Source organism: Schistocerca gregaria, chromosome 4, assembly GCF_023897955.1.
Source record: "Schistocerca gregaria isolate iqSchGreg1 chromosome 4, iqSchGreg1.2, whole genome shotgun sequence".
Taxonomy (NCBI): Eukaryota; Metazoa; Arthropoda; class Insecta; order Orthoptera; family Acrididae; genus Schistocerca; species Schistocerca gregaria.
The window spans coordinates 731,271,134-731,343,222 of record NC_064923.1 but is presented as its reverse complement, the minus strand read 5'-3'; the positions used below and the strand labels follow the sequence as shown (position 1 = coordinate 731,343,222).

General features: G+C 45.7%; 1 non-coding gene across 1 annotated transcript; it reads left to right on the top strand.

Annotated features, from left to right (window-relative positions):
- The first annotated feature begins 41,231 nt into the window (after window positions 1–41,231).
- On the top strand, window positions 41,232–41,303 carry Trnaw-cca (transfer RNA tryptophan (anticodon CCA)). The gene has a single exon. It is a non-coding gene; the product is annotated as a tRNA-Trp (tRNA).
- Window positions 41,304–72,089: the final 30,786 nt, after the last annotated feature.

The following is a 72,089-nucleotide window of genomic DNA, read 5'->3' as shown; positions in this document are numbered from 1 at the left end:
CATTTCGCCACAGATCGGACCTAAATATACGATTAGGCCTCGTATATTGCACACACGCGTGTCTGAGTCTCTGCAACGAGGGTCTATTTCTATCTGCGGCAGCGCTACGACCGCAGTTCCGAGCATGCGCGGCAGTTACTCTGACTCAATGAGCAGACATGGACGCCATTTTCAGATCGCTTTGTAGTGCTTCGTAACAATGTCAGCTGTAATTGAAAATGCCGCCGCGTGTGAAATCAGATCTGTAATTCGTTTTCTAAATGCAGAGAAAGTTAAACCAAAGGAAATTCAGCGGCAAATCTTCGAGGTTTACTAACAACGATTTGCCACGATAATGCCCTACCTCACACGGCGAATGCGACCAAAAACTATTAGGGGAATTTCACTGGCACGCGTTTCATCATCCTCCATACAGCCTGGACCTCGCTCTTAGCGACTTTAATCTCTTCTTACACCTAAAATCTGTCCTTGGTGGTCAACACTTTGTAAGTATGCTGTTTAGATTTTTTTTTATCGGTAACGCCACGTAGCGCTCTGTATGAAAAATCACTGGCTGTGCTGTGCGCAGTCTGTGGCTGGTTTGCATTGTTGTCTGCCATTGTAGTGTTCGGCAGCGGCAGCTGGATGTTAACAGCGCGTAGCGTTGCGCAGTTGGAGGTGAGCCGCCAGCAGTGGTGGACGTGGGGAGAGATTATGACTATTAAGGTAAATACACTCCTGGAAATTGAAATAAGAACACCGTGAATTCATTGTCCCAGGAAGGAGAAACTTTATTGACACATTCCTGGGGTCAGATACATCACATGATCACACTGACAGAACCACAGGCACATAGACACAGGCAACAGAGCATGCACAATGTCGGCACTAGTACAGTGTATATCCACCTTTCGCAGCAATGCAGGCTGCTACTCTCCCATGGAGACGATCGTAGAGATGCTGGATGTAGTCCTGTGGAATGGCTTGCCATGCCATGTCCACCTGGCGCCTCAGTTGGACCAGCGTTCGTGCTGGACGTGCAGACCGCGTGAGACGACGCTTCATCCAGTCCCAAACATGCTCAATGAGGGACAGATCCGGAGATCTTGCTTGCCAGGGTAGTTGACTTACACCTTCTAGAGCACGTTGGGTGGCACGGGATACATGCGGACGTGCATTGTCCTGTTGGAACAGCAAGTTCCCTTACCGGTCTAGGAATGGTAGAACGATGGGTTCGATGACGGTTTGGATGTACCGTGCACTATTCAGTGTCCCCTCGACGATCACCAGAGGTATACGGCCAGTGTAGGAGATCGCTCCGCACACCATGATGCCGGGTGTTGGCCCTGTGTGCCTCGGTCGTATGCAGTCCTGATTGTGGCGCTCACCTGCACGGCGCCAAACACGCATACGACCATCATTGGCAACAAGGCAGAAGCGACTCTCATCGCTGAAGACGACACGTCTCCATTCGTCCCTCCATTCACGCCTGTCGCGACACCACTGGAGGCGGGCTGCACGATGTTGGGGCGTGAGCGGAAGACGGCCTAACGGTGTGCGGGACCGTAGCCCAGCTTCATGGAGACGGTTGCGAATGGTCCTCGCCGATACCCCAGGAGCAACAGTGTCCCTAATTTGCTGGGAAGTGGCGGTGCGGTCCCCTACGGCACTGCGTAGGATCGTACGGTCTTGGCGTGCATCCGTGCGTCGCTGCGGTCCGGTCCCAGGTCGACGGGCACGTGCACCTTCCGCCGACCACTGGCGACAACATCGATGTACTGTGGAGACCTCACGCCCCACGTGTTGAGCAATTCGGCGGTACGTCCACCCGGCCTCCCGCATGCCCACTATACGCCCTCGCTCAAAGTCCGTCAACTGCACATACGGTTGACGTCCACGCTGTCGCGGCATGCTACCAGTGTTAAAGACTGCGATGGAGCTCCGTATGCCACGGCAAACTGGCTGACACTGACGGCGGCGGTGCACAAATGCTGCGCAGCTAGCGCCATTCGACGGCCAACACCGCGGTTCCTGGTGTGTCCGCTGTGCCGTGCGTGTGATCATTGCTTGTACAGCCCTCTCGCAGTGTCCGGAGCAAGTATGGTGGGTCTGACACACCGGTGTCAATGTGTTCTTTTTTCCATTTCCAGGAGTGTATTATGACTATAAAGGTAAATACGTTGTTTGTTCCCTATTAAAATCTTTCGTTTGCTAACTGTGCCTATCAGTAGTTAGTGACTTCCGTAGTTTGAATCTTTTAGTTAGCTGGCAGTAGCAGCGCTTGCTGTATTGCAGTAGTTAGAGTAACGAAGATTTTTGGTGAGGTAAGTGATTTGTGAAAGGTTTAGGTTAATGTTAGTCAGGGCCATTTTCTTGTAGGGATTACTGAAAGTCAGATTGCTTTGCGCAAAAAAAAAAAATGTGTGTCAGTTTAAGCACAGTCTTGTACAATTTTGCGAAGGGGACGTTTCAGTGTGGTAGCAGCTACGTGGAGCAGTCCATCCGAGCCATTACGCAGAACTGCGCTGAGCAACCATCGTAAAGTACAGGGGAAAAGAAAAATTTGCAGTGCCCAAGTAACGTCCCTGGAATAAGCTCAAAACTGCGTGAACACACAAGGGTTCCAGCGCACGCTTGAAATTCAGGAGACTCGGTCATCGAAGAGCATGAATTAACTGAGGTAGTAACTGCCGTAAAATGGTACGCGAAGACTTCTGGAGCGGCCTAAAGTAGAATTACCACACAAAACAACTGATAGGAAAAGTATGTAGCAGGTGTCATTCATAGCAAGAATCTTGAGAAAACGTAATTCACTTATGAAAGAAGTAGTTTTACAATACACCTGTCCTACCGATTCTTGAATACTGATCACCAGACCAGGTCCATTACCAGGTTGTATTAATAGAAGAGATAGACAAGACCCAACGAAGAGCGGCGCACCTCTTCACGGGACCGTTTAGCCTACGCGACAGTGCTATGCAGATACTCAACAAAATCCAGTGCAAATTTAGGGAGCACCTGCTCCGGTAAGAATCGAACGAAACTATTTCTTCCTTACGCATTTGTCTCGAAATGACCAAGAAAAGCAGAGTTCGTGTGGAAGTTCACCGACAGTCATTCTTCACACGCGCCATTCTCTGTGAAACAGGAACGGGGGGAGAGGGGGGGGGGGAGTAGTAGTACAAGAATTACCCTACGCCACACATCGTAGCAAGGCTTGCAGAGTACCAATGTAAATGTAGCAGCTACGTTAACAACGTAAATGTACACTCCACAGAACATTTAAAGGGTTACTACTTTAACACCCTGTAATTGTCTCTCATGGCCATTTCCAGTCGATTCTGGGCAGCCACGTCCCTCAAATGTTTTTCTCGGGCGCTCATAAGCAGCCCGTGCGACCACAAGGCTGACCGTCACGGGTCTGACCCCATCGCAGAGCCATCACACGAACGGGTGAAATGTGGGTGAGAGTGGCTGTGACGACCTTTCCGTGCTGCGACACGGGCACAATGGTGTTGGGTTGAACTGTGGCGAAATTTGGTGTCGCTGTGACATCATCAACCCACTTCACTGCTCACGTAAACTTTTGATCTCTGGCCTTTTAGTCGCATGTGTCGACACCTGGCTCTCTGATGCGTCGCCGATGCCGAGGCTGATGTCGCACCCATGCTTTTGTATGATTACAGAGGAAGGCTGTAGGCACCTTGGAGCCAAATGTCTAACTTCAGCGTCGCAATGGGCGGCCATTACGATGCTGCAACAAAAGTACTCTTTAATTGTGTTACGCGGTGTAGATGTGGGCTGCGCTGTCAGTATGCGGGCGTTATTGTATTTACTGTAAATTTAAAGACTTCTTACCTGATGTTTTAAAACAGTTCGTATATATTACAGTTATCCTGTGTCATGTTTTTTGTAATTTTTTGTTTTGTTTTTATCTGCAATGACACACAATAACGAATAATTTGACGCTAAAATATAAATAAAATTTTGTTACTTTAAGAAGAATGTGAAACGATTACACGATGGAGGAGAGATTTGTTAATACTGTGATTGATTGTGGGTAGCGGTGAATATCGCAGAATGGTTTCTTCGAGCTGTTGCCCGCCAGCTAGAACAAAGTAGTTTATAGTTGTTAGCAGAGGAATGGTGTTGCTAATCCTGTGCCTTAACATTATATATTCGTTCATGTGCACCTTTGGTGCTTTCTTGGCTAGTTTGCGAGCCCCTTACATTGTATTTACTGTACTATTCGCTATCCTTAACTATCAGTTTCCCGATATATACAATGTTTCAGTGCATTTTGGGTTGTTACGTCTGCTACATAATTCTAGATGTCTTATTTACTGTTACTTCTGCCGGCCGGTGTGACCCAGCGGTTCTAGGCGCTTCAGTCGGGAACCGCGCGACCGCTACATTCGCAGGTTCGAACCCTGCGTCGGGCATGGATGTGTGTGACGTCCCTAGGTTAGTTAGGTTTAAGTAGTTCTAAGTTCTAGGGGACTGATGACCTCAGATGTTAAGTGCCATAGTACTCAGAGCCATTTGAACCATTTTTTTGAACTGTTACTTCTCATCTTCCTTCCTCTCATCGTCTTTGATGTCATTGTTGCCACTGTGGGTGTGGCTGTCCTCCATCTGGATATTGTTTCTACGTTGCATTTATACATATGTGTTACGTCGTGTCTGCAGGTGCTCTTCATGTATTGTTTTTGTGATACTGTCTGTTAATTCATATAACTCTGCTCATTTTCTTGGTCTCTTATTTCTGTGTATACCGTATTTCTGTTCCTGTGTAGTCTACGTGCGCTGTATGTGTATTGTTCGTGTAGTGCACACGGGAGATGAGAGTGTGTTATGGGGACCTTCTGCTCCGCCTGTGCATATACGTGTCTGCCTCACTCTCTAGTGGTTTAAATGCGTGGTGTAAGACCCGTGTGCAGTCAAGGAATGAACTGTACCGCGACTAGTATCGATAATCCAGTCGCGCGCAGGGCATTAGACAGCGAGATACCAAGAGAAATTTGTGTCGTCGTTTAATTTGATGAGAGCGATGACTGTGTGGACAAAAATGGTTGGTTCAGATGGCTTTGAGCACTATGGGACTTAACTTCCGAGGTCATCAGTCCCCTAGAACTTAGAACTGCTTAAACGTAACTAACCTAAGGACATCACACACATCCAAGCTCGACGCAAGATTCGAACCTGCGACCGTAGCGGTCGCGCGGTTCCAGACTGTAGCGCCTAGAACCGCTCATCCACAACGGCCGGCACTCTGTTGACATTTGTTGGCCCTGACGTAATCGCAGATTACACGGGGTGTTAACGTACATCTGTGGATTCGTGTCCCCTTTGTGACGTTTACTCGCTTTCTGATGAAGAGATAGGAGTCATTGTCTAAAACTTGGGACTGTTTTCACAAAAGGAATAAGGAAGGAAGATAAGGATTTAATTTTCCAGCGATGACAAGGTCACCAGACAGCGCAAGCTCGCATTGCGCAAGCAAGAGAAAGGAAATGGAACACGCACTTACCAAGAAACCATCATGGCGTTTGCCGTAAGCTGTTTACAGAAATGAACGAGAGCTTAAATCTGGATGTACGGATGCGGATTTGAAACCCTTTATTCCCAAATGCGCGTCCGGCGTGTCAGCTGCAGGGAGCAGCAGTGTTGTAGGACGCGACCGGCGCGTCCGCTCCCCGGCGTTACAGGCCACCGGCTTTGGTGGACGCTGGGCGCCGCAGGCCAAGCTAAATGGGACGCCAGCATGCGACACGGGCAATCGAGCAGGCGCTGAGACCCGGGGCGCGGGCTCTTACAGTGTGTGCCCGGGGTGACGAATGCGGGACCGGGGCTGTCATTTGGCGGTCGCGGGGGACGGCCGACCCAGTTGGCGGCGGCGGCAACTTTCTTCTGCGCGAAGCCGAGCGCACTTCCCCGCGACACGCAACCGCCGCCGGCTCATTCACCAGGGCGGCACAGCCGCGCCGCCGCTTCCATCAGGCAGGAAAACAGCGGTCGTCGACCTGGCAGTCAGAGGGATCAATGCTGCAGCAACTCTAGTATGTCTGCCAACTTACTGCCTGTCGTCATTCGTCTCGGGATCTTCTTCCGACGTTTGTTTTATTATTTTTCTGACGTTTCGCGAGCAAGAGAGACTGGCCATGTCGAAGTTGCACCTTCTATTACTGGTGGCAGACTGGAGTCGAGCCCGCAGCCGGAGATGACAACTACCTGTTGCGCCAAACTCTGAGGTAGGACCGTGGAAGATCTTGGTTCTCCACTTGCCACCTTCGACTGTCGTTCGCAGCAGCACAGGAATCCAGAATCTGTTTACACTGAGGCTTTCCTCTTTCCTCCGAGCGCTTCCTCGCTGCAGACAATGGCCGTTCCAGGTAGCAAGGGGAGAAGCAGGATCCTTCAGGGTCCTACCTCAGACATTGGTGTGTCTCAGGCTTCGGGCTCAACTCCGCCCTAGGCGCTTTAGTCCGGCACGGCGCGGCTGCTACGCGCGCAGGTTCGAATCCTATCTCGGGCATGGATATGTGTGATGTCCTTAGGTAAGTTTAAGTAGTTGCAACTCTAGGGGACTGATGTCCTCAGATGTTAAGTCCCAAGGTGCATCTTCGACAATTCCAGTCACTCGTGCTGGTGTACCGTCAGAAAAATTACCAAACAACTAACGGCCGGAGATCCCTCGACAAAAACCATGCCGTCCGCTGTGGCCTTAGCGGTTCTAGGCGCTTTAGTCCGGCACGGCGCGGCTGCTACGCGCGCAGGTTCGAATCCTATCTCGGGCATGGATATGTGTGATGTCCTTAGGTAAGTTTAAGTAGTTGCAACTCTAGGGGACTGATGTCCTCAGATGTTAAGTCCCATAGTGCTCAGAGCCATTTGAACCATTTTCTTCGTACATTCGCGTGACCAGCGCTGCCAGCAATCGTGCACAGTGCCTACATTCCTGCCAAGTATTTCTGCAGAAGGATCATCCACCTTCTCGTAGCACTCTTACACAACGAAGTCAGTGAGGTGATGATAATGACATCTTTGTCGCCTTAAAGGCATTCATTGCTAACAGCAACTCACCACGGCCAATCTCAAACGTAATCAACAGTTACGACCACTGCACCATGTATACAAAGCAAAACTGATTTCTAGTGGCGTTAGTAGCGCCAATCTTAGGCGGCTGGCGCGACATTTGAATAAACTATCTTTCAGATGTAGATACCCGCCTACATCTATCGTTTATGTCGCACAATACCTTCTTGGCGTTGCAGATTTTTTTTTTATTGCCGGTGCAAACACGCCGCTCAGAAAACGATTACAGAGGGCGGAACGGAATTGCAGTTGTTACGTTAGCAGCAGCAAGCGTCATGTGCACCCGACTACGCCAACTTGTACGCTAGGCAGCAGAGCAAAACAATAACGAAGAACAGAATAGAAGGCGTTGCCAGACTCGTGACTTGTTGCTGCTGCGGTGCGTGTGGAATTCAGGAACTACACTAATGAGGCAAAACATTATGACCACCTCCATAATAGATTGTTTGTCCGTCTTTAGAACGAAATACATAACTGATTTTGCATGTCAGGGCTCTGACAGTTTGTTGATTGGTTTGTGGAGGTACGTAGTATTAGACGGTCACAGGACAGGTCGTGTAATTCGTGTAAATAACGGGCCGCTGATTTGCGTACGCCGTGATGGCGCCCGATAGCGTCCCTCGCGGGTTCCGTATGATTTACATCAGACAGATTGCCGAGACGTCAACGTGAATCACCTGAAATGCTCCTCAGACCACTGTATCACGGTTCAGATTTCGAGACACGGGCAGTTATTCTGCTGAAAGCTGATATCGCCATCGGGGAAGAAATCGAGCATGAAGGGATGCAGATGGTTCGCAGCAGTCAGCGTGTCCTCGATTGCTACCACAGGTTCCGTGAAAGCGCGGGAGAACGCCTCCCATAGCATAATACTGCTCCCACCAACCTGCGTCCGTGATGCACTGCACGTTCCAGACGCCGCTCACCTCGATGACGGCGCTCATGGAAACGACCATCGACGTAGTGTAGCAAAAATGTGATTCATCCGAAGAGCCGACACGTTTCCATTGATCGACGGTCGAATCCGAATGGTTCCGCGCCCGCTGTAGTCGTAATTGACGATGTCGTTGGGTCAACATGTGAACACGTACGGGTGGTCTCCATGTTCAACAGTGTACGATGAAGGATGTGTTCCGACACACTTGTGCGTGCACCAGATGTCACAGATCGCCATCTGTCCTACTTTACAGAGCAGACAAGCCTCCGAACCCCACGTTCTGTCAAGGGTCGTGGACGTCCAACCATTTAGCTAGTAGTGGTAGTTTCACTGTCCTTCTGCCTCTTCCGTAGATGCTCACGACAGTAGCAAATGAGCATTCGACCAGATTCGCCGTTTTAGAGATTCACGTTCACAGGCGCTGCGTAATAATGATCTCCACTTTGTGAAAGTCGCTTATCTCAATAGATTTCCCCATTTGCAGCCCATATCTTCGCTAGGGAATATGTTGGAACACATGAGGAAACACAGAGCCTACGCCTTATCTTAGGAAATATATTAAGGAAAGGCAAACCTACGTTTCTAGCATTTGTAGACTTAGAGAAAGCTTTTGACAATGTTGACTGGAACACTCTTTTTCAAATTCTGAAGGTGGCATGGGTAAAATACAGCGAGCGAAAGGCTATTTACAATGTGTGCAGAAGCCAGATGGCAGTTATAAGAGTAGAGGGGCATGAAAGGGAAGCAGTAGTTGGGAAGGGAGTGAGACAGAGTTGTAGCATATCCCCGATGTTTTTCAATCTGGATATTGAGCAAGCAGTAAAGGAAACAAAAAAAAAGTTCGGAGAAGATACTAAAATCCATGGAGAAGAAATAAAAACTTTGAGGTTCGCCGATGACATTGTAATTCTGTCAGAGACAGCAAAGGACTTGGAAGAGCTGTTGAACGGAATGGACAATGTCTTGAAAGGAGGATATAAGATGAACATCAGCAAAAGCAAAACGAGAATAATGGAATGTAGTCGAATTAAATCGGGTGATGCTGAGGGAATTGGATTAGAAAATGAGACGCTTAAAGTAGTAAACGAGACTTGTTATTTGGGGAGCAAAATAACTGATGATGGTCGAAGTAGAGAGCATATAAAATGTAGACTGGCGATGGCAAGGAAAGCGTTTCTGAAGAAGAGAAATTTGTTAACATCGAGTATAGATTTAAATGTCAGGAAGTCGTTTCTGAAAGTATTTATATGGAGTATAGCCATGTATGGAAGTGGAACATGGACGAAAAATAGTTTGGACAAGAAGAGAATAGAAGCTTTCGAAATGTGGTGCTACAGAATAATGCTGAAGATTGGATCACATAACTAATGAGGAGGTATTGAACAGAATTGGGGAGGAGTTTATGGCACAAGTTGACTAGAAGAAGGTACCGGTTGGTAGGACATGTTCTGAGGCATCAAGGGATCACCAGTTTAGTATCGGAGAGCAGCGTGGAGGGTAAAAATCGTAGAGGGAGACCGAGAGATGAATACACTAAACAGATTCAGAAGGATGTAGGTTGCATTTGGTACTGGGAGATGAAGGAGCTTGCAAGGGATATAGTAGCATGGTGAGCTGCATCAAACCAGTCTCTGGACTGAAGACCACAAAAACATCTTCGCTAGGGTGATCCCTCATCCGTGTCTACTCCGCTTAAACACTTTTGTTACCGCGTTACGTGCCCGCAACGCGACCAAGTGGCACCCAGCGTTGCGATGGGCAGTGGTCAGAATATCTTGGCTTATCAGCGCAAGTTACACGTGTCATCCCACGCTGAGACCATCGCGCAACAAGAGGGGCACATTGTCAGAATACATTACATGTTCTGCGCTTCCTGCAGTCGTAATCATGCTGCTGTTACGGATGTGACAGGTGTCTCACAGTGTGGAAATGAAATAGCGTGGCAACTGGATGTGTACTCAACACTTGAAGTACTCCGGGCAGTACGATTCTTGTGGACAAAACGTGTAAAGAGCACACAGATTCACTGTGAAATTGCGGGGGCGAATTAGCAAATGCAGTGTCAAGTTCAGCGATAACGGAATTGTGTCGACAATTTGACCAAGGCCGTACAGACGCGGGTGACACTGACCGGGGAGGAAGGTCAGCGACACCTACCACAGACGGCAATGAACAGGACATTGACGAAGAGTGTCGCGGCAGTCGCAGATTTTCGGAGGGTGAGGTCCTTCGCACAGTGGTTCTCGAAAGATTCTGTGATCGAGGCGCCGATTTCTGTCATCGAAGAATCGAACACTCGGCAGAAAGTTCCGACCGTTTCTCAGTGAGAATGGGTGACTATGCTAAAAAATAATACCACGTATCTGTGTCACATCGAAGTGTAGTGCAGCATGTATTATAAGTGACTTTGATCAACAAGTTTTTTTGTGTGGCAATCCTCCGCAGCAAGCATATAAATATTTGTTTTGTAAATAAAACTGCCTTTTCCTATTGCTAGTTACTTTATTTATCCTATACGCGTTTTGCCTTCTCCTGTTCTAAGGCATCCTCAGAGGGATCTATAACTATACTACAGTTTTGTTAGTTATAGATTATCAAAGAGTTCACTTCGCGATTTTTTGTAAAAAAGTGATTACTTATGATTTGCTGATCTGCGTTTCCTCACATCTGGAGGTCGCCCTACCACTTTTATCACTGCCATATAATCACGTCTTTGTGTTCTCGCCTTCCACACACTGTTCCCCATTTTTCTCACTATTTTTTGAGGAGAACTAGTGTTTTGTTACTTGATACAACTATATCGTCTTACACTGCTTTTCACAGGGTACATATTGCCACTCCATTACGTGTTTCATCTTCTTTGGTATGTTTACCTATTTGTTTCCAACCTAACGAAGTATATGTTCGACACTTAACTTCTATTTATGATGTTTATATCGTGTGTGTTTGTATGAGTTTGAGAGAGAGGGGGACAGAGCCAACTTTTTTTTTCTTTCGGGTGTGGTGTGGAGGGTGGACTAGCTGTTATAGAGTGGCTGAAAACTTTGGTGGCAGCTGTTTTGAATTTTCGTTTCAGTGGTCTGTGGAGGGGTTCATGGATGAGTGAGTGTAAAGACGTTGGGTTCTATTATTATTACATTGGACAGCATTATTATATTAACATTTTTTGCGAACGTTATTCTATTATTTTATCTATTAGTGTAAATAATGAATTGCTTGGCATGCGTGCAACAAAGACGTGATTATGCGGCAGTGATAAAAGTGCGGCCTCCAGAACAGATGTGAGGAAACGCAGGTCAGCAAATTGTAAGTAACTACTTTTTTTACAAAAAATCGCGAAGTGAACTTCTGATAATCTAGACCTAACAAAACTGTATCGTTATAGATGCCACTGATGATGCCTTAGAACAGGAGAAGGCGAAACGCCTATGGGATAAATAAAGTAACTAGCAATAGGAAAAGGCTGTTTTATTTACAAAACAAATATTTATAAGTCACTTTGGGCTGTCATTAAAATGTGCAGCTTACTTTTTGAGCTCCCCTCGTAGCTGACCCGTAAATAACTGGTCCTCAGGCACTTTGTTATTTCGACAGGACAGTAGTAGGTACTTTAGGTGATGCTAAACAAGTAATCACAACCAGTGGAATAAACTGCGTGCTGTGCGACAATTTCGAGATGGCCGCCGACGCGGGCTGTAGTGACACGGCGGTCAGCTACGCCGGCAGCGGCATGTTCATTAGGGCAAACTGCCGCAGGCGTCTTAGGGAACAGATTTACGGCCGTGTCGTAAAGGCCGGTCGGAGACTGGACGTGCAGGCATTCCTTCTGCAAGCAGGTCAAAGGCGGCGATCGAGGACGCCGCGCTCAAAAACGCCGGGCAATTACTGCATTCGCTTAATGGCGCCGAGCCTGCGGTGGCCGTACGTGTGCAGCTACCTCGTCTCGAGATGTCAAGGGCTGCCGGGCCTCCTGCGGGCTCTGTCTGCAGGCGAGATGCCCCATTGACTTGGCCTCTAGAATGTCTAGATGTCACAGGATGAAACAATTTCGCGCCGGGAATCTAGTTTCCATATCTCAAACTGCTTATCAAATATGAATCATGCCCGCATGAAAAGAGCACCATAAACTTAAAACTCGTGTATAAATATTGCAAAATATTTAGCAGAGGTCAGCCCTTATGCTCTCTTCCTATTTTTCTTATAGGGGTGTTTCATCTAACGGCAGAACTACACAGTTTAGGGAGATTTTAAATGTCGTTCATCCGAAAATCTTCACATTGGAGACGCCTTGCTCTACAGAAGGCCAGACGGTGCTCTGCCACACGGGGTATCTACGGAGCCTACCGACACAAACAGGAATTTAGACGCCACTCCGTACCACTACCCAGCAAGTGGTGCCATGCGTCACATGTACAGCACATAAGCCGGCCGTTGTGGCCGAGCGGTTCTAGGCCCTTCAGTCTGGAACCGCGCGAACGCTACGGTCGCAGGTTCGAATCCTGCCTCGGGCATGGAAGTGTGTGATGTCTTTAGGTTAGTTAGGTTTAAGTAGTTCTAAGTTCTAGGGGACTGATGACCTCAGAAGTTAAGTCCATAGTGCTCAGAGCCATTTGAACCATAACACTGACGTCTTGATCGAACCTGCCCATTCAAATCTAGCAGCACACCTCTGAATTTCTTCGATGTCTTACTTTACTCCGACTTGTTGAGGATCCCAGACACTCAAACAGGACTAAAGAATGGGTCGAAGTAGTGTTCTATACGAGGTCTCCTTTTAAATGATCTACACTTTCCCAAAATTCTCCCAGTTGATGGTATTGACAGCGGCCTTAGACTGTTTGCCGATGATGCTGTAGTCTACAGGAAAGTAGTGTCACACGAAAGTTGTGAACAAATCAATGAGAATTTGCAGAAAAGAAATGCGTGGTGTAATGACTGGCAGTTATCTCTCAATATTAGCAAGTGTAACCTACTGCGTATAACAAGGCTGAAATCCCCATTAATGTACGAGTACAAAATAAATGCCCAGTCTTTGGAAGCGGTAACGTCCGTCAAGTGTCTGGGTGTGACTCTTCGAAATGATCTCAAATGGAATGATCAGATTACACAAGTAACTCTAGATTGCGGTTTATTGGTAGAATGCTGAAGCGATGCAGTCCGTCAACAAAGGAAATAGCTTACAATAAGTTAGTTCGTCCAGTATTGGAGTATTGTTCGTCTGTATGGGACCCATACCAGTTGCTTCTGATTCAAGATATTTAGAAGGTCCAAAGAAGAGCGGCAAGATTCCTGACTAGTACATTTAGCCATCGCGAGAGCGTCATAAATCTCGTAGAAAGTTTCAAGTGTGCACACTTTGCTAAACAGAAGGGGCTGCTCACTAAATTCCGAAATCTGATCTTCACGGAGTATTACCACCAACTTTCAAATAGCGCAGTGATCACCATTCAAAGATTAGGAAAATATGAGCTCATACTGAGGCGTTCAGACAGTCGTTTTCCTCTCGCACGATCCGTGAGTGGAACTGAGGGGGGAGGGGGGGGGGAGGGGGGGGGGAACTATGACTTTGACGCGAATTGTGCCCTCCGCCACACACTGCTTAGTGGCTAGCGGAGTAATACGTATATGTATGTAGATGTAGAACGTTAAGTCTAGATATTTAATCGACGTGAACGTGTCAAACATGAGATTTGTTTTGCTACTATCTGCATTAACACACATTTTCCTACATTTAGAGCTATCTGACATTCATCACGCGAACTATAAATGTTGTCTAAGTCATCTCGTATCCTCCTAAAGTCACTCAACGACGACACCTTCCCGCAACCCACAGCATCGTCAGCAAACAGTCGGAGATTGCAGCTCACCCTGTCCGCCAGCTCATTTGTGCGTACAGAGGATAAGAACGGTCCTGGGACACTTCCCTGGGGCCCTCTAGACGATATTCTCGCCTCTGATAATCATTCGACGTCGAGGACATCGTACTGGATTCTATTGGTTAAGAAGTCTTCGAAGCATCCACATACCTGGGAACCTATTTCATAAGCTCTTAACTTCGTTAACAGTCTGCTGTGGGGTCCTTGTCATTCCAGAGCGTTCGTTTAATGCGACTCAGGCCGTACTGATTTGGTCCACGGAGTAATTAAATGGCCGACTTCCTTTCCTATTCCTCCGCAGTTCGAGGTCGCATTCCCTCTCTAATGGCGTTGTCGTCCACGGGGCATTAAACACTAATGAGTCTTCCTTTTCCTTCCAGCACCTGCTTTCTGACTGATGACCTCCCGGGCGAACGGCCCGGTCTTTGCTAGGGCTGTGAATACCGACCTTTTGAAGACCTAGGTCACAACCGTAGATGGTACTCTCCAGCGATACTTCTGTTATTGCGGTATGTGTGTGTGTGTGTGTGTATGCGAGCTTTTGCGTGTGTATTTTCTGAGTAACAGCAACGCATTGGTTCAAAACTTGGTTGACTCGTTCAGTCTCCACCCCCTGCATGCGCTGTCGTGTCGTGGTGGGAACGCCGAGCAGTCAGTGTGGTGGAATTTACCGGTCAGCGGTCAGCTGTCCGTCTCAGATGCGAAGCTAAAATGCGCGACGGCGCCGTGAGAGCGAATTGGCCATCAGTCTCAGAGAGTGCTGCGTCAGCAACGCAATCACACGCAGAGAGTTGGCTGCAATGAAAGGAAGTGAGGCGGCGAAGCCCGTTGCAGGTGCACAGCCTAATTCTCTCTAACGACACCAACGCCGTCACTGGAGAGAGCAACGTGATACCATTCCAGCTGGCACCGTGGACAGCTCTGCACGTCATCGGCGCACACCGTAGTTGCCAAGTGCTTGGGATAAATCTTTCGCCCGTAGTTCCAAATGCAGTCTCTTTCGATGTAGCTCCGTTTAAGGCCATTGCTCTGTCGAGAACGTATTTTTTCTTTTTTCCCCTATGGGTAGATTCAGGTCCCGAAGTGCGATTCAGGGGTGCCTGCAAGACACCCGTTTACGGCTTGCGTATTTCTTCTCTGTACTCAGAATGTTTCTTAGCGACAAACGCCGTTGGATGTCGAGATAGCTGGGAGCTAGAGGTGTGCAATTTTGGCAAAAAGGCTAGATGATCCGAAAATCCATTGACCAAGCGTCACAGATTCGACCCTTGCACTTATTGATACGTAAAAAGTTGCATGAAATTAGTGACTTCGTCAAATAAGAAACCATTTCCAAGTGTATAATTAACTTTCTAAATTCCGTGATTATTTACATCACGAAACTCTCACATCAGTTTCATCGTAACCTTCCAAAAAAATTATCTTTTTATTCTGATCGTTTAAAGGACATTTAAGCCTGTTTAATATTGGAGTACGTAATTCACGTACGCAGTTTGGAATTGCAATCCTAGATTCTTCTGCAACGTAAACTCGGAAATCGAACGGTAGTTACCTTTCATCCGGTCACCGTAAATGTTATTTTAACTTATTTTCTTTTGTGTGATTTTAGGTTTTCCCGGCGTACGGAAATCTTGAACATTTCTCGGGTATTCAGCCGGTCGGCGTCGTCCAGCAGATTCTAGGAACGCCTGAAGATGGCGAGAAGTCGGTTTGCCGAAATACCGCGCCTGTTGGACGACGCCAACCAGCTGGATACCCGAGAAATGTTCTGTATTATTTTCATTTGTTTAAATTTTAGCCTACTGCATTGTGAGGAAGTTCCATTTTAAATCACTCTGTATGCATGCTGGAAGGTAGTTAAGAGATGTGACCACTTCTAGTGTTTTTTAGGTAATCGTGTTGTCAAACGGATCTTCACGTCTACTTATTCCCAATACATTACGTCCGTGCACCAGGCGTGGATTCAGTGCAGGTCTCCCTGCATTTTTATACAGTTTTCAAGTGTGGCTTCTTCTCCCTGCATTTTGATACAGTTTTCAAGTATGGCATCTTCTGACTAGATAATAACACAATCCGCGAGGAGCCTGATGGACCGTTGGAAATGAATGTTCACAGAAACTGTTAACTATCACTAGTTTTGCTCATCAGACATTCAATATTCATTGCCCTGATGTCAAAACGTTAAAGGTTTAAAGTTCCTCTCTTCAACATAGCCAGCACAAAGTGGTATGAGCTAGAGCCACGATGGTGCTAAAGAGAGCTTTAAACCTTTAATGTGTTGCCATCAGGGCAACGAACATCTGTATGTGTGATGAGCGAAACGTACTGTAAATTGAATAATGCGCGACATGTGGTGGTTTATGTGTACTGCATAGTGGTCTGACATGACGTACGCTCGTATTTTCTCCGTTAGTGTGAGGACAGAAAGGACGCCGGGCGCAGCTGCACCCGCCTAGGGTCGGACACGGAGCACGCCAGTGAAGGCGCAGCAGGGCCGTTACGGGCGCGACGTCACGTGCTCCCCGTTAGCTCTGTCGTCTTCCTACACGATTTTACAGAAACTATACATAAAAATAGATTTTTACATTACTTACAGGTTCATGTCATCTTGATGTGAAGTGCTCATCATCTCGCTAATCGTCACACTTAGTGTCGTATATGCATTTAAGTGAGACGTTGCGCGAAGTTAGAAAAAGTTCCCAATTAAAAATATGGGTCACTATGATTTTGCGTTTAGTGCATGTTACACCTCATGTTGCTGCGAATGAAATTAACCTAATACATTGGGTTTTAATTTGTAGTTGGGACGACGTCGCTATATGTCCTCCATCTCGAGAAAATCGGATTTATGTAGTACGCTCACTTCGGCACGCGCTCGAGAATGAAGTAATCATAACATCCGTCATGTATCCGAAACCGTTCGAGATGTCGGAAAGAGATCTTGGCAAATGATAGTACACAACGAGCAGAGTATTTTGCCATATGGTTAATATACGGAACTTTCTTATTTACGGCGACATGGCAGAAACTTCCGGAAGACGTGCTATACAATTCCTCACTGTCGCCTGATAAACAAAGTAAGAGCCTACGGAATATCAGACCAGCTGTGTGGCTGGATTCAAGAGTTTTTATCAAACAGAACACAGCATGTTGTTCTCAATGGAGAGACGTCTACAGACGTTGATGTAACCTCTGGCGTGCCTCAGGGGAGTGTTAAGGGGACCATTGGTTTTCACAATATATATAAATGACCTAGCTGATAGTGTGGGAAGTTCCATGTTGCTTTTCGCGGATGGTGCTGTAGTATACAGAGAAGTTGCAGCATTAGAAAATTGCAGCGAAATGCAGGAAGATCTGCAGCGGATAGCCACTTGGTGCAGGGAGTGGCAACTGACCCTTAACATAGACAAATGTAATGTATTGCGAATACATAGAAAGAAGGATCCTTTATTGTATGATTATATGATAGCGGAACAAACACTGGTAGCAGTTACTTCCGTAAAATATTTGGGAGTATGCGTACGGAACGATTTGAAGTGGAATGACCATATAAAATTAATTGTTTTTAAGGCGGGTGCCCGATTGAGATTCATTGGGAGAGTTCTTAGAAAATGTAGTCCATCAACAAAGGAGGTGGCTTACAAACACTAGTTCGACCTATACTTGAGTATTGCTCATCAGTGCGGGATCCGTACCAGGTCGGGTTGACGGAGGAGATAGAGAAGATCCAAAGAAGAGCGGGGCGTTTCGTCACAGGGTTATTTGGTAAGCGTGATAGTGTTACGGATATGTTTAGCAAACTCAAGTGTCTGCAAGAGAGGCGCTCTGCATCGCTGTGTAGCTTGCTGTCCAGGTTTCGAGAGGGTGCGTTTCTGGATGAGGTATCGAATATATTGCTTCCCCCTACTTATACCTCCCGAGGAGATCATGAATGTAAAATTAGAGATATTCGAGCGCGCACGGAGGCTTTCCGGCAGTAGTTCTTCCCGCGAACCATACAGAACTGGAACAGGAAAGGGAGGTAATGACAGTGGCACGTGAAGTGCCCTCCGCCACACACCGTTGCGTCTTCCGGAGTGTAAATGTAGATATAGATGTAGATGCAGATGTAGATGAAGGGGAGGCGACAGTGCGGAACTGTGTCCATCGCTTTGCGGAAGTGGAGCAATACGGCAGCAACCTCGTCGCCCTTGTCTCCTGCCTTCTGTGTGTGGGGTACGGCTAGAGCGGTTTTGCTGCAGCGTTTCTGATTCGCTCTATCTCTGCGGGAGTCAGCTGGCGGCCTGCGTGTGTGGCGGTAGCCGGCGCAGTTGCGCCCTAGCGAAAGCTAAGCAGAGGCGAGCGTGTGTGAGCCGCGAGCGTGGCTGGTCAGCGGCGACAAGAGGGCCCTCAGTGTGCAGCAGAGCGCTGCCCGCTGCACCTACCTGTCTGTGCTGTCTGGGCGGCGGACGGCGCTCCTGCTGCTAGCGTCGGTGAAAGTCCTGCAAACAGAGAAATGCAAACACTGCTTTAGAAACAGCTTCCCTCTCCGGCTGTCTGCCTGCGTCTCTCTCTCTCTCTCTCTGTTTACTCGCCCACCTGTTACCAAACACTGTTCCGTGGAACCTAGCGTTATGTAAATACCGCGAAGTATTACAGCAAGCTGAACGTTTTATGGTACAGCCAAAGGCATTATGCTAAATAATCGAAAGTCAAATTCAAAATGATGCAGAAAATATTCCGCAGGACTACTCAGTTTCTATGTACACTGCCTGACAAAAGAAGTAATCACCCAGACAACATGGTCGGATGTCAGTGTAACTTGGTTCAAAATTGTTCAAATGGGTCTGAGCAGTATGGGATCATCAGCCGGCCGCGGTGGTCTAGCGGTTCTAGGCGCGCAGTCCGGAACCGCGCGACTGCTACGGTCGCAGGTTCGCATCTTGCCTCGGGCATGGATGTGTGTGATGTCCTTAGGTTAGTTAGGTTTAAGTAGTTCTAAGTTCTAGGGGACTGAGGACCACAGTAGTTAAGCCCCATAGTTCTCAGAGCCATTTGAACCATTTTTTTGTGATCATCAGTCCCCTAGAAGTTAGAACTACTTAAACCTAACGAATCTAAGGACATCATACACATCCATGCCCGAGGCAGGATTCGAATCTGCGACCGTAGCGGTCACGCGGTTCCATACTGAAGCGCCTAGAACCGCACGTCCAGATCGGCCGGCAGTGTAACTTGGTACACGCACACACAGTCAGCGGGTATGTAAATAATTAGGGTTGCAGTTTCCTGTGGCAGGTAGAGGGCATTAGTGTCGATCGTGTTCAGTGTTGTTACCAGGCCTGTTAGCGTATAAAAGTGGCGCGAACGGGGCGTCACGTGCTGAGTGACCACCGTGGGGGACACTGAGATACCGAGTGCTCGTGTGAGGCTGCGTCATCAGCACCTGACGGGGACCCGTTGTGTGTCTCCATTTCGCCAGCACGTGAATCGTGCAATACCTATACCTATACGAAAAATATACCTGTTCGAAAAAGCAGATAATAATTCGCTTGACGCCTTCCTGAGAGACAATCTCCACTCCTCCCAAATTAATAATATAACTACAGACCAGATGTGACTTGAATTCAGAGAAATAGTATCGGCAGCAGATGGGAGATTTACTCCAAATAAATTAAAAAACGACGGAGCTGATTCTCCTTAGTACACAAAACGGGTCCCAACACTGTTGCAAAAACAACGAAACAAACATGCAAAATCTCCAATATCACTCATTCCGGAAACAAGCAGATCTTGGCGAAAAATGTGTCTTACAAGCAACTCTAATAACAGGAAAAAGAAAAACAGACGCTCTGAAAGTACTTCGTGCCCTTCCTTAGAGTCAAGAGGCTGTCCGGCACCCGCGCCAGCTCCCGTCAGCGTTTTGTTGCAAATCTGGACGTTGACTCTTCAGATTTTCGTCTCCCACCTCAGTTTGATTCCACAACTACCTGCGCCGCTATGACACGAGACGTAATGGACACACCGAATTTTGTATCTGATAGCAACTCACAACTTTTACAACTCAGAAAACTCTTCCAGCAAAATGACAGTTCCTAATATTGAGCTGCAGTGCAGGCCTGCTGACTTTTTGATAAATGCGTATGAAGAACAGATTTATTGCTCCTAGAAAACGGTCACTGCCCGTTTTCACAAATAGCTACATTGATTTTCAAAATGTCTGACCACTTCTAAATTATTTCATTTCGACAAACAAACATGGCAGGCGTTTTAAATTACGGAGGTGGGTATATGATTAATTTGATAAAATTAGGCGGCTCATTTACATGATTCACGTGCCCAGATGTATAGCAAAGTAGTTGACAGCAGTCACTTACTGACAACTAGCGTACTACCGCAATACTCTCTTCTACACTCCTGGAAATGGAAAAAAGAACACATTGACACCGGTGTGTCAGACCAACCATACTTGCTCCGGACACTGCGAGAGGGCTGTACAAGCAATGATCACACGCACGGCACAGCGGACACACCAGGAACCGCGGTGTTGGCCGTCGAATGGCGCTAGCTGCGCAGCATTTGTGCACCGCCGCCATCAGTGTCAGCCAGTTTGCCGTGGCATACGGAGCTCCATCACAGTCTTTAACACTGGTAGCATGCCGCGACAGCGTGGACGTGACAGTACATCGATGTTATCGCCAGTGGTCGGCGGAAGGTGCACGTGCCCGTCGACCTGGGACCGGACCGCAGCGACGCACGGATGCACGCCAAGACCGTAGGATCCTACGCAGTGCCGTAGGGGACCGCACCGCCACTTCCCAGCAAATTAGGGACACTGTTGCTCCTGGGGTATCGGCGAGGACCATTCGCAACCGTCTCCATGAAGCTGGGCTACGGTCCCGCACACCGTTAGGCTGTCTTCCACTCACGCCAACACCCGGCATCATGGTGTGGGGAGCGATCTCCTACACTGGCCGTACACCTCTGGTGATCGTCGAGGGGACACTGAATAGTGCACGGTACATCCAAACCGTAATCGAACCCATCGTTCTACCATTCCTGGACCGGCAAGGGAACTTGCTGTTCCAACAGGACAATTCACGTCCGCATGTATCCCGTGCCACCCAACGTGCTCTAGAAGGTGTACGTCAACTACCCTGGCCAGCAAGATCTCCGGATCTGTTCCCCATTGAGCATGTTTGGGACTGGATGAAGCGTCGTCTCACGCGGTGTGCACGTCCAGCACGAACGCTGGTCCAACTGAGGCGCCAGGTGGAAATGGCATGGCAAGCCGTTCCACAGGGCTACATCCAGCATCTCTACGATCGTGTCCATGGGAGAATAGCAGCCTGCATTGCTGCGGAATTTGGATATACACTGTACTAGTGGCGACATTGTGCATGCTCTGTTGCCTGTGTCTATGTGCCTGTGGTTCTGTCAGTGTGATCATGTGATGTATCTGACCCCAGGAATGTGTCAATAAAGTTTCTCCTTCCTGGGACAATGAATTCACGGTGTTCTTATTTCAATTTCCAGGAGTGTAGTCTGCACTTATCATCAAGTTCCACGATTTAGGAACGAAGAAGGGCATTCAGTTTTATAGTGGTTTTCTTGAAATTTTATTACAATTAATTTGTACTAATTTATGTTTTAACTCCTTAAGCGACGTGAACTGGTCTGCGTGTGTATGGATTTCCACAAAATTAAGGAGGCAGAGTACGTTAAAATCACAAATTCGCATGCAGAGAAAGGCAGAACCACACAAAGGCAAACATCACATAAAATACCAGTGTAAATATTTGCACTTCATAATGAGAATAATTTCTCGAAACGCGTTGCACTATGCACGAAGAAACGTACTGATTCAGTATTTTATTATTTAAAGCAAAGTATGAGCATAAATGATACACTAAGTTGGAAGAACTAACATAGATCATCATAATATGAATGAGTGAAATTCATTTCGTAAAAGAGGGCTCAAAATACAGTAGTGATATGAGAGATAGTTTGGTAGTACTTACCAAGCTGAAGAAAGAAAGATCGAATATTGTAGATTTCATGAAGTGAAATATATTTATTGTAATACTGAAGTGTTGTACTTTGGTCTTTTTTTTTCGAGTCATCAGTCTTCTAATTGGAATAGATGCGGCCCACCACGAATTCCTCTCCTGTGTCAACCTCTTCATCTCAGAGTTGCACTTGCACATTACGTCCAAAGTTATTTGCTGGATGTACTCCGATCTCTATCTTCTTCTATAGTTCATACCCTCTATAGCTCTCTCTGGTACCATGGAAGTTATCCCCTGGCGCCTTAACATACGTGCTATCACGCTGTCCCTTCTTCTTGGCAGTGTTTTCCATATGTTCCTTTCCTCGCAGATTCTGCGAAGAATCTCTTCATTTCGTAACTTATCAGGCCACCAAATTTTCAACACTCGTTTGTAGCAATACATGTCAAAGGCTACAATTCTCTTCTGTTCTGGTTTTCTCACAGTCCATACAGTGCTGTACTCCAAATGTACATTCTCAGAAATTTCTTGCTTAGCTTAAGACCTACGTTTGATACCTTGTAACAAATGAATAAAACAATCCAGCAAGTTGTAAAAAATTTGTCTTTAAAATATTATGAGCAAAATAATTATAGTCATTCGAAAGAATAGAAGAAAACTTCATTCATTATTGCCCTTATCATTAATACACTACTGGCCATTAAAATCGCTACACCAAGAAGAAATGCAGCTGATAAACGGATATTCATTGGACAAATATATTATACTAGAAGTGACATTTGATTACATTTTCACACAATTTGGGTGCATAGATCCTGAGAAATCAGTACCCAGAACAACCACCTCTGGCCGTAATTACGGCCTTGATACGCCTGGGCATTGAGTAAAACAGAGCTTGGATGGCGTGTACACGTACAGCTGCCCATGCAGCTTCAACGCGATACCACAGTTCATCAAGGGTAGTGACTGGCGTATTGTGACGAGCCAGTTGCTCGGCCACCATTGATCAGACGTTTTCAATTGGTGAGAGATCTGGAGAATGAGCTGGCCACGGTAGCAGTCGAACACTTTCTGTATCCAGAAAGGCCCGTACAGAACCTGCAACATGCGGTTTTGCATTATCCTGCTGAAATGTAGGGTTTCGCAGGGATCGAGAGAAGGGTTGAGCCATAGGTCGTAACACATCTGAAATGTAACGTCCACTGTTCAAAGTGCCGTCAATGCGAACAAGAGGTGACCGAGACGTGTAACCAATGGCACTCGATAACATCACGCTGGGTGATACGCCAGTATGGCTTTGACGAATACACGCTTCCAATGTGCGTTCACTGCGATGTCGCCAAACAAAGATGCGACCATAATGATGCTGTAAACAGAACATGGATTCATCTGAAAAAATGACATTTTGCCATTCGTGCACCCAGGTTCGTCGTCGAGTACACCATCGCCGGCGCTCCTGTCTGTGATGCAGCGTCAAGGGTAACCGCAGCCATGGTCTCCGAGCTGAAAGTCCATGCTGCCTCAAACGTCGTCGAACTGTTGGTATAGATGGTTGTCTTCTTACAAACGTCCCCATCTGTTGACTCAGGGATCGAGACGAGGCTGCACGATCCGTTACAGCCATGCGGATAAGATGCCTGTCATCTCGACTGCTAGTGATACGAGGCCGTTAGGATCCAGCACGGCGTTCCGTATTACCCTCCTGAACCCACCGATTCCATATTCTGCTAACAGTCATTGGATCTCGAAGAACGCGAGCAGCAATTTCGTGATACGATAAACTGCAATCGCGATAGGCTACAATCCGACCTTTAACAAAGTCGGAAACGTTATCGTACGCATTTCTCCTCCTTACACGAGGCATCACAACAACGTTTCACCCGGCAACTTTGGTGACCCGCTGTTTGTGTACGAGAAATTGGTTGAGAAACTTTCCTCGTGTCAGCATGTTGTAGGTGTCGCCACCGGCGCCAACCTTGTGTGAATGCTCTGAAAAGCTAATCATTTGCATATCATTGCATCTTCTTCCTGTCGGTTAAATTTCGCGTCTGTAGCACATCTTCGTGGTGTAGAAATTGTAATGGCCAGTAGTGTAATATCAACATCATCTGTTTAAGGTCAACCAAAGCCATCGTTGTTGCTTGTTTTCAGCTGAATGGTATATTGATACGAGTACAATAGCTGGTGCTCTGTATCCTCCCTCCGGACGTTAAAGCGCCTCTTGTAAGCACCGTACCGGACCGAAAACCGGCTGGGATCGGTCCTTCGTTTATGATTCCAAATAATATTGACCCACGGAAGGAAGCGTGGAGTTTTAGGACATGCCATATGATTTGCAATGCTCAAACGACGCAGAGAAAGTTTTCTCCGTCTCTTCTTCTAGTCAAAACAGTTCTAAGCGTTACGTTTATCGAAATTTGTTTTTTTTTTTTCAATTTACGGGCAAAATATCAATTTGTTGTTCGTATTGCAGCGGACGGATGATACATAAATTTTTTCTTAGGCGTTCGTTGAGTGCTGGTAAGACATTCGACGCATTCAGGGCTCTGGCATTACTGGAAGCAAGAAACTCGTTTTCAGTCACTTTTGTTGCATACTACCATCGCGAGCCAGCTTCGTCCGCGTGAGACACAGTCCCCGTACGTGACAGTTTTGCGCAGTGCACGGACTAGCTGGTGCAAAACGCCAGAAGAAGAACGCGGCCGCCGCATCGTGGCGGTGGTGTCGCAACAGCAGTGCGATTCCGCTAAACGACGCCCTTAATGGGGTCTGCATAACGCCGGCGGCGGGCGGAGATAATGAAGGAGAAAGTCAGCGGGCGGCCTCTGCGGGGGCGATAGCATCCAGAGACCCGCCACCGCCACCGCCGCCGCTGCCACTATAGAGGCTGGCCAGCGCGCCACACCGCCCCTTGTATTCCGTCGCGGCCACGCCGAACCTCCTTTCTGCTCTCATAAGCATAAAACAGCCTACCGGTTGCAATAAAATTTTACTTTTCCCAGTTTTCGACGACGACAATCGGTGTCTTCTTGCAGCGGTGTACCGTAGGTCTCTAGAAGAGCGAAGCGTTCCAAAGGATTGGAAAAGGGCACAGGTCATCCCCGTTTTCAAGAAGGGACGTCGAACAGATGTGCAGAACTATAGACCTATATCTCTAACGTCGATCAGTTGTAGAATTTTGGAACACGTATTATGTTCGAGTATAATGTCTTTTCTGGAGACTAGAAATCTTCTCTGTAGGAATCAGCATGGGTTTCGAAAAAGACGACCGTGTGAAACCCAGCTCGCGCTATTCCTCCACGAGACTCAGAGGGCGTTAGACACGGGTTCACAGGTAGATGCCGTGTTTCTTGACTTCCGCAAGGCGTTTGACACAGTTCCCCACAGTCGTTTAATGAACAAAGTAAGAGCATACGGACTATCAGATCAGTTGTATGATTGGATTGAGGAGTTCCTAGATAACAGAACGCAGCATGTCATTCTCAATGGAGAGAAGTCTTCCGAAGTAAGAGTGATTTCAGGTGTGCCGCAGGGGAGTGTCATAGGACCGTTGCTATTCACAATATACATGAATGACCTGGTGGATGACATCCGAAGTTCACTGAGGCTTTTTGCAGATGATGCTGTGGTGTATCGTGAGGTGCAACAATGGAAAATTGTACTGAAATGCAGGAGGATCTGCAGCGAATTGACGCATGGTGCACGGAATGGCAATTGAATCTCAATGTAGACAAGTGTAATGTGATGCGAATAATAGAAAGATAGGTCCCTTATCATTTAGCTATAAAATAGCAGGTCAGCAACTGGAAGCAGTTAATTCCATAAATTATCTGGGAGTACGCATTAGGAGTGATTTAAAATGGAATGATCGTATAAAGTTGATCGTCGGTAAAGCAGATGCCAGACTGAGATTCATTGGAAGAATCCTAAGGAAATGCAATCCGACAACAAAGGAAGTAGGTTACAGTACGCTTGTTCGCCCACTGCTTGAATACTGCTCAGCAGTGTGGGATCCGCACCAGATAGGGTTGATAGAAGAGATAGAGAAGATCCAACGGAGAGCAGCGCGCTTCGTTACAGGATCATTTAGTAATTGCGAAAGCGTTACGGAGATGATAGATAAACTCCAGTGGAAGACTCTGCAGGAGAGACGCTCAGTAGCTCGGTACGGACTTTTGTTAAAGTTTCGAGAACATACCTTCACCGAAGAGTCAAGCAGTATATTGCTCCTTCCTACGTATATCTCGCGAAGAGACCATGAGGATAAAATCAGAGAGATTAGAGCCCACATAGAAGCATACCGACAATCCTTCTTTCCACGTACAATACGAGACTGGAATAGAAGGGAGAACCGATAGAGGTACTCAGGGTACCCTCCGCCACACACCGTCAGGTGGCTTGCGGAGTATGGATGTAGATGTAGATGTAGATGTCTCGTGAAAAAAAAGATTCCACAATTACATGCAGGAAATGAGGAATTAATTTAAGACTAATAATGGTCTCGTCACACAAAATAATTCTTTAACAAGCTAATGTTAAAACCACATAATTGAAAGTGATTGAAACTAACATACGGCTGGTAACTGCCAGTAAAACTATAGCCACATGGCGTAGCACAGTACATCCCACTAAGGGCTGCGAGAGGAAGCAGTCACTGAAGACTAACTGCATTGTCTCATAAAATTTCTCAGTTTGCGTAACGCTGGCTATTTATATGTGAGGTTAACAGATGGGTAGATCACATAACTAATGAGAAGGTATTGAACAGAATTGGAGAGAAGAGAAATTTGTGGCACAACTTGACTAGAAGAAGAGATCGGTTGGTAGGACATATTCGGCGGCATCAAGGGATCACCAATTTAGTATTGGAGGGCAGTGTGGAGGGTAAAAATCGTAGAGGGAGACCAAGAGATGAATACACTAAACAGATTCAGAAGGCTGTAGGTTGCAGTAGGTACTGGGAGATGAAGAAGCTTGCACAGGATAGAGCAGCATGGAGAGCTGCATCAAACCAGTCTCTGGACTGAAGACCACAACAACAACAATAATGCCATTTAAAACAATTTTCGTAAATTAAGCAGCCGGTATCTGCCACTGTTGATAGATGGAGCGACTTGATTTGTGTGCTCATTGTGACAGTTTCAGCATGTGTGATGCCACGTCCAATGATTGTTACCTCTTGAAGCACTTAGCGGCGTGTACTGTGCTATGCTGAGTTGTAAAACTATCATGAGTAAGTGCAGACTACAGTAGTTTTACGGGTAGAATTGGTCAGTCAAGATCTCACCTGCGTCACCGGTACGTTAGGCGTGTTGCATACACACTGGGCGTTACCTCATTTCGATTGCTTTGTGTGCATACGCGATCAGTGTCTCACAAGATTCTCCTAGGAACAGGAAGAGGTGAACTGTGTCACTGAGGCTATATAAAGGGCTGCGTATCCTATGGAACATTTTTTCTGTGCGTAGTTACCCCCCACCCCTCCCCTGTCTGTTACTTTTATAGCAAAACTGGAATTGCTGATGTCTACTTCAGGTTTTTACGGAAATTGTTGAATTGTAACGTGAAACAGAGGGATGTTGTAGCAAAACTATAAAAAAAAGCAATACAGACTTATCACGTAATGCTATAAAACGCAATTTCCGTAGGAAAAAAAGCAAAACAAAAACGTATTAGTCATCGCTTCAGTAGTTCGTCGAGCTTATGTAAAAGGTATTTCTGATATTCACAAACCACTTTCGCTCTCATGAATAATTACAGCAAACTCTTGCCTTAGATCATTATCAAGAATATTCCATTGAATGCAAAATAGCAATAAGAATCTATTGACTTTCTTATGTTTATGCACGTAGACTGTACTTGCATCAAAAATAATTCCTTTGGTTACATAAATTGGCAGAAGTCAGGCGAAGAACTAATTTTTCTCACTTATAAAATTCTAATATTTTTTTTTGGTCTTGCACCAACGGAATATTTAATGATGAAAACTAATTTTTCTCACTTATAAAATGCAGTTTACAGTTTGTAATGATATGTATCAGACATTGGACTAACACTGAATGATATGCGGTTCAGTTTATGTACAAAACAAACGATCGAAAAACAGGTAGAAGCCGTCAGCTCCTAGTTCCTCTCTGATACACTTAATTATGTTTCTTTCCCTACCAGTGCTACCGCTAATCCTACGATTTACTACGTCATTTATGTACTGTACCGAAACTAACGAGCCGTAGTTTCGGTAGACTGCAGCTCTAGTGCTACGCCATCTGGCTATAGTTTTACTGGCAGTTATCTTCTGTAAGTCAGTTTCAATGCATTTAATTTTGTGTGGTTTTAACATTAACTTGTTAAGGAAGCATTTTTTGTGATGAGAACCTCATTGTTCTTAAATTTGTTCTTCGGTTATTGCGTATAATTGTGTATTTTCTCATAAAGACACCCACAGTTGGTGACAAAGCGTGGTAAAAGTAAAACTTTGTTACAACGGGTTGGCTGTATTATACCTATCATATGCTTGTACGGTTGCTGTCTCGCAGCCGCGTTTGAAATTCTAATTTTTTTTTTTTTTTTTGGTCTTGCACCAACGGAATATTTAATGATGAAAACAAATATGTAACAATACTCAGAGCACTGAGTGGTTGAAAAGATATGGTGACTGCGAACAAAGAGAGTTCTCTCCAGTTATCGAGAAAAAAATTAGTACAAATATTATTATTTATTATGAAGATAAACTACTATATAATGTTCTGATTATCCCTGCAAAACTCTACATTTCAGCAGCATAATGCACGACCGCATGTTGCAGGTCCTGTACGGGCCTTTCTGGATACAGAAAATGTTCGACTGCTGCCCTGCCCAGCACATTCTCCAGATCTCTCACCAATTGAAAACGTCTGGTCAATGGTGGGCGAGCAAATGGCTCGTCAGAATACGCCAGTCACCACCCTTGGTGAACTGTGCTATCGCGTTTGAGCTGCCTGAGCATCTGTGCCTGTACACGCCATCCAAGCTCTGTTTGACTCAATGCCCAGGCGTATCAAGGCCCTTAGTACGGCCAGAGGTGGTTGTTCTTGGTACTGATTTCTCAGGATCTATGCACCCAAATTGCGTGAAAATGTAATCACATGTCAGTTCTAGTACAATACATTTATCCAATGAATACCCGTTTATCATCTGCATTTCTTGTTGGTGTAACAATTTTAATGTCCAGTAGGGTACATTCTGAGACGATAAAGAAAGTCGCAGGTTGTATTGCTTACATTCTAATTCAGAAGTGTTATCCCAATCAATGGATGATTATCTTTCCACAAAAATCACTAGGATGAGCGTACGCGTAAGCGACACGACGCAGGTAATTGTTGATGATGTGGAAGCCGAATGATCGCACGAAAGTTCTTACGCTCGTCACCCATACACAGATATTTGGCACCAGTCCTTCTTGACACTAGTAATGATATGGCACTGTTTGTAAAGTTAACTTTTCAGTTCTCACTTGTACGAACGTGGGCGTAACCGTCGCGGCGCGGCTGATTGTTGATAATGCGGAAACGCGATGATCGAGCGCACGTTCTCACGCACGTTACAAGTCACTGGCATTTGACTACACTCTTTTATGGTAACAAATTTCTACTGATTCACATCAGTTCATTCTGGGAGACCGAACACGGCGTGGATGATTGATACAAAAAATGGTTCAAATGGCTCTGAGCACTATGGGACTCAACTTCGGAGGTCATTAGTCCCCTAGAACTTAGAACTAGTTAAACCTAACTAACCTAAGGACATCACACACATCCACGCCCGAGGCAGGATTCGAACCTGCGACCGTAGCGGTCTCGCGGTTCCAGATTGCAGCGACTAGAACCGAATGGCCACTTCGGCCGGCGATGATTGATACAGTACGGTATGACGCGCAACGAGAGGATAAGCAAATACGTTAACAGAAGCACTGCTCATTTCTAAATTACTTCTTGACGCACTTTCCTCTGAAACATTTGCTTATTTTATCACTTTGCTGTACTAGCACTTGTAACATCACTTCAACTTTCATCTCATTAATAACTTTCGTCTCATTAATAACTAGAGTGGTTGTGTGCGGAGACTGCTATCTGTTCAGAATGGCAGCGGCGACAGATTTGCTGGTTCGCAGAAAACTCGCACCGGAGTTCCACCTCATGAGGATCACTAAGGCCCGAGGCAAGTGTCTCGGCTCGTGGGTAAAACTCGATTCACTAGGAGTCAGGGATTGCTGTGGTCCTAAAGTGAGAGTTCTTCCCAGTCCGTCGCTGAACGGTCTCCGGTCGCAACTGCACCGCATGAACATGTGGGACACAGCTCCACGTAGGAACAGCGCCACCGTCCAGTTCCAACGATGGCGATCAGGTGCCGTGATGAGTCATCGTGATTCATAGTCTCACACACCTGACCAGTCGCAGTGCACTTGTTGACGTGTCAACATGGGCAGGGCGTTATTGGCGAAGCTCTATTATCAAAACAGCAGCAAGGCTGCAGCTGCACTTCGAGACATCGCCGGCTCAAAGGATTACGGAAGGGTCCTCTTTCTGCACCTGCTGTGCGGAGCATGAGGAAGTTCGAATCAACTGGAGAACTGGGCGTCGCTCCAGGAAGAGGCCGACGACCGGTTGCACCACAGGTGGTTCATGAAATCGCTGTTACTATGACAGAAAACGCTGCGCGCAATTCCCCATCTTCAGGCAGTGCGTGTGCTGTGTAACGACAGTAGAACATCCCGTGGTCCACCGTACGGAAGGTGCTTCGAACCATTCTCAAATGGTATCCGTATGAGACCCACATAGTACAGTAGCTTGCACCACAGGACACACAACTACGTGCTGACTTCGCTCTCCACTTTCTAAGGACTGAAGCTGACGAGGCCTGGCCTTGGACCATCCTGTAGCCAGACGAAGCTCGTTTTTCTCTGACGGGTGAGGTGAACACACAGAATTGCCGAGTGTGTGGATATTCACTTCCAGTCACTATGCATGAAGTTCCTCTGTATGGTGCACGTGTCACCATATGGTGTGGCTTTACGGTTACGCTCATCAATAGTCCATTCTCTTTTGAACTGGTTGGCGCTCAAGGACCAAAGACGTGCAGTGTGATTGGCCAGCGTTACTGCGATATGCTTCGCCAGCATGTCATACCCTCTCTACAGGAAAGAGACACATTGAACCCTACAGTCTTCATGAAAGATGGGGCGCCACCAGCATACGGCGCGTGGCGGAGGGTACCTCTATCACAACTAGCATCTCCTCTCCCTGTTCCACTCCCAAACAGAACGAGGGAAAAATTACTGCCTATATGCCTCTGTACGAGCCCTAATCCCTCTTATCTTATCTTTGTGGTCTTTCCTCGAAATGTAAGTTGGCGGCAGTAAAATTGTACTGTAGTCAGCCTCAAATGCTGGTTCTCTAAATTTCCTCAGTAGCGATTCACGAAAAGAACGCCTCCTTTCCTCTAGAGGCTCCCACCCGAGTTCCTGCAGCATTTCCGTAACACTCGCGTGATGATCAAACCTACCAGTAACAAATCTAGCAACCCGCCTCTGAATTGCTTCTATGTCCTCCCTCAATCCGATCTGATAGGGATCTCAAACGCTCGAGCAGTACTCAAGAATAGGTCATATTAGCGTTTTATAAGCGGTCTCCTTTGCTGATGAACCATATCTTCCCAAAATTCTACCAATGAACCGAAAACGACTATCCGCCTTCCCCACAACTGCCATTACAGGCTTGTCCCACTTCATATCGCTCTGCAATGTTACCCCCAAATATTTAATCGACGTGACTGTGTTCAAAAAAATGGCTCTGAGCACTATGGGACTCAACTGCTGAGGCCATAAGTCCCCTACAACTTAGAACTACTTAAACCTAACTAACCTAAGGACATCACACACATACATGCCCGAGCCAGGATTAGAACCTGCGGTCGTAGCAGTCTCGCGGCTCCGGACTGAGCGCCTAGAACCGCTAGACCACCGCGGCCGGCGACGTGACTGTGTCAAGCGCTACACTATTAATGGAGTGTTCAAACATTACAGGATTCTTTTCCTATTCATCTGCATTAATTTACATTTATCTATATTCAGAGTTAGCTGCCATTCTTTACACCAATCACAAATCCTGTCGAAGTCATCTTTTATCCTCCTACAGTCACTCAACGACGACACCTTCCCGTTCACCACAGCATCATCAGCAAACAGCCGCACATTGCTATCCACCCTATCCAAAAGATCATTTATGTAGATAGAAAACAACACCGGACCTACCACACTTCCCTGGGGCACTCCAGATGATACTCTCACCTCCCATGAACACTCACCATAGAGGACAACGTACTGGGTTCTATTACTTAAGAAGCCTTCGAGCCACTCACACACTTGGGAACCTAACCCAAATGCTCGTACCTTAGTTAAGGAGTCTGCAGTGCGGCACCGAGTCAAAAGCTTTCCGGAAGTCAAGGAATATGGCATCCGTCTGATACCCTTCATGCATGGTTCGCAAGATATCATGTGAAAAGTTCACCTGCTTCTCCGAAATGCATTTCGAAACGATCGAATTATCAGCCGATCGTTTCTAAACGCCTGGCCGGCACGATCACCTGATTTCACTCCCTGTGGTTTCTGGTTGTGGGGCTACCTAAAGGACAGGGTTTACCAGGGGAACATTCACTCATGTGCTAATCTGAAGCGAGGCATATGAAGAGAGGTAACCAGCATACCTACAGAAGTGCTTCGTTCTGCTGGGCCATAAGCAATCCTCCGCCTTCAGTCTCTTCTGGTCACTGATGGGCGCCATATTGAGCCCCCTTTTTTAGCAGTAATGGTACAGGTAGGTAACGGTACGATGTATCACGGCAGCACAAGGGAGTGTTTCAGTTGAATTGATTCTATATTATTTCTCTTCCCAAGTTTGGTACTCGTACGGTAATTAGTTTCCGCGTTATAACGGGTTAAATAGGGAAAGTTTAACTATAACAAAAAATGTTCAAATGTGTGTGAAATCTTATGGGACTTAACTGCTAGGGTCATCAGTCCCTACGCTTACACACTACTTAACCTAATTTATCCTAAGGACAAACACACACTCATGCCCGAGGGAGGACTCGAACCTCCGCCGGGACCAGCCGCACAGTCCATGACTGTTAATTATAACCACCCAGTGCATAGAATGCACCTTTCTAATGGTCTCCAACAAATAACAGTAAAAACTTTCATTCTCCCGTTGTTTTTCTGCCCTATCTGAGGAGAACAAGAATGACAAGGGATCGCCTGGAATTACTTGCGACTTTGCTCTGCTGTAGTAACAACAGCTGGGAACAGCCTCCGTGCGAGAATCCCACGGTGCAATTTTTTGTCAAGTCTTGAATAGTGCACGCGTGCACGTGGGCTGACACCGCTATGTAGGGTGGCGGCAGAGCAAAAGGCAGGGGGGAGGGATGGAAGGCGAAGCAGCCGGGTAAAGGCCGAACACAGAGGGCACGAGAATGGCGAAAAGAAACCAGCCGTCTCCTTTTCTAATGAAATGCCTCAATATTCGTACTAACAGAGTTATGGAACCCAAAATATGAATGGCCAAAGTGGACAGGACAATGATCAGAGACAGTTAAGTGAACAGCTTATGTTGTGCTGTTACTAATGCGTAACGTGAACACTCGCAGGTGCTCAAAGAAAGGTCTCGTTTTAATTTTCTCACTGAACGACTTTTTTTGATCCCAGGCACGCCACGTGAATGAATTATTAAGAAGGTGCTAAAGCAGCGAAACTTCGTAGCGTGGAGTAAGTATGCGCAGCGGGGAAGTCTGGGGAACGCATATACCTCAGATTTAATAATCCAGCAGTTGGCTAACGTGCTGGGCACGAATGAGCTTATCTGACTGACACCCTATTTGCCGTAGTTTGGTTGCTGACCTGCCACTAACTGCTGAGCGATTCGCTTAGAACGGTTTTATGTCATTTTCATATAAACTTTTGTCTCTCGAAAATAAATTATATATCCTTCAGGCCATAATGAGCTTAGAAGCTTCACTTTGTGCTCTACGATGTGATAAACTAATATGGTTCAAATGGCTCTGAGCACTATGGGACTTAACGTCTAAGGTCATCAGTCCCCTAGAACTTAGAACGACTTAAACCTAACTAACCTAAGGACATAACACACGTCTATGCGCGAGGCAGGATTCGAACCTGCGACCGTAGCGGTATCGCGGTTCCAGACTGTAGCGCCTAAAGCCGCTCGGCCACCCCGGCCGCCATATACTAATACATGATATTCCTACAAAGCGTTACCATCTACAAGCAAAAGCTGATGAAGTCGTGCAATACGGGGCAAGTTTGCGTGTGGGCTAAAATTATGGAGTGCGTAATCCGCAGTCGAATCTCCCATCAGAGCCGAAGTTTGCTCGTATTAACTAACGAACAGGAGCCAACATCAGGTGACTTCGTTACTGGAACGATCAAACAGATAATGCTGTGGGGCAAGCGAACCGAAGGCTGCTCTTTATTGGCAGAACTGTTCTACTACAGAGACTGCGTACACTACCCTTGTCCGGCCCCTTCTGCATTGTTGCTGCGTGGTGTGGGATTCGCATGAGACAGGACTGACCGGAGGACACCGAAAAAGTTCAGAGAAAGGCATACTCGTTTTCTGTTATCGTGAAATGAGGGAGAGAGTATCACGGGTATAATACACGACGTGGGGTGGCAGTCATTTGAACAAGGGCGTTTCTCGTTGCAGTACGACCTTCTCGAGAAATTTGAATCATCAACTCTCTCCTGAGAGTGTGAAAATATTTTGTTGGTGCCCACCTACCTAGGGAGAAATGGTTCAAATGGCTCTGAGCGCTATGGGACTTAACAGCGGAGGTCATCAGCCCCCTAGAACTTAGAACTACTTAAACCTAAGGACATCGTACACAACCATGCCCGAGGGAGGATTTGAAACTGCGACCGCAGCGGTCTCGCAGTTCCAGACTGAAGCGCCTAGTACCGCTCGGCCACTTCGGCCGGCTACCTAGGGACAAATGATCGTCATAGTAAAATAAGAGGAACCAGATCTCGCACGGAAAGATTGAAGTATTCGTTTTTCTCGGGCGATGTTCGAGAGTGCAGCGGTACGGAAACAGCTTAAAGGTGGTTCGGTGAATCCTCTGTCAGGCATTTAATTGTGAGTCGCACAGTAATTATGCAGCTGCAAATACAGATATCTTCAACAGAAATAACTCCTTTGCCAAGAAGAAAATATCGACAGGAAGAAGAACAAAAATGAAAAACTCAGAAATAGTATCTCTGAAGCCCCAAAAAGCAAATCGAATCACAATTAAGACAACGAGTAAGAAATAAAATAGAGAGGAAACTGATTCTGATCGAACAAAAAACGTTAAGAAAGCAATGTTACAAATTTTTCGCCGTCCAGCTGTATGGAAAACTTCGAGCTGTGCTGTAGTGAATCCTGACCCTGACATTTAGGTTCCCAACGCCTCATTTTTTGTTTCTGTTAAAAAAATTTCCTTACATTGGATTAGTTTCGAAGGATTTGGTATTTTTTACTCCGACTTCTTCACAAGCTTCTGAGTTGTTAAGTAAGTCAAATTTTATTTTAAGCCTTACATGCTCCCCCCCCCCCCCCCCCCCCCCCCCTCACCGTGAACCACGGACCTTGCCGTTGGTGGGGAGGCTTGCGTCCCTCAGCGACATAGATAGCTGTACCGTAGGTGCAACCACAACGGAGGGGTATCTGTCGAGAGGCCACACAAACGTGTGGTTCCTGAAGAGGGGCAGCAGCATTTTCAGTAGTTGCAGGGGCAACAGTCTGGATGATTGACTGATCTGGCCTTGTAACACTAACCAAAACGGCCTTGCTGTGCAGGTACTGCGAACGGCTGAAAGCAAGGGGAAACTACAGCTGTAATATTTCCCGAGGGCATGCATGGTGAAATTATGATGACGTCCTCTTGGGTAAAATATTCCGGAGGTAAAATAGTCTCCCATTAGGATCTCCGGGCGGGGACTGCTCAGGAGGACGTCGTTTTCAGGAGAAAGAAAACTGGCGTTCTACGGATCGGAGCGTGGAATGTCAGATCCCTTAATCAGGAAGGTAGGTTAGAAAATTTAAAAAGGGAAATGGATAGGTTAAAGTTAGATATCGTGGGAATTAGTGAAGTTAGTTATCAGGAGGAACAAGACTTCTGGTCAAGTAAATACAGGGCTATAAATACCAAATCAAATAGGGGTAATGCAGAAGTAGGTTTAATAGTGAATAAAAAATAGGAATGAGGGGAAGCTACTACAAAAAGCATAGTGAACGCATTATTGTGGCCAAGATAGATACGAAGCCAACGCCTACCACAGTAGTACAACTCTATATGTCAACTAGCTTCGCAGATGACGAAGACATTGATGAAATGTATGATGAGATAAAAGAAATTATTCACATATAGCAGGGAGATGAAAATTCAGTAGTCATGGGTGACTGGAATTCGACAGTAGGAAAAGGGAGAGAAGGAAAAATAGTAGGTGAATATGGATTAGGGCTAAGAAATGAAAGAGGAAGCCGTCTGTTAGAATTTTGCACAGAACATGAATTAATCATAGCTAACACTTGGTTCAAGAATCATAAAAGAAGGTTGTATACATGGAAGAATCCTGGAGATACTAAAAGGTATCAGATTGATTACATAATGGTAAGACAGAGATTTAGGAACAAAGTTCTAAATTGTAAGACATTTCCAGGGGCAGATGTGTACTCTGACCACAATCTATTCGTCATGAACTGTAGATTAAAACTGAAGAAACAGCAAAAAGATGGGAATTTAAGGAGATGGGACCTGAATAAACTGACAGAGCCAGATGTTGTAGAGAGTTTCAGGGAGAACATTAGGGAAAGATTGACAAGAATGGGGGAAAGGAATACAGCAGAAGAAGAATGGGTAGCTTTGAGAGATGAAATGGTGAAGGCAGTAGAGGATCAAGCAGTTAAAAAGACGAGGGCTAGTAGAAAGCCTTGGGTAGCAGAAGGTATATTGCATTTAATTGATGAAAGGAGGAAATATAAAAATGCAGTAAATGAAACAGGGAAAAAGGAATACAAACGTCTCATAAATGAGATCGGCAGCAAGTGTAAAATGGGTAAGGAGTGATGGCTAGATGGCAAATGTAAGGATGTAGAGGCATATATCACTAGGGGTAAGATATATACTGCCTACAGGAAAATAGAAGCCGACCTCCGGGAAGATATGTTTGGATTCCGTAGAAATGTTGGGACGCGGGAGGCAATACGGACCTTACGACTTATCTAGAAGACAAATTAAGGAAAGGTAAACCTACGTTTATAGCATTTGTAAACTTAGAGAAAGCTTTTGACAATGTTGACTAGAATACTCTCTTTCAGACTCTGAAGGTGGTAGAGGTAAAATACAGGGAGCGAAAGGCTATTTACAATTTATACAGAAACCAGATGGCAGTTATAAAGAGTCGGGGGGTATTAAAGGGAAGCAGTGGTTGGGAAAAGAGTGAGACAGGGTTGTAGCTTATCTTCGATGTTATTCAATCTGTATATTGAGCTAGCAGTAAAGGAATCAAAAGAAAAATTCGGAGTAGGAATTAAAATCCATGGAGAAGAAATAAAAAATTTGAGGTTCGCCAATGACATTGTAATTCTGTCAGAGACAGCAAAGGACTTTGAAGAGCAGTTGAATGGAATGGACAGTGTCAGTAATGTTTCAGCTTTAGCATACGATAGGTAGTCATAAAACTTTAACAACGCAAATTTAATTTTGCGGTATGATAATTAAAATTTTGCCAGTTTGCATGTACATCGCCGCAGTTGAGAGAAGGAAATTTGTGTTTTACGTCCCATCGATAACAAGGTCAGTAGAGACGGAGCACAAGCTAGGATTAGGGAAGAGTGGAGAAGGCCGTGCCTCTTCAAAGGGACCATCCCTGAAGCGGTTGGCTCTGAGCACTATGGGACTTAACTGCTGTGGTCATCAGTCCCCTAGAACTTAGAACTACTTAAACCTAACTAACCTAAGGACTTCACACACATCCATGCCCGAGGCAGGATTCGAACCTGCGACCGCAGCGGTCGCGCGGTTCCGGACTGTAGCGCCAAGAACCGCTCGGCCACTGTGGCCGGCCATCCCTGAAGCGGTTTAGGAAAAACACACAAAATCGAAATCAGAATGGAATCGTCGTTCTCTCAAGTGCGAGTCCAGTGTGCTAACACTGCGCCACCTCGTTCAGCGCCGCAGTTCGAGTACACCTTTAAATCGCCGCGCCATATTAACCATGACACGTCATAATAAAACAGTGCAGGCTATCTCCACTCTGTCAACAGTCTGCTATTTTGTTTTGGAGTGCCAAGCTACTGAGGCACGGCGATCTAAAGGTGAACCCAAACTGCGGCGATGTACCTGCAAACGAGCAAAGAATTAACAACGCAATTTTTTTTTTTTTTTTTGGGGGGGGGGGGGGAGGTGATAATTAAGACTTTGCGACTACCCAGAGAGTTGACCAATTCAATACCAGTGGCTGTTCAGATTACTATTAGCTCGACGGTAGGCCTAGATAATCTCCACGTGTTATTTATTGTTTCCCAGAAAAATTTACGCTCTCCTTTGCTAGCTGTGACGGCACTACACTGAGAGGAACACTGAGCTTCTAGCCGGCGCAGCAGTCGTTCGCAACAGGCGCAGAGCTCCCGGGAGACTGACGCCCAGCCGCCGGCCGAGGCCACGTGATACAGTTAGCGGCGGCTCCTAGCGGGACGGCGGCGCACCATCTTCCGGTGCAAATGTCAAGGAGAGCCGGCGCAGCCGAATTCCTGCGTTAACGAGCCGGCAGCCGTTGCCGCGGCCTCTTTTACGTCAACATTCACGGCGCCTGCGCAATACACGTGTTTCTGCACAGCGCTCGCTGCGCCGGCACGCGGCTGTAGGATTTCGTTCCACTCAGCGAGTCTAATGCTACGGGCTTGTTGACGTCAATAATGTTCCAAACGTGCTATAAAGTGGTGACCAAAGCAGCAGCCGGTACAGAGATCTGTTTGAACAACGCAGAAAGTGACTAAGCATGAACCAGTCGTATGTTATGTTGGCGCTTCGTCGATCTGCCTACAATATTACCCACACACTGCGTAAACAGAGAAACGAAGCGAAAAGGTGAATCTACTGGACAGTACTGTGTGAAGTGATTTACAACCCCGGTATGGTTTGTTCTTTTTTTTCTCACACATGCAGACTTCGACTGTGATATAAGTTACGTTACGTTAACTGCAGTCGACAGAATGTAGGCTCACTTCCCTTACACCAAATAAAATGGCTGCCAAGTCAGTATTTAACAAACAGTATACTCTCTGTTGCTGTCTAATATTAGCATTTTCAATGTTCTTCCCTCGCGATGACCAGAAGCAGCTTAAACTGACAAAAGTTGCAGTATTAATTAATCCACTCAGCAATAATTCATTCGTCGAGTTTCGTAGATCCGATGACATAGGAGAAATTGTCAAATTAGACCTGTAAGTATGTAAATGCCTGTAGAGATTAATTGCGTTTTTAATTGCTCTGAAACAGTAATATCATGACAGCCGATATCATTTTGTAAAAGGGAACCACGGATGCATAAAACAGCTACTGTGTTCAGACAAACGGATGTGTTATGATTCCGTTAATCACAAGTCCTCTAAGCGTATCAGCGTCCAGCAGTCTGAAGAACGCACAAAGTGACTTCTATCAGAAACTGCTCAATTTTAAATGATTCAGCCACATGGAAAATCCGTGTATAGGAATAAGTAAGCAGAGGGTTACGACTTAATGTCATGTGACCAGACATCCCGATGTGGCCGGTACAGTTCGATTTTTGGAATCCAGCTCCCTTGTCCTCAGTAGGTTCTGCCAGGACACCTAAATGTTCTGGCTTTTAAAAATCAGAACAAATTCTCGATCATGTGAGATTTCAAAACATAAGAGTGTAGCAGGCCACTCCTCAGCAAACAGAGAAATAAAGCATAGAAAAAACTGCCACTGATTGCATTGGGTACATATGTTCTAGAACTTGATATCCACACATTTCTAAGTCCAAATATTTCTAAGTTTGTGGAATTTGTGTAACGTCTCCCCAGTATGGATGCAGCTGTCGAGCGTGTCTTTTCTTTGATGAAAAATATAGAGACATCAACGAAACTCAATACAAGTACAGACTTTGAAAGCAATACTGGCGGTGAAAATTAATTTCAAATGCCGTTGTTCTTAAACTGAAAGTGAACCAAATTTCTGCTGAGTGAAATTCATTCATCACAGAAGTGTAGAGGCATGAATAACTGAGTGTTAAGATGTGTGTGTGGATACCTAAGCAAGTGCTGTGTTCTGCTTCATATTTTATACAATAATTATGCACAAACTATGAATGTGCCTGTGTTTCGGTTCAAATTGCTCTGAGCACTATAGTCATCAGTCCCCTAGAACTTAGAACTACTTAAACCTAACTAACCTAAGGACATCACACAACAACCAGTCATCACGAGGTAGAGAAAATCCCAGACCCCGCCGGGAATCGAACCCGGGCGCGGGAAGCGAGAACGCTACCGCACGACCACGAGCTGCCGACTGTGTTTTAAATTACATTTGTTATATTATCATTTGGTGCCTACAACCCATTTCGTTGGACGCTTTATTAATGTATAATAATTTCAGAGCATTCTTGCATTCCAAGACGTCAGCAGTTGTAAAGTTGGTCCATGCTTCGACTCCCGTAAGTATGGTCACCTTATTTAAGGTGTTCTTACAGCAATGAGAAACTGTGTTCGTATGAGCCGCACTCCCGGCATGGTAATTAGCGTGAAGACTCCAACAAACGCGATAATTATCTGCCACAGACGTCCGACAGTGGAAGTCAATTACGGCAGGTAACACAAAGCGTATAACACCAATGAAGCATGCCTCCTAAACAACAGATATATTACCTGTGAGCAGATTTCTGCTTCAAAAGTACGCTTCACTTCTTTCTCATTTCCCCGTTTTCCAGCAATTATGTTTATCTGCAATTTATGTCTGGTTCTTGAACGATTCTCCAATATTTCTCTATGGGGAACAGCTCAAAATACATGAAACCATACATCGGCGTGTCGATTAAAACTCAAGTATGTTGCAATCAAAATCAATATCGTAATCGTCTATAACAATTTGTTAAAGTTCGGCGGAAATCAAATAGTATATATATATATATATATATATATATATATATATATATATGTTTGTGTGTGTGTGTGTGTGTGTGTGTGTGTGTGTGTGTGTGTGTATGTATGTACATATATTCACATATACAGCGGGAAGCCAATACCTGACTCCGTGGCGCAACGGTAGCGCGTCTGACTCCAGATCAGAAGGTTGCGTGTTCAAATCACGTCGGGGTCAAATTATTTTAATTGCGCTATGTGAAGCAACGATAGAATGTATTTCATAAAGTGACCAAATATCAAAATTATATACATTTTTTACATATCTGAACAACAGTCAGCTGTAACATATTCGTAACCTACCTGGATATTTGTATCTTTCAGGAATAATGAAAGACAACGCCTAATGAGGGTCACACATAAGTGGTGCAGCATGATCGAGTGTTAAACAGAACAATATTTGTGTTCTTACAATAAATAATGATAGAATTGGAGACTCAGTCGAATCACCTATATCCACGTATGAAACCACAGGACTTTAACGACACATGTGTCAAAAAAGTTAATTACAATTAAAATAATTGCCAGTTTTCGTTGACTAATATGTTTAAAAGAAACAGCTGACAATAAGTCGATCGCAAAAGAGTAACGATGTCGACAAAAATGTGTGTTCTTCAATTTCATTTTAAGCTCTTTTTACGTCCCTTCATTACTGACATTGGAAGTAACATAAGCTAACGCTCCTTCACACATACCCAATGCAGACGCAACGCGTTTTTTTCCCTTCTCCTTACAGACTTCAAATGCACATGACGGCCGGCCGCGGTGAACGAGCGGTTCTAGGCGCTTCAGTCCGGAAGCGCGCTGCTGCTACGATCGCAGGTTCGAATCCTGCCTCGATCATGGATGTGGGTGATGTTCTTGTTTAAGTAGTTCTAAGTTCTTGGGGACTGATGGCCTCAGATGTTAAGTCCCATAGTGCTCAGAGCCATTTGAACCATTTTTTTTCACATGATGTATATGTCAGTAAAATGGAGAATAAGAGACGGCGAGAGAAATAGTCAAAGAGAACCCCTTGCAAGAAACCACCGACAAGACGTGGTTGAGGTGGTGTGGACGTATTAAAAGAGTGGGAAGTGGCTGGATATCAACACAGCTCATGAGAAGACATTAGCTGGCAAGAGACAGAAGGATGGTTTAAATGACTGAATGTGTGAAGGAGAGAGGAGGAGACTGAGATAAAGTGGAGAGGGAGGAATGGAGGACGACTGGAAAACGTGAAGAAGCTTATTTTCCAAGCAGAGCCTGCCAACGGCTGGAAATTGCGCAGGACGAAAGTGGATTAGTGTTTTGAAACTGTCTCAACAAAGTTTCATTTTTGTATTTGTTCTCTTTCCACTAGAAGAATTAGCCTTAGTGCGCACATCCTTGGCTCTTTTGTGTGGATTCTTTAAATTGCAGCGTATTCTGTCATCCCCCAGGCAGTTAGTCCATTCAGTGTCAACCGGCACTAAGAGAGCTCTGACATTTACGGCTGAAAACCAAGAACAAGTACCAAAAGTGCGTCTTTGTAACAGTTTCTTGCGCAAGGAGGATAGTTCCGTCAGGATACAAATTTTGAAGGTGATTGAAGGTGGATTTTTGAGTTTGAGATCTACGTAAAGAAGAAGAAAAATTAACTGCGAGACTTTTCCAGAAGTGTGTGAAGTGACATTTTGCTGTCGCAGTATGGCTCATATTTCAGAACGTGCAGGGTGTATTCCAATTTGATTTCAACAGACTTCGCCTTGCTGACGGTAATAGCTTTTATTCCATTGACTTTTTTACTCGTTGACATGCAGCTACGTTTGTCTAGTTTATGTTTATTACGCAGATATGGCAGAACAGCCTGGTGTAGCGCTGTCTTATGAAGTTTCAGTTTCACATTTATTTGTATTTATATCTTTCGATCACAAAACAGATCTGGCGATGGTCACCGCAGACCAAAATTCATATAAAGAGCGAGATGGCGCAGTTGTTACCACACTGCACTCGCATTCGGGAAGACGACGGTTTAAACCCGCGTACGGCCATCCTGTTTTCCGTGATTTCCCTAAATCGCTTCAGGCAAATGCCGGGATGGCTCCTTTGAAATGGCACGGGCGACTTCCTTCAACATCCTTTCCTAATCCAATGGGACGGATGACCTCACTGTTTTGTTCCCCCCACAAAATCAACTAACCAAACAGCCAACCAACTGATGTACGTTTGCAGTCAAGCACTACGGTTAAAAAATATTGACCACCTCACCAACGATAGCAAATAGGGCAGGAACGGGGACTCCATTATCCCCAGCTGTTGTCTGGCGTGGGAAGCTAAGCACGAGGCGCGAGGGACAGCATCCTAAAAGGGATTCCCTGCACATCGGCGACCTACTAAGCGCTCATAACATGAGCGACCTTCGCTGTGAAGTGTGACGTAAGCTGAGCGAAGTTTCACGTGCAGCCACCTTACTTATGTAAGCCTGGTGAGCGATAGGCACCACCAGAGTCAATTCAGTGCTCTTTGAGAGGCATTCCGCAAATACAAGGAATGTCCCTCCTTCTTAATGCATTTGTGTTGAAAATATACACTTGTTGCCTCTAGCGGAGCAGATGACACATACTCAACATTTAACTTCTGTTATTAGTTGCACGTACTCTTTTTACGAGAAGTAGAGAAGGATTAATCTTGTTCGGCATCTAGACCTTTCGAAAGTAAATTTGAAGTCTCGCTTTTGATTAAAGGCGGTTTACCTTTCTAGATGTTGGATAGGTTCACAAGAGACGCAACAAACTGGTTTGCCCGCGAATATCGATTCCTAACGCTCCGCTGACAAAGAAACACAGTTTCTTGAATAATGTTAGTGTTACTCTGATTTACGCCTCAATAAATCTGTTCTCGGCTACACAAAAGGCAATTGTTTTTGCAGGCGACAGGTCGCTGTCAAATCATGTCTTGTCCTTGAAAGTGTTTAGTTTTTCTCAGGTTGATTGTTAAGGAGAGATACTCTGGCCTTAGCTTCCTCGCACAAAGAGAATGCTGTCATGCTCAAGGTGCAAGATTTTCCTCGCTCTAGCCGCACTGTCTTCTCTCCTCGTTCTTGCCCTTACATTTGTGGTAAATAGAGTCAAAAGAATACTTCTGAAATGCACACTGAAAATAGGTTCCTGTGTTTCACTAAGTGGGTTCCCTCGTATAAGTGGACGTCTTACCTGCACGCTCCCCTGTTTTCCAGGATAGACGTGATGACCACCCGTCCCCTCACGTAACCGAATCTACCTGCCCCATAATATTCACCACGGTTGTAGATTTAGATGCTTCAAGGGCCTCCTAGACTTTTCAATAATACGGCACGTCGACCACGCACTTTGGTATCACGACAGAATTCGTTTGTTAAAGCAACCAGTTCCTAAGAGTTGAGCATAAAGGACCAGATTACTTCATTGTGTCTGATAGGTTCCATTATGAAGTAGCGCCTTCATGGTTCTAGAACCATTACATTTACACACTATCAAAGAGATGGTTCAAATGGCTCTGAGCACTATGGCACTTAACTTCTGAGGTCATCAGTCCCCTAGAACTTAGAACTACTTAAACTTAACTAACCTAAGGAGATCACACACATCCATGCCCGAGGCAGGATTCGAACCTGCGAGCGTAGCGGTCGCGCGGTTCCAGACTGTAGCGCCTAGAATCGCTCGGCCACTCTGGCCGTCTATCAATGAGACGGCCCAGAACATTCTATTAGTAACAATTATCTAGTGCTAAAGTGCTGTACTTACGCTTGCAAAGTATACATACGGACGAAGTAGAATCAACAGCAAAAGCGGTACTTTGACAAAAATTGTTGCAGCAGCTGTCTACCGGCGACAAAAAGCTGACAACCAGCTAAATAGTTCAAAAATGGTTAAAATGGCTCTGAGCACTATGGGATTTAACATCTGAGGTCATCAGTCCCCTAGAACTTAGATCTACTTAAACCCAAGGACATCACACACATCCATGCCCGAGGCAGGATTCGAACCTGCGACCGTAGCGGCCGCGCGGTTCCAGACTGAAGCGCCTAGAACCGCTCGGCCACTGCTGCTGGCACCAGCTAAATGTATGAGACGTTAGAACTAAGTGCTGCTGTTGAAATTTGTTCACTCCTTAGTATGTATTTCGTCTTTGGACTTTTCTAAAACCATATCAGTGTGAAACTGCAGCTAATCTATACTGCATTTGTACGTACGAAGGTAAAATCTGTTGCTGTTGCTCATTGAACTGTAATAATCAATTTGGTATCAGTATTTTCAGTACAGTTATCCTACAGCTGAAGAATGGTATGAGTACGAGCTGGTCGCCTGGTGCGTTTACTGGGACATAATACAAGGAACGCATTGCGTGCGAGGTCGTAGAAGGCCAATGATGTTCACGGTATTCGAAGCCTCATATATTGACTACCATGCAACCACAGTATTGGTTGCTAATGGCAACAGGGGGCGGGACTACAGGTATTCAGTAGTAAGCACAGCATGAGGCTACGGTGCGTAGCTCAACTGCGTGGTCGACGAGTAACTCACAACGGTGCTACAGCGCTAGTAGTGTTGATAGAGAGCAGAGCAATGGCAACGGTAAACAAAGGAAACACTGCGTTATAACCAGAACAACGACTGCCGAAGTTGACATTTCGTCACAAAGGAACTCACGGAATTTCCCAGAGTGAGAAAGAAGTAGCAGATGGAATATTAACGTTTCTGCGAGATGAGTCAGTGGGATGTGCGGTGTCGTTTACGGTCGACTGTGTGGAAAATGTCCATGAGGAGTACAGCGATGACGATATGGGTTTAACAAGTTAAAATACACTCCTGGAAATGGAAAAAACAACACATTGACACCGGTGTGTCAGACCCACCATACTTGCTCCGGACACTGCGAGAGGGTTGTACAAGCAATGATCACACGCACGGCACAGCGGACACACCAGGAACCGCGGTGTTGGCCGTCGAATGGCGCTAGCTGCGCAGCATTTGTGCACCGCCGCCGTCAGTGACAGCCAGTTTGCCGTGGCATACGGAGCTCCATCGCAGTCTTTAACACTGGTAGCATGCCGCGACAGCGTGGACGTGAACCGTATGTGCAGTTGACGGACTTTGAGCGAGGGCGTATAGTGGGCATGCGGGAGGCCTGGTGGACGTACTGCCGAATTGCTCAACACGTGGGGCGTGAGGTCTCCACAGTACATCGATGTTGTCGCCAGTGGTCGGTGGAAGGTGCACGTGCCCGTCGACCTGAGACCGGACCGCAGCGACGCACGGATGCACGCCAAGACCGTAGGATCCTACGCAGTGCCGTAGGGGACCGCACCGCCACTTCCCAGCAAATTAGGGACACTGTTGCTCCTGGGGTATCGGCGAGGACCATTCGCAACCGTCTCCATGAAGCTGGGCTACGGTCCCGCACACCGTTAGGCCGTCTTCCGCTCACGTCCCAACATCGTGCAGCCCGCCTCCAGTGGTGTCGCGACAGGCGTGAATGGAGGGACGAATGGAGACGTGTCGTCTTCAGCGATGAGAGTCGCTTCTGCCTTGGTGCCAATGATGGTAGTATGCGTGTTTGGCGCCGTGCAGGTGAGCGCCACAATCAGGACTGCATACGACCGAGGCACACAGGGCCAACACCCGGCATCATGGTGTGGGGAGCGATCTCCTACACTGGCCGTACACCTCTGGTGATCGTCGAGGGGACACTGAATAGTGCACGGTACATCCAAACCGTCATCGAACCCATCGTTCTACCATTCCTAGACCGGCAAGGGAACTTGCTGTTCCAACAGGACAATGCACGTCCGCATGTATCCCGTGCCACCCAACGTGCTCTAGAAGGTGTAAGTCAACTACCCTGGCTAGCAAGATCTCCGGATCTGTCCCCCATTGAGCATGTTTGGGACTGGATGAAGCGTCGTCTCACGCGGTCTGCAGGTCCAGCACGAACGCTGGTCCAACTGAGGCGCCAGGTGGAAATGGCATGGCAAGCCGTTCCACAGGACTACATCCAGCATCTGTACGATCGTCTCCATGGGAGAATAGCAGCCTGCATTGCTGCGAAAGGTGGATATACACTGTACTAGTGCCGACATTGTGCATGCTCTGTTGCCTGTGTCTATGTGCCTGTGGTTCTGTCAGTGTGATCATGTGATATATCTGACCCCAGGATTGTGTCAATAAAGTTTCTCCTTCCTGGGACAATGATTTCACGGTGTTCTTATTTCAATTTCCAGGAGTGTAGTATGGAAACAGGTGTCGAACCATGTAGTTCATCATCCTTCTCGGACAGGGAGCGACAGATTCCGTCTCCAGTGAGACGTAGTAAAGGACAAGTATTGCCAATTACAGGGTACTAAACTTAACGACGTGCATGAAAGATCATCTGCAGCATTGTAAAAAATAAATTAGGAACAGATTTCGAGAAGGTCCGCAGCCACATGACCGTGTAGCGGGTAGGCACAACTAGGGATATTCGAGGGGGGACGAGGAGCACTTGTTACAGAAACTGCTGTTTGGTCGTTTCAAGGGTGCTCGGTACAATTTGCAGGATGTGCATGATAGCGACCTACCACGTTAAACACGTCAAATTGTGCGTGGCATAGATACAACACTTTCAAGGGAAGCAGTGAATAGTTGCATAATTTCAAACAGTGCTACAGAATTGGAAGACGTAAGATAGCGAAATTTCAAATAAAGTGTCAACTTGACGAAGCGCAGCAAACAGCGTAATCAGATCAACTAACGTCAACGCTTTAACGCATTCGTATACAATTATGTCGACCGTTAATCTGGATGGTAAATCAGCTGGGAAGTTACGAGCTGTGCTGCGAGAAGTTGGATGTGCTCAGTCCGCTACGATTCCTTCTCTGGCAAGGGCAGTACGGAATATTTACTTCACAGCAAGCAAGAGGAGGGGGGGGGGGGGGGGGGATAGGCGTAAGAGAACTACAACAACGGTGTGAACACAGCTTTTGGCCAACAGCTGCTCAAAATAACTTCTTTTTGCTTGATTCCTGGTCAGTGTATAAAAATCATATTCCTTTAGAGGAAACTATCCCTCCTGAAAAGTGTGTAACGTTGCAAAACAATGGTTCAAATGGCTCTGAGCACTATTGGACTTAACATCTGTGGTCATCAGTCCCCTAGAACTTAGAACTACTTAAACCTAACTAACCTAAGGACACTACACACATCCATGCCCGAGGCAGGATTCGAACCTGCGACCGTAGCAGTCCCGCGGTTCTGTAACATTGCAGTTCAGGTCACCTGGAATCATTGGACAAATTCAGTTTCTGGAAGCTTGTTTTTCTGTGCCTATAAAAGATATTATCGCAATGTCTGCAGCTACTCCTTAAAGAATAACCAGTTCCACGACAGACTGTTTAGCATTTGGTTGCTTGCCATCACATTCCGTTGCCCCGTTGCAGCAGTATGATTCTATGTGCATTCTAATGAGTGGATGCGTAGATGAGTGTCCTGCACGGTTTGTAACGCCCAAGGAGTTCGCCTTCGCTCTTGATGGTGCGAACCTCTGCGATCACTGTGGCGCGCCATTTTTGATTCGGTGTTGATGGTGCAGATTAATTGTTTGTTTTGAACATAGTTTGAATGTCAACACTATCTATTTTGCGAAGTGTAATACGTACAACCCATAGAACGACGATCTCTACACCTCCCAAACACTCATTTTCCGTAGCCCTCCTGATGCACATGGTTAACACGACACTTTCAAATGAGCCTTACTAAAGATTGAACTTGCTAAGTCTCAACTAGGGGATTAAATCGGAATAGAATGCATAGAGGACGTACAAGTGCAGCTATCGCCATCGTTCGGACTTTGGGAAAGGTCGAGCCAAAGGAACAAGGGACGTGAAAGCGCTATACCGACAGAGCGCACAGGCAGTTGGCTGTAGAACGGGTGGTGACGATGTGGACTCAGGGCAGCAGGACTAAGCAGGGTCCTTCCAGAAAGAGCACATAGAGAAAAGAAAGGAGAACCGTGCTACTGCCTCTCAAGAATAGAAGGATGGCAGCAGATGGAATCCCGACAAAGGGTGCAGACACAGTGTCACCTTGAACCACTGGGAGCAAATCGGTCGTAGCCGGAATGGTATCTCGAGTTGCCTTACGTCGTTTACTGAGAACACTGTAGCACAGACGACAGGGACTTGAATGATGTGGAAGCGCATTCCACTGGGACGTGCGGTGGTATTCAGGGAAGGGTGTCGCTTTTGTTTGTGGCGACCAGATCTACGTCATCTTATTCATAGAGGTCCTGGTGGAAGGAACGTTACACGAACCACCGATTCTCCAGACGCCGGCCGCGGTGGCCAAGCGGTTCTAGGCAGGGCGACTGCTACGGTCGTAGGTTCGAATCCTGCCTCGGGGATGGATGTGTGTGATGCCCTTCGGTTAGTTAGGTTTAAGTAGTTCTAAGTTCTAGGGGACTGATGACCTCAGATGTTAAGTCCCATAGTGCTCAGAGCCATTTATTTGATTCTCCAGACCCAGTCTTCTCCAGGGCCTGTAATGAGCTGTGGGCAGCTACTGGACACGACGACAGGACTGATTTGTCAGTTGTTGAAGGCAAGACGAATGTTCGCCATTACATCGCAATAATGGAAAAGTCTTCACAACCACAGCACCAACTCGCATATTCTAGCACAATAATGCAAGACCTCACACTGCAGTTCACCCCACAAACGCCCTGAGGAATGTACAGACTCTTCACTGGCCTGCCCGGTTTCCTGATATGCCAAGTCTAGGATGAAACCCGCCAGGGTAGCCGAGAGTGCTAACGCGCTGCTTCCTGGACTCGGGTAGGCGCGCCGGCCCCGGATAGAATCCGCCCGGCGGTTTAACGACGAGGGCCGGTGTGTCGGCCAGCCTGGACGTGGTTTTTAGGAGGTTTTCCACATCCCGCTAGGTGAATACCGGGCTGGTCCCGATTTTCCGCCTCAGTTACACGGGTCGCAGGCATCTGAACACATTCGCACTATTCCATGGATTACACTCGACGCAGACAGTTGGGGTACACTAATTCCGTCCCGGGGGGTACGGGGTGGAGGCAGGAAGGGCGTCCGGCCACCCCTTAACCGTTAACATGCCAAATCCAATTAACGAGGGCTGACCCTACGTAACTGCGTGACAAGGCTCAAGCGATAGAATGCCAAGTCTCGGATGCGATGGGGAGACGTATACTTTCACTCCAACTTCTAGTCAGCAATCGGGGTGTCGCTGCTTCCATACCACCACAACTCATAGTGGTGTTAATGATGGATATCGAACTGGAATGAATATTTAATCATTTAACATCTGTTATGTGATGAACACCTCCACAATGTTTAATAAATACCGGAGTGTGTCTTCATGGTGTAACAGACTTCATTCACGTAAGTGTAAATTAATGACAAAATTAAATGTTAGTAATATTGAGGGAGTTATAAAATGAAATAGACACGTCTAGTACTCGTATAAAACTCAAAAGCAGAGAGGGAGAATAAGTAAGGAAACTGAGCTCTGGGATACCATAGGAGAAGTGGTACATTCGCTAGCACTAATTAATTTGACAGAGTGGCTAGTAGTATATAGTGAACTTTATAGGAGAATACGAGATACAGGCTACAAAGGAGGTTCGTGACGGAAATGATGCAGAGATGGAGAAGTTAACACAGAGGCGTAGATATCGTAAAGACGGGCAGCGTCAGACCTCTGTTGAAGGCGGTGACGTGGTGCGTGACGAGTTCAGAAACTGGACTGCGCCCCAGCCGGACGCTGTGCTCACGGTCTCCCTGACTGCGCAGTGTCATGAGCGGGAACGCAGGGGGAACAGGTGTAACGTATAGCGATCCGGCACAGGCGGTGAGTAACCCGAGAGGGGACGCCGGTGCCAGACCGGAACCACCGGGGCAAGGATGCCCACCGCTCCAGCCTGCGCCTGTGAATGTGCCTCAACACGCGGACGGTCAGCTCCGTATAGATTATTTGAAATAATTATCACATTTTTTGGCAACCACTGAACCACCGCTCAGTTGCGAATCGGAGACTTAGTTTTGATGGAAGGGACCTGGGGATGCATCTGTAAAGAAAATCCCAAACAAGACTCTAGCGCGACCAATACTGGACTACTGTGACTTTGTGTGGAGCTCCTATGGAGATAGTATGACAACAGACATCTAGAGAATGCAGAGTCACGTTGCTGCGATCATTACTGACCGCTGTACGAGGGCTGCTATATATATTTCTGGCCTAGGCAACACTAAGTGTTGCCAGGTGCAATCTGACATTTCCATTGGAAAGTTTGACATTTTTTAGCATAAATGTACTCAGAGCTTTTTGACTTACGACAATTTTTTTTTCTTTTACAGGAACTTGAAGAAATCAATTTGGCACAAAAATGGAATTAACTCGTGAACATTTTCGTGCGATCATTTTTCACAACTTTCGACGTGGATTATCACGACAAGAGTGCATCGATGAACTTAAATCTTTGTATGGCGACAAAGCACCATCCTATAGCACTGTGAAAAACTGGTACAACGAATTCAATCGTGGCCGACGCTCGCTCAAAGACGAATTCCGTGAAGGTCGTCCAAAAACAGCCGTTGTGCCAGAAAACATCGATGCCGTACGTGAACTGATAACGCAAGACCGTCATGTGACATACCGCGAGATAGAGGCATGCCTAGGCATTTCTCCCACCAGCATATATTCGATATTGCATGAACACCTGGCCGTAAAAAAGGTTTGTTCTCGTTGGATCCCGCACAATTTGACAATCGCTCAAAAGAAAGCTCGCGTGGATTGGTGTAAAGAAATGCTGAAAAAATACGATCGCGGTGCTTCAAAAGACGTTTACAAGATCGTCACAGGTGACGAATCATGGATCTATGCGTATGAGCCCGAAACAAAACAGCAATCGACCGTGTGGGTCTTCCAAGACGAGCCAAATCCAACGAAAGTTGTTCGTGGAAGAAGCACTTCGAAGCAAATGGTCGCCTGTTTCTTCGGCAAAACTGGTCATGTGGCGACTGTTCCGCTTGAGCAACGTAGGACGGTCAATTCTGAGTGGTACACCACCATTTGTTTGCCTGAAGTCTTCGGAGAAATTCGAAAAATGAACAAGAGAAGACGAATCATTGTGCACCATGACAATGCGAGCTGTCACACATCGGCTCAAACCAGCGCCTTTTTGACCGGCCAAAACGTCGAAGTGATGGGTCATCCGCCGTACAGCCCTGACTTGGCACCTAATGACTTCTTTTTATTCCCACACATCAAGAAAAAAATGCGTGGTCAACGATTTTCGTCGCCAGAAGATGCTGTTGCAGCATTCAAAAACCATGTTTTGGAGGTGTCTCAATCGGAGTGGAAAAAGTGCTTCGAAAATTGGTTTGAGCGCATGCGAAAATGTATAAATCTTGATGGAGAATATTTTGAAAAACAATAAACCATTTTCGTTGATAAATATTCGTATTTTCATTATTGGGCCAGAAACATATATAGCAGCCCTCGTAGACTATACAAAAGTGTGCGATAGTGCAAATGTTCGGTGAACCTAAGCAGGAACTCGTGGAAGAACAGCAACGTACCCTGAGTAAATTTAGAGAATACGTATGCGTAGGGCACCGTGCAGCCATTCCGCTGCCGTCGTCGGATGCATATCGCCGTGAAATAATGAGTAAAAGAGGACATGTGCAGATGCATTTACACATTGTTTCCGCGTTCAGTGGGCAAAAGGAATTCGTAAAAGGAAACAGATGTGACTTCGACCATCCTCTGAACAATGGCTTGAGAAGTATACCGTGTGATCAAAATCAGTATAAATTTGAAAACTGAGTAAATCAAGGAATAATGTAGATAGAGAGGTTCAAATTGACACACGTGCTTGGAATGACATGGGGTTTTATTAGGGCCAAAAAAATACAAACTTTCAAAAAATGTCCGACAGATGGCGCTTGATCTGATCAGAATAGCAATAATTAGCATAACAAAGTAAGACAAAGCAGAGATGATGTTCTTTACAGGAAATGCTCTATATGTCCACCATCATTCCTCAACAATAGCTGTAGTCGAGGAATAATGTGAACAGCACTGTAAAGCATGTCCGGAGTTATGGTGAGGCACTGGCGTCGGATGTTGTCTTTCAGCATCCATAGAGATGTCGGTCGATCACGATACACTTGCGACTTCAGGTAACCCCAAATCCAATAATCACACGGACTGAGGTCTAGGGACCTGGGAGGCCAAGCATGACGAAAGTGGCGGCTGAGCACACGATCATCACCAAACGACGCGCGCAAGAGATCATTCAGACATTTTGTGATCTTTGTTATTTTTTCGTTCTAATGAAACCCCACGTCATTCCAAGCATGTGTGTCAATTTTTACCTATCTACATTATTCGGTGGTTTATTTAGTTTTCAAATTTATACTGACTTTTTGATCACCCGGTATATGTAGATGTATTGAATATTGTTACATGTTGTCGTGAACCTCACAGTCATTTTATAACATACTACGATGCTGAATGAGCTTTAGGGAAAATGAGTAGACAATTCATATGTTGTACTTACTTTGCAGCTTTATACAAGCAGCAATGCCTTTGGACTGTCGTGGGAAACTGCAGGTCACCTTCTTTCCTCTGTAACTGTTTGGAAACTTCCTGCAAAGCAGTCATGTCGCTCTATAGCTCTTGAAGAGACAGTTCGTCTTAGGCCGGACAGTAGACTTCGACTTCCAGTTTCTCCGTAATATTCAGTTACAGCGTTTGACAGGACCTCAATCGCGCTGGCTATCGAATTTGTCCGTATAGTTCGCGGTCTGAAAAACTGAAAGCAGTGGACTCCCGTATATCAGAGCTTAACGCCGATTAAACATGAAAGATGTAAGGGGTGGAACCACAACGCGTCTTCAACAATGACGACCAAGGAAATCGGCCATGATGTCCTTTATGGAACAACCACGGAGATCGCTCAAGTGATTTATAGAAATCATATATAAATACATATGGGTGGACAAACTGGTCTCTGTCAACCGTACACAACCACCTTTGCTACATCGCAGAGACAACCGCAGCGACGTCGGTACGGTAACACATGATTTACGCTCCCCGCACTCACAAATTCCGCATTGAAGCACGATTTCTCCAACACGTATTTGATTTAAACAAGACCTATGTTTATCTGTCTGCTAATAACACGAAAATGCAAGTGTAAAGGCAGATTCTGTTAACCTCAAGCAAAACTGGCGAGCAGTGGAGGTACAGAACTCGTTTGATTGCCGTTACGCCACTACCCACCTGTCCGCAAGCATATAATGTCACGTGACTGAGGATCATCTTTGCTGTCTAAAAATATGAGTTTAACGCTACAGCTCACAGCAGCACTACAACTGGTAAAATGAGAAGCTTCAGCTGGCCCAGCTACGCTTTATTTCCGCATATAATAATGGTTAATAGCCCCGTATTTGGATGTATCCAAAGTAAAACTTCCTCTTCTCCTAGAAATGGAAGTACATAGTCCGGGCTTTTCTTTTCTTTCTGTATTGCTTCTAACACGTCATCAGTATATTGAAGTGTGTGAACAAGCGACTAGTTCTTAATGTAGAGAAACGTAAAAATGTGCTAACCTTTCACAACATAATTAATCAGTCACAACTGTCAAATACAAAACAATGTTCAAATGTGTGTGAAATCTTATGAGACTTAACTGCTAAGGTCATCAGTTCCTAAGCTTACACACTACTTAACCTAAATTATCCTAAGGACAAACACACGCACCCATGCCCGAGGGAGGACTCGAACCTCCGGCAGGACCAGCCACACAGTCCATGACTGCAGCGCCTAAGACGGCTCGGCTAATCCCGCGCGGCTCAAATAGAAAATTATCTGGGAATAATGATGTGTGTGGTTTTCAAATGAGACAGCAAATAACTGGCTGGGGTTTATTGATAAGATGATGGGAACCTGCACTTTCTCTACAAAAGGAGATGCTTAAAAAATAAAATATATTTTAACGATCCGGTTATCGTGATCGCATTAATTTACTTTGTAAGCGAACCCTGCCACCTCGTCATCTGTAGACGCTGTTTAGTAAACATACAGTTGGGATTGCAGCCATGGGTCGTAATGGGGAAATTTTATGTGTAACCGTTGTGTAAAATGTTGTGACCTAACGAAACTACAATCGTTCAGTCATAACTGCGCGTCCATTGACTCCTCTTGCAAGTGGCTGATCGGAACTACAACATACGAAACATTAGTTCATTTTACAACAAGAATGAGAAAACGATGTACTTAACTTTATACAGTCCACTGCCACAGGACTGTGTCGAATATTTACAACTGTCTTTCAGCAGTAAAGCATCACTTTAAGCACAAAATTACAAAGTGTTCTCTCGTTTTGTATTATCACGTTATAGGGGAGAGAGTGTGGCAGATATGATACACGAGTTGGGATGGAAGTCATTACAGCGTAGACGTTTTTCGTCGCGGCGAGACCTTTTTACGAAATTTCAGTCACCAACTTTCTCTTCCGAATGCGAAAATATTTTGTTGAGCCCAAGCTACATAGGTAGGAATGATCATCAAAATAAAATAAGAGAAATCAGAGCTCGAACAGAAAGGTTTAGGTGTTCGTTTTTCCCGCTCGCTGTTCGGGAGTGGAATAGTAGAGAGATAGTATGATTGTGGTTCGATGAACCCTCTGCCAAGCACTTAAATGTGAATTGCAGAGTAGTCATGTAGATGTAGATGTACCAGTTCAATATATACAGAAGTATAGTCCATCTGAGATTGGACTAGCATTGGCGTCCTAACTAAATGATACTGGCTCCTTCATAGGAGGTCACGAACTGGGCAGAGCTGAGTCCACGCCCCGCCCAGGTCTGTATCGACCCCTGCGCATTGGAGCTGTAGTGGTGAGAGAGGGGGCGTGTCTTGAGGAGCGCCTCCCATTCGTCAGTGTGGATTGCAGCGAGACATCGCTAACTTCCGTGGTATCGATGCGCGTTGTCGACTTTGGTGTGGGACGCTACCACAAAAAATACGTTGCAGAAAGCATGATGTTTATCACTGTGCACCGCTCTCAGTACTACGACCGGTGGAGTATGCGTCGTGTCACCAACAGCAAACAGCCACTGGCCAGGCGAGCATATAGCAGGCATCAAAGAGCAGATAATCGCCACGGCTGAAGGTTGAACTTTTACAAAATAAATATTGAAAAATAAAAAAAATACAAAGCTACGTTGGATTTGTTCGTGTACTAATCTATATAGAGCCAAGCTGGCATTGTGAATTTCTTCTTGGATGTGATACTGAAATTGAGATATAGTTAGATTTTTTAAGTGGCTTATTGATGCATTTGTTACCAGAAAATATAGCGATCTTGATTTTAAATTCTGATGGAAGTGATTAGTAGTTTGGAGCTGGGTGACTTTTTCTGTTGTAGTTACAAAGTAGGTCGTCGTGTTTTGAATTCAAGCTTAGAAAAATGCATAGTATATAATTGAGAGTTGTTGTTGTTGTTGTCTTCAGTCCTGAGACTGGTTTGATGCAGCTCTCCATGCTACTCTACAGTAAAGCTGCATGTCCTCGGGAAAAATTACGGCTGTAGTTTCCCCTTGCTTTCAGCCGTTCGCAGTACCAGCACAGCAAGGCCGTTTTGGTTAATGTTGCAAGGCCAGATCAGTCAATCATCCAGACTGTTGCCCCTGCAACTACTGAAAAAGCTGCTGACCCTCTTCAGGAACCACACGTTTGTCTGGCCTCTCAACAGATACTATCGCTGAGGCACGCAAGCCTCCCCACCAACGGCAAGGTCCATGGTTCATGGGGGGGGGGGGGGGGTAATTGAGAGTAGTTTACGCGAATTACAATTACTTACTCAATGGCAGTGAGATTGCACTTCATGTTTGATGATTTTTTTCGCGCGCTGTCATAGTTACGAACTTTTCCCTCTCGACTCCTTCAGATTGGTCAGATTTCGGTGAGACAAATAAGGTTTATTAACGATTAATAAAATCATAACCGTTTAGTGATTTGTATTGAAGCCTCGTTTTGTGTGCCTTTGCCCTGATCCGGTAGCTTCATCTCGAAGCACTCAGGTTTCTTCAGTTAGTTCGTCAGTTGATCGAACATGTGCTCCCGAGGAACACAAGAGCCAGTAGGATAGAGGAACCGCCACAGTGCTTACGGCCCGTACTGCAGATGTTGTCTAATTGTGTGACACGTACGTCAGATCGACGACGGTGGATGTCAAGCGTATACAAATGAGAGTGGCAACAATGGCCACAGGCGTGTGGCTACCGGTGGCGGGAGGGGGGGTTAAAAGTGTTGCTGGCACCCAGAGAAAAACCCAGTGTATCTCGGGAAGACCAGTTGAGAACAAGAACTGACATTCAGAGGGAAATGTTCGAATATTGTTCAGCTCTCTGCATACGGGGCCCGGAAAAGATCGTGGAGTATAAGTTATACCAATAATAGCTCGCATAGTGGGGTACAAGCAATCACTGTTAGCACACTCCATCGGCGAATGGAACGAGCGGATCTTAACGTACGATGTAATGAAAAGTGTTCTGTACCACACACTTTACTGTAATGCACAGATTATAGACGCAAAACTGCTAAATCATGATCACCTGATGGAATGTGAACGTCTTGCCAGCCGAGTACAAGTCTTGTGTCTCAGCAACTTGCCTGTGAATTACGAGTGGCGGATAACTTCTTTCAGCTTCCGCCTACCGATGCAGCCTCTGTCAGAACTGTTCATTTGCTTGTATTCCATTCACAACGATCTCTAAGCATTAATGTGACTCATTAATGAAGCAACCGGGTAAAGAGTATTGCGTCTTATTGGTTGATCTGAGCACGTCTTTCTACAAGGTACAAGAAATATGGCAGCAGCGACACCTCACGACGCACGTGACATCCTATAATTGCTATTGTAGTTGTAGTTGTTGCAGTCTACAGCCTGTAGACTCGTTTGATGCAATTCCCCACGCTAGACAGTCCTTAGCAAACCTCTGCACAACCTTCGCATGTCCGAAGCTGGTTACTGTGCTAAACCCTCAGTCTTCCTCTGCAACTGTCACCCCGCACCCATCCCCCCTCTATCAAACTGTTTAATCCATGTCTCTGGGTGTGTCTTGTCAGCTGATCCCTTATTTTAGTCGAGTTGTGGCGTAAAAGTGTTTCCCTCCGATTTAATTCCCTATCTCGGCGCCAGTTATCCAATCTAAGTATCAAATCTGCAGCATTCTTCTGTGCCACCACATTTCAAAAGCTTCTATTCTCACTTCCATTGAAGGCTACACTCCAGAGCAATACCTGCTGAAAGACTACCTAGCAAATTTATATTAGACATTAACAAATTTTTCATTTTGAGAAATGCTTTCCTTTCTATTACCAGTCTGCATTTTATATCGTCTCTGCTTCCGCCATCGACACTTATTTCGCTGCCCAGATATCAGAATTCATGCGGTACATTTGGTGTCTCATTTAGTAATCAAATTCCCTCAGCATCACTCGCCTTAAGTCGAGTACATTCCATTACACTTGTTTTACTCTTGTTCATAATCGCCTTATAACTTGCTAGCTTAGTACTCCGTGCTACACAGAATTTTGTTTTCTTCTTTAATCAAATTTTTTATGTTGTTCACAAAAAGTGCAAGATCTTCTAAACGTTTCACGCTAATTAAGGCCATGGAAACATGGACATTTCAGAATGTTCTTTGAAGCAAAGAGCGAGTCTGATAGCTGGTGCCAAAGGTTTTTGTTAGTCATACATTTTGCATTCTTGTGGTGATATTTCCATAGAAACTTTCATCCCCTAACATATATTTCTTCATATCTAACCGAGAAACGAAATACCAATTTTCATACATTTAAGTTTTAAAATTTTTTAATACATCGAAATATTTTCTTAAAATGTTCATCCCCTATTTGACATTCTTAGTGGTTGAATTTAAAAAGAACTGTGAAACATATAATTTTTAATTTCTCACAGAGAAGCGAAATACAAATTTACATAGATTTACCTTTGAAAATGCTTTCATAATTAAATAATTTCATAAAAGGTTTCATTCCCTGTTTCACACCCTTGGAGGGTTGAATTTCCAACAACATTGAAACACGCATTTATTTATTTTCGATGCCGATCGGCATCTGAAATACAATTTTTCATGGATGTAGCTTTAAAAATGCCTCAGCTGTTTTTTTTAATGAGGACTGATACTCCAAAAACTTTCGCCCCCTATTTGATCCCCTTAATGGTTAAATTTACAAAGGTGACGAAACATGTATTTTTTTTTGTTTCCGACTGAAAAACCAAATACCAATTTTCGTAATTCTAGCTTCAAAATTGCCTTAATAGTGACATATTTTCAAGCAGCCTTTCATCCCCTATTTCACTGCCTTAGAAGTGGAATTTCGAGCCGGCCTGAGTGGCCGAGCGGTTCTAGGCGCTTGAGTCTGGAACCGCGCGATCGCTGCGGTCGCAGGTTCGAATCCTGCATCGGGTATGGATGTGTGTGTTGTCCTTAGGTTAGTTAAGTTTAAGTAGTTCTAAGTTCTAGGGGACTGATCAACTCCGATGTTAAGTCCGATAGTGCTCAGAGCCATTTGAACTACTTGGAATTTCGAACAATCTCTTCTTAAACGACACCTATAGTATAAGATCAATGCAGTCCCCGGATTTTAAGTTTCTATCTTTAGCTAGGCGATGATGAGTTGTTGTTGTTTTGGGGAAGGAGACCAGACAGCGAGGTCATCGGTCTCGTCGGATTAGGGAAGGACGGGGAAGGAAGTCGGCCGTGCCCTTTGAAAGAAACCATCCCGGCATTTGCCTGGAGCAATTTAGGGAAATCGCGGAAAACCTAAATCAGGATGGCCGGACGCGGGATTGAACCGTCATCCTCCCGAATGCGAGTCCACTGTTTAACCACTGCGCCACCTCGCTCGGTGATGATGAGTCAGTCAGGACACTTTTAATATACATTTGCAAGACGCTATACATTCCGTTAATTTGCTCTTTCAGGTCTTTCACCGTTTGTGACAGGAGTACAATAACGTCGGCATCGCTACAATATCATACTTCAAAGTTTTAATTTCATCTTACTGAAATCTACTTCCTTCTCCAAATATCTGCTTCGTTTTGTTAGCTGCTGTCTCAGAATACATATTGAATAACATCGAGGATAAGCTAGAACAATGTCCGCCCCTCTTCCCAACGACCTCTTCCGTTTTCATGTCGTTCTAGGCTTATAACTGCTGTCTGGCTTCTGAACAAGTAGTATGAAACTGCAATCAGTTCCGTTCTCCGCTGCGACAGAACTTGCCAGAGGTAAACACTGTTGACCTTTTACGGGGTGTGCAGGATGGAATGGCGGTCGGCCGTCCCCTGCGTTACACCGGCCCGCCCCCACGGCGCTGCGGTCTCGCACGCCACGGCAGCGTTGCCGCGCCTCTGTTACAAACTGCAGAGCCCGGGGCGGCGCGACTCGTACCCCCTGGTATTTGTGAGGCGGCAGCAGCTTTCTCCCAAAGCCAGCCGGCAGCCTCGCCGCCTCTACCCCGTCACGGGCAGTCAGCCACTCGGAAGCTGATGACGCGCTGCTCTGGAGCAATGTCCATACTATTCAGAAAAAATCACAACGTGAATCTCTCTAGCAACCGTATGTAAAGTCCACTGGACCTGACGGGATACCAATTCAATTCTACACAGAGTACGCGAAAGAACTTCCTCCCCCCCCCCCCCCCCCTTCCTTCTAAGAGCCGTGTACCGCAAGTCTCTAGAGGAACGGTAGGTTCCAAATGATTGGAAAAGAGTACACGTGGTTCGAGTTTTCGAGAAGGGTCGTCGAGCAGATGCGCAAAACTATAGGCCTATATCTCTGACATCGATCTGTTGTAGAGTTTTAGAACATGTTTTTTGAGCTCGCGTATCATGTCATTTCTGGAAACCCAGAATCTACTCTGTACGAATCAACATGGATTCCGGAAACAGCGATCGTGTGAGACCCAACTCGCTTTATTTGTTCATGAGACCCAGAAGATATTAGATACAGGCTTTCAGGTAGATTTTCCTTGACTTCCGGAAGGCGTTCGACACAGTTCCGCACTGTTGCCTGGTAAAATAAGAGCCTACGGAATACCTGACCAGCTGTGTGGCTGGATTGAAGAGTTTTTAGCAAACGGAACACAGCATGTTGTTCTCAATGGAGAGACGTCTAAAGACGTTAAAGTAACCTCTGGCGTGACACAGGGGACTGTTATGGGACCATTGCTTTTCACAATATATATAAATGACCTAGTAGATAGTGTCGGAAGTTCCATGCGGCATTTCGAGGATGATGCTGTAGTATACAGAGAAGTTGCAGCATTAGAAAATTGTAGCGAAATGCAGGAAGATCTGCAGTGGATAGGCACTTGGTGTAGGGAGTGGCAACTGACCCTTAACATAGACAAATGTAATGTATTGCGAAAACATAGAAAGAAGGATCCTTTATTGTATGATTATATGATAGCGGAACAAACACTGGTAGCAGTTACTTCTGTAAAATATCTGGGAGTATGCGTACGAAACGATTTGAAGTGGAATGGTCATATAAAATTGCCGGCCAGGGTGGCCGAGCGGTTCTAGGCGCTACTGTCTGGAACCGCGCGACCACTACGGTCGCAGGTTTGAATCCTGCCTCGGGCATGGATGTGTGTGATGTCCTTAAGTTAGTTAGGTTTAAGTAGTTCTAAGTTCTAGGGGACTGGTGACCTCAGATGTTAAGTCCCATAGTGCTCAGAGCCATTTGAACCAGCCATTTCATATAAAATTAATTGTTGGTAGGCGGGTACCAGGTTAAGATTCATTGGGAGAGTTCTTAGAAAATGTAGTCCATCAACAAAGGAGGTGGCTTACAAACACTAGTTCGACCTATACTTGAGTATTGCTCATCAGTGCGGGATACGTACCTAGTCGTTTTGACAGAGGAGATAGAGAAGATCCAAAGAAGAGCGGGGCGTTTCGTCACAGGGTTATTTGGTAAGCGTGATAGCGTTACGGAGATGTTTAGCAAACTCAAGTGGCAGACTCTGCAAGAGAGGCGCTCTGCATCGCGGTGTAGCTTGCTGTCCAGGTTTCGAGAGGGTGCGTTTCTGGATGAGGTATCGAATATATTGCTTCCCCCTACTTATACCTCCTGAGGAGATGACGAATGTAAAATTAGAGAGATTCGAGCGCGCACGGAGGCTTTCCGGCAGTTGTTCTCCCGCGAACCATACGCGACTGGAACAGAAAAGGGAGGTAATGACAGTGGCACGTAAAGTGCGCTCCGCCACACATCGTTGGGTAATTTGCGGATTATAAATGTAGATGTAGATGTATTAATGGCGTTCTGATCTTTTACGAGCTAAAAAAGTATGAATTAGTTTTTAACTACTAAAATATTTATCTCGATTTTTTAGGTTTCCTTACTTCAGTCTCTAAAGACGGAACACTAGTAGAATAACTTTATTGTCCGTCTGTCTGTCTGTTCGAGTATTAAGAACCCTTTTTCTCAGCAACGGGTAGATGTATCGACTTGAAATTTGTGTCAAATACCAAGCTTTATATGCCTTGACGATATAAGAAATTCAAGCTTCTAAGCCGATGCAATCAAAAGATACGACCGTTTGTCATACATTTTGGTACTCGCAAATTCACTCATCGGAATCTACACCCATGCTCATAAATTAAGGATAATACTGATACATGGTGAAACAACACTCTGGTGGGCGGTTTGCGGGATTAAATCACCTCGGGGTATGACCATGCGGTGCATGTGACCTGCGCTCGTCGTACAGTGGCGCTGGCAGCAGACGACATACGCAGCGTTGTGTTGGTGCATGTCAGAGTAAGGTGCAGCGAGTAAAGGTGCAGACGTTTTCAGACGTGCTAATGGTGACTGTGTGTTAAAAATGGCTCACAGAACACATATTGATGACGTTATGGGGGGTAGAATACAAGGGCGACTGGAGGCTGGTCAAACACAGCTGGTTGTACCACGGGCCGTTCGTGTGCCACAAAGTGTGATCTCAAGAGTATGGCAACGATTCCAGCAGACAGGAAACGTGTCCAGGCGATACAGTACGGGGCGTCCACAGTGTACAACATCACAAGAAGACCGATATCTCACCATCAGTGCCCGCAGACGGCCACGGTGTACTGCAGCTAACCTAGCTCGGGACCTTACTCGGTACCTTACCACAGCCACTGGAACAGTTGTCTCCAGACACACAGTCTACAGACGACTGAACAGACATGGTTTATTCGCCTGGGACCTGCAAGGTGCATTCCACTAATCCCTGGTCACAGGAGAGCCCGTAAAGCCTGGTGTCAAGAACACAGTACATGGTCATTGGAACAGTGGTCCCAGGTTATGGTCACGGACTAGTCCGGGTATAGTCTGAACAGTGATTCTCGCCGGGTTTTCATCTGGCTTGGACCAGGAAACAGATACCAACCCCTTAATGTCCTTGAAAGGGACCTGCATGGAGGTCGTGGTTTGATGGTGTGGGTTGGGATTATGATTGGTGCACGTCGGTCCCTGCAAGTCTTTGGCAGAGGAACTATAACAGGTCAGGTGTATCGGGACGTCATTTTGCACCAGTATGTCCGCTTTTTCAGGGGTGCAGTGGGTCCACCTTCCTCCTGGTGGATGATAACACACGGTCCCACCGAGCTGCCATCGCGGAGGAGTACCTTGAAACAGAAGATATCAGGCGAATGGAGTGGCCTGCCTGTTCTCCAGACCTAAACCCCATCGAGCACGTCTGGGATGCTCTCGGTCGACGTATCACTGCACGTCTTCAAATCCCTAGGACACTTAGGGAGCTCCGACAGGCATTGGTGCAAGAATGGGAGGCTATACACCAGCAGCTGCTCGACCAGCCGATCCAGAGTATGCCAACTCATTGTGCGGCCTGTGTACATGTGCATGGTGGTCATATCCCATATTGATGTGGGGGTACATGCGCAGGAAACAGTGGCGTTTTGTAGCACATGTGTTTCGGTACTTATCACCAATACTGTGGACTTACAGATCTATGTCGTGTGTGTTCCCTATGTGCCTATGCTATTAGCGCCAGTTTTGTCTAGTGCCACGTTGTGTGGCACCACATTCTGCAATTAACCTTAATTTATGAGCATGAGTGTATAAATGAAATATCTATATACGTAATTAAGTTGTGGGAGCCCTCAGAGGGCGAGACCTATTCCAACTTATAAAACAGTATCAGAACAAGAACTGACTGATGAATAGTTCTTAGTGCCGATACTTCCTGACACAGTCAAAGTGAGCGTGAGAACGGGCCTCGAACCCGGCATCTAGTCTCTGGCGAGCAATCCTCGAATCGAGTGGGCTAGCCAGCCAGGCACGACGCACCGCTTCAGTTCTGCTAGTACCTGTCTGCTACTTTCCAGACTCTACAAGTGCTCCGAAGCACAGCTTTTTCATGGATGAAAAATGGTCGCGGAGAAATGGCTTAGCCGCACCCTGTGGGTTGTTTCCAAGGTGCACAGATCACACTGTTTTAATCCGTCAGAAGCTTTCATAACAGCATTCACTCTGTTGAAGAACGAAATATCCGTTCCGGTGACACCTTAGCGCTGTTTGCCCATTCTGGGACCAGATATCCCGATGTCTGGCTGAACACTTCGCGTATTCAGCTAATCAGCTAGGAATTACAGTTACGATAAACTTAAATTGGAAAGAATACATATAATATGCTGTGGAAAAGGAGAACCAGAGACTATATTTTAATGGCAGAACACTACTTAGAAGATGAAACAGATCTGCTAAAGAGACAGCCTACGCTACACTTGTCCGTCCTCTTGGAATACTGCTGCGGCGTGTGTGATCGTTACCAGATAGGATTAACGCAGTACACTGAGAAAGTTCAAAGAAGAGCAGCACATTCTGTATCATCGCAAAATAGGGGAAAGAGTGCCACTGTCATGATACAGGGTGGACATAATTAAAACGAAGGCGTTTTTAGTTGTGGCGTAATATCCTCACTAAATTTCAATCACCAACTTTCTCCTCCCAATGCGAAAATGTTTTGTTGACGCCGACCTAGGTAGGGAGAATAATAAAATAAGGGGAATTAGAGCTCACACGGAAAGGTACACGTGTTCGTTTTTTCCGCGCGCTGTTCGAGGCTGGAACAACAGAGAATTATTGTGAAGGTGGCTCGATGAAAGCCTCTGCCAGGCACGCAAGTGTGTTTTGCAAAGTATCCATGTAGATGCAGAAGTAGATGGCATTACGTAAAGAACAGCCTTTTCGGGAGGCAGTACTATGGTAATGAAATGCACTGCTTTCTACAGATTACTGAAAAATTACCAAAAACTCTGTAATCAGTTGTGGAAACAAAGCAGTCAACCCGAACATTGTATAACACGGTAGTGCTACACACAATTACCAAGTTCGAACCAGCTATGCAGCAATCTTTACGCAGCCTTTAGATTAGTGTGATTTATCGTGTACCGGTAACTGAAATTTAACGGGTTCTTTTTAGTGCTCGTGGGAATGAGTTCACACTTTCCATGATTTAGAGTTAATTGTCACTTTCACTGTCTCCTTAATCGTTTATGTAGATCAGGAACAGCAGAAGACCCATAACACTTCTTTGCGGACGCCAGTCATTACTTCTGTTTTACTCGATAATTTTTCGTCAGCTAATACGAACCTACGACCCTCCCCTCCCCACCTCCTCCCGCCCCAGTGATGCCTACTGGCAACAGCTTCAAGCTGCGCGACCGAAATCGACACCGTTTGGAGCTGTGAGCGAAGGGTTGACAACTCACAGCTGTCACGGTTCCTATCCATACTAACGACGGCCTGATAAATACACAAATAAGCACGAAATATGCAAGCACGAGATGAAGCTAAAGAACACTGACGAAATTTAAAATAAGTCACTTCTCATGAGACTGTGTCAACTCACAGTACTCTGATGAGCTGCTACTGTTATGAGACCAATCAGTATTTATGCCTAGGCTAACTCATTACATTTTTCATATTACTTCCTGTGTTAGCGTTATTTTATATTTTTTTCTTGATTTAGGGGAACCAAACCAGAACAAAATAAATCTTATTTGTTTATCACAGAAACGATCCGTTCGATTAACCGTTAGAACATTTAGACAATTACACTATTAACAACGACTGACATTTCAATATACATACGGCTGTGGTGTGGAAATACATAATCATATTTACGCACCATGTTAGGTTCAAATGGCTCTGAGCACTATGAGACTTAACATCTGAGGTGATCAGTCCCCTAGAACTTAGAACTACTTAACCGTAACTAACCTAAGGACATCACACACATCCATGCCCGAGGCAGGATTCGAACCTGCAAGCATACCGGTCGCGCGGATCTAGACTGAAGCGCCTAGAACCGCTCGGCCACAACGGCCGGCCACATTAAGTCCATACTTGTAGCATGAAAGCTTATGATGTAGATGAACTATTCTCAATTTATGCTACAGACCCTGCACACATTAGGGCCGTCGATTAAAGATGCTACTTTGTGATGGCATTTTCAGGACTTCGCTGACGTAATTAAAGGAACTTCCTTGTCCTAACGCAGCATCCAGCATTTTTCTTGTGTAGCTTCGTACAACTGCAGTAGCATACGTAACATTGGATGTAAGTGCATCCGATCTACGTGCAGTATACCATCGCAATATAGCTTTTCAAAAGAGGTGATCGACTACGCTAAGAATTTGTGCTATCTTAATGGGAGGAATTCCAGTTTAAATTGTATTTACTTTGTTATAGTGTAGTAACAAAATAATTTTATGGAGGCACTAACATAGTTAATTGTGCATTGACAGTCGTAAAAGAGAGCTACTTCATCGTTCCATGACCCAATACTTTTGACCTGGATAATCTCACGTAATTGTATCTAAATAAATAAGGAAGCTCGTTTGACAGTGACACGCTAACTCGTTCGGAACGAGGGACATTGTCATGTCTCGAGCCAGCGTACAGCAAAGGTAACTGTGACGAAACGGAGTCACGTAGTGTGGATACTGTAATCGCTTACGTCGATGTCTGGAAAGAGGCGTCTCCTGGAAAGTACGTACATAGAAACGGTATCTGTGACCTATGCTGCAGTGTTTACAACACAGACCCCGACAGATGATGCATCGCTGAAAATAGCGGATGGCTTTAGAAGTGAGGAACGCCTGTCCGGTACCTCTCGCCGCAATTAGCAGCGGTGATAGCGCCGCACTCGTCGGCACGCTGCCGCTCAGAGGCTCGAACCGTGACGTGACTCGACGCGACGCTGCGCTTGTGATACGGTAACACGCGGGCCCGCCTCGCCGCCTCTTACGGCCCTGTCACGAGACGGACTCAGGCGGCGTTCTTGCTGCTCCGCTGCCTTTACAACTCTGAATGAAGGATGCGTACTGTGCGCCCAAACTGTGTTGAGGGGAATTTCTTCATACAAACTCATAATGTGGCTCTGGAGAGCTTCATGCAAATAATGTTGAGCGGGTCTAATTAGATAACTCGATAATACGAGGGGCTACGCTCTTAGAAACGGTATCGATGCGTGGATGACACCTTTGTGATATGGAATCATGTTGAAGAGGAACTGAGTGATTTTTTGGTGCACATAATATACATAAATGACCTGGTGGATGACATCGGAAGTTCACTGAGGCTTTTTGCAGATGATGCTGTGGTGTATCGAGAGGTTGCAACAATGGAAAATTGTACTGAGATGCAGGAGGATCTGCAGCGAATTGACGCATGGTGCACGGAATGGCAATTGAATCTCAATGTAGACAAGTGTAATGTGATGCGAATACATAGAAAGATAGGTCCCTTATCATTTAGCTACAAAATAGCAGGTCAGCAACTGGAAGCAGTTAATTCCATAAATTATCTGGGAGTACGCATTAGGAATGATTTAAAATGGAATGATCATATAAAGTTGATTGTCGGTAAAGCAGATGCCAGACTGAGATTCATAGGAAGAATCCTAAGGAAATGCAATCCGACAACAAAGGAAGTAGGTTACAGTACGCTTGTTCGCCCACTGCTTGAATACTGCTCAGCAGTGTGGGATCCGCACCAGATAGGGTTGATAGAAGAGATAGAGAAGATCCAACGGAGAGCAGCGCGCTTCGTTACAGCATCATTTAGTAATCGCGAAAGCGTTACGGAGATGATAGATAAACTCCAGTGGAAGACTCTGCAGGAGAGACGCTCAGTAGCTCGGTACGGGCTTTTGTTAAGTTCCGAGAACATACCTTCACCGAAGAGTCAAGCAGTATATTGCTCCTTCCTACGTATATCTCGCGAAGAGACCATGAGGATAAAATCAGAGAGATTAGAGCCCACACAGAATCATACCGACAATCCTTCTTTCCACGTAAAATACGAGACTGCAATAGAAGGGAGAACCGATAGAGGTACTCAGGGTACCCTCCGCCACACACCGTCAGGTGGCTTGCGGAGTATGGATGTAGATGTAGATGTAAATGTAGATGTAGAAACAGTTTCAATCCAAAGATAATTCACCATGGGGAAAGAGAGTAATGGACAACTAAATTTTTTGGATGTATTGGTTATTAAACGGGCAGATGGGACTTTAGGGCACAAGGTATATAGGAAATACACACACACCGATCGTTACCTACATAAGGGTTCGAATCATCATCCTAGGAAGAAGAGAGGAGTCATAAAAACTTTAGTGGACAGAGCTAATAACATCTGCGAGCCAATTTACTTGCAAGATGAATTAAGCCATTTGCGAACAGCTTTCAAGAGAAATGGGTTACTCTGACAAGGAAATAGATCGAGCACTCCACCCAAGAAGAAAAGTGTCCGAAAATACACGACAACAACAACCGCCGGCTGGAAAAGTTGTTTCTTCCATTTATTCATAACATCACGGACCGTATTGGTAAAGTTTTGGCCAAGTTTCAAGTGGAGACAATCTTTCGACCTATCAAGAAAATTAGTGAAAGTTTAAGATCGGTGAAAGACACACGACACTCCTTAGCTACCCCAGGAGTGTATAAAATTCCATGTAGCTGTGGCATGGTTTATATTGGAACAACTAAAAGGAGTGTTAATACCCGCCTAACGGAACACAAAAGGAACTGTAGATTGGGACAGATTGACAAATCAGCTGTAGCGCAGCACGTTTTCAAAGACGGTGATCACGAAATAAAATTTAGTGAGACAAGCGTGATAGCTAGGACCTCACATTATTGTACTCGCATGTATAGAGAAGCTATAGAGAGATCTACAAGCACGGAAATAATTTTAATAGAAAAGAAGAAGCATTAAAATAGACAAGATATGGCAGTCGACTTTGTGCCAACGAAGTGACAATCGATTACCTGTAATCGAGAGAGATGGCACTAGCCAGAGATAGTTTTAAAGCCGTGACGAGTGGTGGCGCCATCTAAGTGCTCTATATAAGCGGGACCACCAGCGCCTAGCAGCCAGTCGCCGACTCACCTCGGAAGATGTGGTCCGCAGTAGGTAGCGAAGCAGCAGGAAGGAGAAGAACTTTAATGTACCGACCACTGCAATTCAGCCCGGAAGTTTTAATTAAAGAATACGAGGGGCGTTTGAAAAGTCCGTGCAAAAATAAAAACTACTTACGTGTTTGGGGTAAATCATTTTTATTTTTCGATATAGTCTCCTTTTAGACTTATACACTTCGTCCAACACTGTTCCAATTTGTTGATTCCTTCCGAATAGCCGGCCGTAGTGGCCGAGCGGTTCTAGGCGCTACAGTCTGGAACCTCGCGACCGCTACGGTCGCAGGTTCGAATCCTGCCTCGGGCATGGATGTGTGTGCTGTCCTTAGGTTAGTTAGGCTTAAGTAGTTCTAAGTTCTAGGGGACTGATGGCCTCAGCAGTTATATAGTGCTCAGAGCCATTTGAATCTTACGAATAATAGGAACCGTTGAAGTCTGTAAAATAACTATTAGTTACTGCAATCACCCCTTCTTTTGAACAAAATCTTTATCCCGCCAGCCATTACTTAAAAATTGGGAAACGAATAGTAGTCCGAGGGAGCCAAGTCTGGAGATTAGGGGGGATGTGAAACGAGTTGTAATCCTATTTCCATTAATTTTGCGTCCACAACTGCTGAGGTGTCTACTGGTGCATTGTCGTGATGGAAAAGGACTTTTTGCGACCATTAAATATATATGTTCATGACATCCAGTCTTACAAATTTCGTTTTTCTGACGAACATACGTCCAGATCGTCCGCTCTCAACATTCTGCCATCTCTCTCTCCACATCCACCACTGCTGGCGGCTCACCTACAACTGCACAACGCTACGCGCTGTTCACATCGAACTGCCCAACACTACAGTAGCAAATATTCCGACAATGCAAATAAACCACAGACTGGACACAGCACAGTCAGTGATTTTCATATAGAGCGCTAAGTGGCGTTGCCAACATAAAAACCTAAACAGCCTACTTAAAACTTACCTGTTCAATTCAGGGTTGGTGGCTGGCAATAAAGACTGTCGAGAAACTTCCGAGTGAGCCCTAATTTCTCTGATTTTTTTCACCGTGGCCATCGCGTGAGACGTACGTGGAAGGAAGTAATATTCTGCCTGACACTTCTTAGAACGTGCGCTCTCGAAATTTCAGCAGTAAACCTTCTGCCTACGTCTCCTCACTATTCTGTTTTCTAAAAGATTTTCAGTCCGATTGCATACCTATTCCGACATTTCGCAAGCAATGTTATGATCGTGAAGACTTTTACAGTAGACACCCAGCCGGTGGGTGTTTTTCTTGCAGCTTGGTTTTCAAACGGTCCAATAACGATGAATAATATTCACCTGTAATAGTTTTACCCTTTTCCAGATAGTCGATGAGGATTATCCCTTGCGATTCCCAAAAGACAGCTGCCATAACCTTTCCGGCCGGAGGAATGGTCTTCCCCTTTTTTGGTGCAGATTCTCCCTTGGTAACCCATTGTTCAGATTGTTGTTTGATCTCAGGAGTATAGTATTGTATCCATGTTTCATCCACAGTGACGAAACAACGCTTTAAGTCCTGCGGATTCTTCCTGAACAGCTGCAAACCATCGTTGCAACAATTCACACGATTCCGTTTTTGGTCATGCGTGAGCAACCGCGGAACCCATCTTGCGGATAGCTTTCTCATGTCCAAATATTAATCCAAAATATTATGTACCCGCTCATTCGAGATGCCCACAGCATTAGCAATCTCACACACCTTAACTCTTCTGTCACCCATCACTATACCATGGATTTTATCAATGATTTCTGGAGTTGTAACCTCCACATGGCGTCCAGAACGCTCTGCATCACTTGTGCCAATATAGTCAATCCGAAAATTTTGAAACCACTTATAAACTGTTCTAATCGAAGGTGCAGAGTCACTGTAATGTTTATCAAGCTTCTCTTTAGTCCCCTGAGGCGTTTTGCCTTTCATAAAGTAATGTTTAATCACCACACGAAATTCTTTTTCGTCCATTTTTTGACAGTTACTCGGCTTCTTTGATTCTCACGAATGCCAAACGCAAAGAAATAGACCAATATGGCTGAAACTTGGTGTGCATTCTTTCCAAAGATGCTACTAACTAAACATGATTTCGATACGCGCCGGTGGTGCCATCTCTCGCACTTTGCACGGACTTTTCAAACGCCGCTTGTATTCTTTTCGTCGCATATAGCTGGGTGTCTACTGTAAAAGTCTTCACGATCATAACATTGCTTGCGAAATGTCGGAATAGGTATGCGAGCGGACTGAAAATCTTTTAGAAAACAGAATAGTGAGGAGACGTAGGCAGAAGGTTTACTGCTGAAATTTCGAGAGCGCACGTTCGAAGAAGTGCCAGGTAGCATATTAATTCCTTCCACGTACGACTCACGCGATGGCCACGGTGAAAAAGTCAGAGAAATTAGGGCTCACTCGGAGGTTT